At 42.5% G+C, this 72,089-nt stretch overlaps 1 protein-coding gene and 1 pseudogene across 2 annotated transcripts; both read right to left on the reverse strand.

The window, feature by feature from the left end:
* Nucleotides 1-5,559: 5,559 nt before the first annotated feature.
* DCLK3 (doublecortin like kinase 3) lies at nucleotides 5,560-54,414 on the reverse strand. 2 transcript variants are annotated; one of them, XM_017866549.1, is made up of 5 exons: nucleotides 54,362-54,414; nucleotides 27,757-29,633; nucleotides 12,244-12,376; nucleotides 8,660-8,827; nucleotides 5,560-6,150 (listed from the first exon to the last, which is right to left on the reverse strand). In XM_017866549.1, the coding sequence occupies exons 2-5, from the start codon at nucleotides 29,206-29,208 to the stop codon at nucleotides 5,957-5,959; spliced, it is 1,947 nt and encodes a 648-aa protein (XP_017722038.1). In that variant the 5' UTR covers nucleotides 29,209-29,633; nucleotides 54,362-54,414; the 3' UTR covers nucleotides 5,560-5,956. The 2 variants fall into 2 exon arrangements, with proteins under 2 accessions (XP_017722038.1, XP_017722035.1); XM_017866546.1 differs by lacking the exon at nucleotides 54,362-54,414 and adding an exon at nucleotides 30,312-30,375.
* A 2,867-nt stretch (nucleotides 54,415-57,281) lies between these two features.
* Nucleotides 57,282-58,864, reverse strand: LOC108524639 (60 kDa heat shock protein, mitochondrial pseudogene; annotated as a pseudogene).
* Between the last annotated feature and the right edge of the window lie 13,225 nt (nucleotides 58,865-72,089).

Here is a 72,089-nt window from a genome sequence, read left to right on the forward strand (position 1 = left end):
AAGAGGGAGTGGTGGGGAGCAAACAGGTAGACAAACAAAATATACGAGATTATTTCAGAGGCTGGGGAGTGCACTGGAGGAAACAAAACAAGGGGATGGGACAGCATCTGAGGGAGGCCGTCTCTCAGGGGAGGCAGTATTTGTGCTGAGACCTCAAAGAGCTGGAGGAAAATCATTCTGGAGAAAGGAAATGATCAGTGCAAAGGCCCCAAAAGGAGATGACTGTGTATGAGAAGCCACAGAAGCATTTGTGTGACTACAGCAGAACTAGCATGTGGAGAGGGTGGGAGATGAAATCATTGAGGTAGGGAGAGCCAGGCCATTTTTCTCCTCTAGGCCATGGTGAGGAGGCGGACTGAGTTCTAAAATGTATTGGGAAGCCATCTTAAGCTGTGGGCGACATGATTGAATTTCTGTTTAAAATTCATTCTAATGATGGTCATTCATGCAAGAGATGCTGGAGTGGGATAATAATGCCTATACAATGAGGTTGTTTGAGGATTCGCTGAGAAAATGTCAAGGACCTGGCATATAGTGGAAACTTGCCTGGCTCCAAACAGGACAGAAGTGGCAGGGAGTTCACACACCAAGAGAAACTCTCAAAGAACAAAGGACAGGAGTTGGTGGATACAATTCAGTTTCCTTGTGCAGCAGTGGGACAGTTCTGAGGTGTGTTCTAGAGGGCTCCCAGTGGACATGAGCTCCAGGTGCCCACAGCGGCCCTCACAAGTGAATGCACCCTCCCTTGGCTTTCCTCTCTTCCTGGACTCACCTCCCCATTCCCTCTCCACACTTCTTGGGTTTGCCTCCCAAATAAACTATCCACCTATGTCTTTGTCTCAGGGTCTGCTTGAGAGAACACCATGTCCCCAGATTTCTCCAGGTAGGCTCAGCTTCCTCCCACTCTGGCCAGCAGCATCTAGCACTACCTGGGTGAGCTGCTGTCCACTCCTCAGCACAGCTATCGGGCTGGACCCCAGTTACTCACACAGGCCCAGCCAGTCTTGCTCACACACTGGAACTCGTTCTAATCTCCCTTTTAAATAAAGAAAACCAGAATTATTTCTGCAAACCCTCTGAGTTTGCTGGCCCTGGATTACATGGCTAAAAGCTTCCACAAAGCCAGCAGTCCTGGGACTCAGAGAGCCCTGAACCCAGAGCCGATCTGTACCGTGGTCCTCTGGGATCAGCCTCAGTCTGGGAAGCCAAGCATTAGTCAGGCCCATTCCAGTCAAGAGGGGCTAGATGGTCCCCAAGCTCAGTGGCCTCCTGCTCATTCTCACTGGCTATGAGAAAGTCACAGGCTGGTTTCCCCAGGAAGCAGACACTGAGAGAGAGGTGTGTGCACAGGAAGTTTACTGGGGACTGTTCTGTGTCAGCACCTGCTGGGGAAGAAAGTGTGAATGGCGTGGGACTGAGTAGAAGAAGTAGCTAACTGTGGTCTAGTTGAAGCAAAGGCCATGTCTGATCCCACATGGAGCTACAGGGTGGCCCTATGGAGCTGTCCTGAGTTGAAGCAAGGGGACTGGACCTTTTTAACCCAGTTTGACCAGTTATTGGATGTGAACTTCCCCGGAGAAAGATATGACTGAGTGAGGAGACTCAATTCAGCCCAGGGAAGCACCAGGATAGTGGGTGCTTCAGAGATCGATAAGGCAACCAGAGTCTCCACATCAGTGTCATAAGTTTTCAGGAGAAGAGAGAATCAGAAACTCCCCTGCCACCTAAAGCAGGTAAGAAATACAAAGCAATTGCCTTATGATTGCCCAACTCAGGAGGAGCTGGAGCCAAGCCCTAGAAAGAACACAAGTCACTTGACAGTCACCCCGGGGCTTCTTCACTGGAAGTGTCCCCCTTGGAAGGACCAACCATGACTCCTAAGCCACTTCCACAGTCATCATCAACTCCCAACCAATCCATAGGTGGCTGGGTTGCATGTGACGCCCCTGGCCCCACAGTACTGGCCACTGGTTTCAAACACAGCCTTCCAGGTCTCATGAAGTGGGAGGACTGGGGCTGGAGTTAAAGGAGCCTCTAGAAAAAGTACCTCTGTTGCAGAAAGGAGTCTTTTTAGTATTGCTCATTCACAGGCATTTGGGATCTGGCCTTGCAGGATCAGACACAGAGGAGAGGCTGAGAACTGAAAGGATGGTGCCGCTCTACACTGTGGTGTTTATCTGGCAGCTGGCATTTTTTGTAAACCAAGTGATGATAAGCAAGTCAGGTTATTTCTCTGCATCTCAGTCTCCCCATCTGTAAAGTAGGGCTGAGAATCATAGCCAGCGGTGCCATTGTTCTGGGTGGAAATGAGATACACACTGGAATTCACTCCAGGAGCTCTATATTAAGTGCTACACAATTGTCAACGTTTTTAACACAGCTTTGTGGTAATAACAACACAGCTTCTGTGTTATTTCTCAATTATGTTCAAATATTATCATTTGGGTAATAAAAAGCAAAACCATGTGGTAAACCATGAGAGAAAAGAAGCTTTCATCACTGTTTATGGGAGGATAAATTAATTCAAAATCAAGTTGGCAATATCTGATCAAGTTGGAGATTTTCTCTCTAAGAAAAGAAACTCTCCTACACATGCACGAGGGATGCATATAGGATGGATGGTAAATACAGCATGTTTGTAAGAATAAATAATTACTGAGAAACAGCCTAAATGTCCATTGGAAGAGAAACTAAGGAAGTTAAGTGGACAGATCCAAGCAACACTGAGGAAGTAAATCAATGAGGATGGACTGATTCAGGAGTCAGAGAGTGAGGTATCAAGGTGATGCCTGTTTTGAACTTGCTGAACAACAACATTCCCTGAGCTAGGGAGAAATAGAGGAGGACCAGGCTTGGGGATTCTGCTGTAGAGGAACTTCTGATGGCTGTGCACGGATATGTTCTGTAGGCAGTTGGAAAGGTGGGCCTAGAAGTTAGAGAAGCCTTGGATGGAAACATAACTGGGGGCAGGGAAGGAGAGGCTCATCTGCAAATAGATAGTGAGTGTAAATGAAGTTACCAGGTGAAATAGAGTGAAAATAGAGTCTAGGACTGAACTTTGAGGACCTGCAACTATATTTTTAACAACTTTATTGAGGTATAATTGACACACAATAAACTGCACATAGCAAAAGTGTACAATTTGGTAAGTTTTGACATATATACCCCCATAAATCCACTATTACATTCAAGAAAATGAACACGTCCGTCATCCCCAAATTTACCAAGTGTTCCCTTGCAATCCCTCCTGCCCGCTCTCCCCATTTCCATCTCCAGGAAACCCCTGATCACTTTCTGTCACTGTAGATTCACTTGTATTTTCTGGAATAGTACGTAAATGAAATAATCAAAATGTAGTCTTTTTTTTCTTCTTTCATTCAGCCTAATTCTTTGGCGGTCCATCCATGTTGTTCGTGTATGAGTAGTTCATCCCTTTTTTGTGGCTGTTATTCATTGTGTGGCCATACAATCTGTTTATCCATGCACCAAATCATGCACACTCAAGCTGTTTCCACTTTGGGGCTACTACAAATAAAGCACCTACAAATATTGTGAAGTCTTCATAGGACGTATGCTTGAATTTCTCCTGCATAAATACCTAGAAGTGCAATTTCATATGGTAGGTACATGTTTAACTTTTAAAGGAACTACCAAACCGTTCTCCAAAGGAGAAGTCCCATTTTATACTCCCAGCAGCAAGGTACGGGAATTCCAGTCACTCCGCATCCTCGCTAGGAGTTGGTATGGTCAGTCTTTTCATTGTAGCCTTTTAATTTTAGGTATTCTAATGAGTGTATAGTAATCTTTCATTGTGATTTTAATTTGCATTTCCCTAGCCACTAAGGATGGAACTACAGCTTTTAGCAACTGGAAGAAGACTGAATCTATACAGGAGATCCAAAGGCATAGGAGGAAAAAAGAAAAAAGAAAAATGTGCCATCATGGTAGTCAACAGGAGAAACTACTCAAAGAGAGAGTGGTCAATAGGGTCAAGTGATGCTAATTTGAGGATTGAAAACTCTCTTTTGGATTTAGTGAAATGAAGGTCACTGGTGTCTTTATCAAACGACTAGTAGCAACTGAATCCAGCTTCCAGCCTCTTCATGTTTTCAGAATGAGTCCCATTACACTGCCTGCTGGGCAGCACCCTCTCCTCAGGGGTCTGAGTCCCAGCTCCACAGGGCCCCCTGCTCCAAGCTTCTGAGGTTAAAGCACCAGCTGGTACTTCTTTGATGTGGTTTCAAGTTTCTAGGGAGTGTCAAGGGTTTGGTTTCCTGAGAAGCCAACTCTGAAATCCAGATTAGCATCCAAAGGCTTATTAGGGAGTGGTCTCAGGATCATTACCTCTGGAAGGGAAAGGAAAGAAGCAGGATTGGGCAAGGGAGAAGCTGGGCTGTGATGCAGTCTCAACCAACAGTTCAGCCAACCCCCATGAGCAGGTCAGTAGTTGGATGGCCCTTCAGTATTGTCCCTATTTGGGACAAAGGAGCTGAGCCGCCATACCCTACATGGACTAGTCATTTGATATGGCCTGCTTCAGGAGGGAGCTGAAAGGTGTCTCTTCCAGTGGAGGGTAATTCCTGTACAGGGTTGAAAGCTGAGGGCCATCATCCAGCAGCACCCCAAGCAGCTTATTCCCTTCAGTCTTGGAGTACCTAAGTGGCATACTACAGTGTCCACTGCAAGGAATTTCTCCTTCAATCTCTTAGGTTCTAATAACCCCAACTTCTTCCCTTGGTTCTCCACCTAAGAATGGGAGCCACTTCCTGCAGTTACTATCTCTAAATTATACCAGAGCCTCCTTCGTGCTTTTTCCATTTTCCAAAACCTGATTAAGCAATTCCTTATGTTGAATTCTCTAGTACTGTTCCTGTTCTCCTAACTAATACACCCCTCCACCCAGATGGCTCCAAAACTGTTAGGGAACGTAGAAGTGAGACAGCCACACTCTTGACTGGATTTGTGGCCTACTGACCAGGTCATTCATAATCTAAGAAGGTAAATTTGGGAAATATTAGGATATGTTTTGCTGTCAGCCCACACATACTCCCAGAGTCATCTGCAAAGACCCATATTTCAGCACAGAAATCTGGAATGTGTCCCGGGTGTATGCCCTGCAGGTAGGAATGTGCTTGAACTCTGAGCTCCTTCAAGTCCCTGTGTAATCCATTTACTGCATTTCTGACATATTAATGTACTAAATGGCTCCCTCGTGATCTGAAAATGTTAACACAGTCACAGCCTGAGTGCCTGACTTCACATAGAAGTGATTCAGGCTCAGGGATAACTGGGCTGAAAAGCAGTATAATGGTATTGCAGGAGCAAGAATGATTCAATAGTTTGGTTTTTTCTTTCCATGTCTCAGACTGCACCAAAACTGATTTTTGGTAAGACTGAAATGCTAGAGACCAAGAATAGTACATCCTAAATAAACAGGTCTTGTCAACTCATCAAGTGTCCTTCACATCTATATGTAGTCATATCAGCCTCCGGAGATCATTCATTCCCTGGCCGTCGTCACCAGCACAAAGAAGTAATCGGAATACAGGCCCACTTCTGTTATTCAGAGCACATTTTATTAACACGGAAAGACCACAATACACCTTATTAATCTCACAGGGGGAGTTTAGACCCTGGTAAGCACCACTCCTGTAGTACAGAATAAACTTGGTTACAAAGAGGAAGCAAAACACATCATTATTACCAAAATTCCTCACTGATGACAATGCTTATCCCCCAAAAATGTATTAAAGGCTTTAAATATACAAATCTAAAAATATGTTGACATTTAACATTTACTTAATTTTTTTAATATGCTTTAAAATACACTGAGTGTCTCTCCCTCTGATTCGCCAATTATGTGAAGAAGCTTCTTTCCTTGTTTTTCTCTCAAACTTCCCTCCTTTTCTCTGTCCTTCAGCAGAACTGGGGGCTGAACAGATTCCCAAGGCAGTGACTACGATACCTGCTCCGCAACCCTCTTGTGCTGGCTCCGGAAGTGACCCTCGCTGCTGGGGGACACCTGCTTCTGTTGTTTCACTGTATTGGTCTTGCCAGCCGTTTCAATCCAGGGGTGCTGAAGAACCTGATGAGCTGTGTAGCGCTTTTTGGGGTCTACCACCAGCAACCGGCTCACCAGATCTTTGGCAGCTGTTGGAATGAGAGAAGGGAAAAATGTGATGAATGTAAGTGGTTCTGAATTTTTCTTCCCCACACATGAAATAAGAACACAAACATTCACGTCAGCACCATGGCTGGCTGAAAGGCTCCTTCATATTCTAGAGCAGCACAGTCCAATAGAAGGCAGGAACATTCTCTATCTGCACTATCCACCTGTGATTATTGAGCATTTGAAATCTGGCTTGTGAAACTGAGGAAGTGAATATTTATATGATTTACTTTGAGTTAATTTACACTTGCATTTAAATAGCCATGTGTGGCAGCGGAGAGGGGGCTACCATGTTGGACAGCACAGCTCGAGAGGATGTTCATTCATTTCTCTAGAATCACGGGGCCAGGCCCACTCTTAACATCCCAGGCACTCAGGGCAAAGGAACAAATGGAGACCACATGCTATACATCTACATACTTTAAGATTTCAAATCAAAACTAACACATTGTTAAATAAAATATGTTCAATCTTCCCAAGTCAATACATATGCCTTCACATTGACAAAACTGAAAACCGTGTAAAGAAATCTAAAAAGTAAATAGTGCAAATTCAAAATTAATTTTATTTTCTGCCCAAGACCATGACTGGATTGATTTTAGAGAAATGAGGGGCCAACTGGTGAGCCCAGCAGCAGGCAGAAAGCAGAAGAGATTTCCTCCTGGCTTGCTGGCTCTCCCCCCTGGCTCATTGAGCCTGCTCTTTCAATCACTCAAGAATGCACAAGAAGAAAACATCCACCTTTTTGTTGTTGTTCTTTGCCTTTATTGAAGGCTGTCTTTTACTCAAGACCAGCTGCTCACCCACCAATCACCGCTCCCGTACACTGATGTCCAGCCACCTCCTGAGCACAGAAGGCCCAGATTCCTCCTACAACACCCAATTCAAGCTGGGAAAATTCTGCCCACAAAAAGCCCCAGCCCCACCGCTGCCAGAACCACTCTCTCAGGGTCCTCAAATGACTCACTCAGAGGCTGGAAGGCCAGATTTAAGTTGAGAATCCTCAGACTCTTGTGTACAAGTGTGGACAACCAGACACCCCAGCCAACATGTCCAAGCTCTGTCTATCCGCTCCAGACAGCCACTCCTTGGCTACTTTATGGCATAGTGGGAAGAGGCTGGAAAGAGGTCTCACAAACCTTGGAAGTGGGCTTGGGCCATTTGGACAGGGAATTCATGGGTCTTAAGGAAGTGACCTAGAAGAGGGGACCTGGGCTCTGGGGGCACATCCCCTAAGCCCCATACTCTCCTCACTCTGTAGAGAAGGATGTGACTAGCACAGGCCCCAGGACGAGGGCCACCCATGCCCAAATCTAAGGAGTGCTGCACAGAACTTTCTAAAATGACTTTTAGTCCCTCAATTACCAGTTGCCACTGCCTTGTCAGCTCAAGATCCTCATCTACTGTGACAAGCCACCCTCTCCCTACCTTATTTAGAGGGGGAAAAATGAAGATTTTCCCTTTCCTCATCTTCCAATCCCAGTGAGGAAATAGAGGCTAGGGATGGAGGCAGTTCAATAACTAAAATTAAACAGCATGTTTAGGGAAAATTGAAAAACAAAATGTTATCATTCTTATTCTACTTTATTTTTATTTTGAACCAGGATCTCTGTCACCCAGGCTGGAGTGTGGTAGCACCATCATAGCTCACTGCAGCCTCAAACTCCTGGGCTTAAGCGATCCTCCTGCCTCAGCCCCCAGAGCAGCTGGGACCATGCCTGGTTAATTTGCTTTATTTTTTGTAGAGAAGGGGTCTCGCTAGTTGCCCAGCCTGGTCTCGAACTCCGGGCCTCAAGCAATCCTCCCACCTGGGCCTCTCAAAGTGCTGGGATTATAGGTATGAGCCACCACACCCAGCCTCCTATTCTACTTTTTAAGCTAAAGACTCAAAATCCCCAGTTATCTAGTTCTCAGTTTTACAAGGACAGTGAGTAGTACAGACAAATCCGTAGAGACAAGGGGAAGGATTTCATTTGGAATCAAATGGAACAGAGGGCCAAAAGCAGGGAGGACCATGCAGGCTCCAGGTCACTAAAAAATAACTTGAGATCTTCATTGCAGAGCCCCTGTGCTCCAAGTGTGCTGCTATAGGACACTTGGTTATGCACGTGTAAAATAAGCATTTTCAGTCTGTTCCATTCACAAACACTTCTGTATATAAGATGGCCTTTCTCTTTCCAAAGGAGAGTTATAATGTTTCTGATATTTTTCAGTTCTAAGGTTCTTGAATTACCTTAAGGAAAAGTACTTGGTGACTGTAACTGGTGGTTAGGCTTTTTCACTAAATCTCAAAGCACTAAATTTTTTCACTAAAATCTCAAAGTTTTCAGAGTGCTACACAAACCTACATGAAGCTACTGAGGAAGTAAAGGATGAGACATGACATGGTGACAGTCCAACTCTGCACCGGGCACAGTGGTGGGTCCTCTACACATCTGACCTGAAAAATCCATCCCCTCCTCTGCTGTGTGAGGAAGCCCCAAATCTCACCATCAGAGATATTGTCCCAGTAAGGGGGGAGGAACTCAAAGTGGCCCAGCTGGATGATGTTAAAGAGCTCGTCCTGGTCCCTCTCAGGGCTGCGGAATGGCGGAAAGCCACACAGCAGGATATACAGGATCACACCGGCAGCCCACATGTCCACCTCCAGTCCATAACCTGTGCAGACAGAGGCAGAGACACAAACAAACCTGAGACCAGGCAGGGTCAAAGGTAACGAAATAAATGATGGAGTATTGTGGTTCTAAATAGATCTAAGTTACAGAGGATCCCAGCTCTCAGCAACCAAGAGCCACTTCCAAACACAGCTCCCTTCTAACTCCTATAGATAAGGATTCTACACCGTCGTTACTCAAAGTGTGGTCCATGGGCCACTGCCACTTTGCAATGCCTTATTACTGCTCTGTAATAAAATGAGCACAGAAACACTTGAAAGCAAGTGTTTGGAAACTCTTACAGCAATTTAACAAGACTGTGACATTCAGTTGCATGATTGAACGGCACATCTCATTGAACAGCACATACATCAGTTCAGGCGTTGTCACACACATGTGGTGAGTCACATGTGGCATGAGATGTGTTCTAGTCACATGCAGCAGGACTGTGAGTCCACACTGTACTGGAAATTTTAAAACTTCACCCTTCACCAGAGATAGTTAGAGAAGCCCGAGTCTATACTAGCAATCTCTGCTTCCTGTATATCCATTGCCTTCTCTCTCACTTAAAAAATATCACTTACTGGCTTTTTAAATGATTTTTAAAAGACTGATGTTTACTAGCTGTATCCCCCACATGTGCACACACTAGTACACAACACACACACACACATATGCACACACCCATATGGAGACATGTATTCTTTTCTAAATAACATTTTTATTTACTTTTCTATATAAAATTAGGATCACGTTGCACTTACACTCTATTTTATTTACTTAATATTATATAATGGCATTTCCAACATAAGAATTTCCTATGAAAAATATAAAAAATATTTTTTACAAACAAGATTTCTAACAACTATTAGAATCCTCTTTACATAATAAATTGCTATGTTGTAATTTAAGTTTTTACTAATTTTTTTACAACTGTAAGGAATTTTCTGATGAGCATTTATTAAATATTTGTGCACATGTCTGATTATAGTCCTAAAATAACCTTCCAGCAGTGAAATAGACAAAGCAATATAAAGATTATTAATACATATTACACATTGTCTTCCCAAAACTTATCACAGCAATATATACATTTTCAGCACTTTCTAACTTTCTACAGTTAGAAAAAGAAAACACTTGACCGTTGTAATTTAGAAGTTAGATATTCATGATTAAGCCCCAGAGTAAGTTTGACAAAACACAAATCAGCAGGAAAACACTAAGAGAATAAGTCACTAATGACCCTTTGTGACCTTTTCTCAGTTCTCAACCGTTCACTGTTGAGAGGGACTGATTTTCCTGGGTCTCATCAATCTCTAGAAATGTCCCTTGGCCTCTGTGACAATGCACTTTCCAGATCCTCTCTGGGCTACCCACCCTTTTCTCTACTGACTCCTCCTTCCTTTTCTCATCTCTGAGCTCTTGGCCTCCTCAAGAATACGTCCTTGGCTCTCATTCCTGGCATTACCAAGGAGCCCATTATCAACCACCTCTCTGTTGAGGAGTCTCAACAAAGCCACATGTTCAGCTCACAGCTTCACCTCCTTGCCAAGTGGACAACTCCATTATCCATCCTGATATCTCTACAAAGTCAGTGTGTTCAAAACTAAACTCACCCCATCCCCCTATCTCCCAAAAGAGCTATCCTTTCCAACACCCTGTTTTAGTTGGTGCTACCACCAATATGTGATTTTCCCAAGAATTCATGTTGCCTATTTGCTTTCTTTTCTTCTCTTAACCAGTTCATCGATGCCACACCAAGTCTAAACACCTCTACCCAGCCTTCCCATTTGTGGAGAATTTAAACTCAACCTACCCAGCTGATATAGTTTGGATATTTGTTCCCTCCAAATCTCATGTTGAAATTCCATGTGTTGATTCCCAATGTTGGAGGTGGGGCCTGTGGGAAGTTATTAGATCATGGGGGTGGATCCTTCATAAATGGTTTAGTACCATCCCCTTGGTGACAAGTGAGTTCTCACTCAGGTGCTTCACTTAGGATCTGGTTATTTAGAAGTCTGGGACCTCCTCCCTCTCTCTCTCTTGCTCCCAGTTCCACCATGTAACATGCCGGTTCCCTGTCACCTTCCACCATGAGTGTAAGCTTCCTAAAGCCCTTACCAAAAGCAGAGCAGATGGCTGGCACCATGCTTGTACAGCCTGCAGAACCCTGAACCAACTAAACCTCTTTTCTTTATAAATTATCCAGCCTTCGTTATTTCTATAGCAACACAAAAACCTGACTAATACACCAACCAATTGTGTTTCTCTCTGGTCCACTGAGGCTAGTCTTCTCCATGTCTCTAACACCTGACCTCATGCATGTCATCTCCTCATCTTTTAGTTTTTTGTTTGTTTTTTTTTTTTTTTCTGACACAGAGTTTCACTCTTGTTGCCCAGGCTAGAGTGCAATGGCGCAATCTTGGCTCACTGCAACCTCCGCCTCCCGAGTTCAAGCCATTCTCCTGCCTCAGCCTCCTGAGTAGCTGGGATTACAAGCATACGCCACCACGCCCAGCTAATTTTTTTGTAGTTTTAGTAGAGACAGGGTTTCACTGTGTTGGCCAAGGTGGTTTCGAATTCCTGACCTCAGGTGATCCACCCTGCCTTGGCCTCCCAAAGTGCTGGGATTATAGGTGTGAGCCACTGTGCCTGGCCATCTCCTCTTCTTAATTGTCCTGATGGTTCTGCTGCTGGCAAACTATCCGTCCATCCCTTCTCCCTGTCACCAACCCTGCAACCCGATGAAGGTCTTCCCATCTTACAACGGTGGGTAAATTGATTTCTCCTGAAGTGCCACAGTAGTCAAATAGTCATTCATATAGTTAGAGCCATATCATAACTATTATTTCCTTTTTAAATGTTTTAGAAACTATGCCACTAAAACAACTCATTGGATCCTTGCATAATATACAAGTAAGTAATAAATATTCATAGAGTTCATGGAGGAAAATGGGATCCCCTTTTCCTTTAAATGGAAGGTTGGTGAAGAAGTGTTTAAACCAAGTACCATAAGGACTGCTTCAATTCTCTCCTGTTAGAGACAGCCTTGGGTCAGTAGCCCAAATGGCCTTGCTTGCTTGAGTTCCCCATTCAATTCTCCATCATCTTTCATCTCACTGTCCTGCCTAAACACACTAAACACACACATACACACACAAACACACACACATAAAACACATACACACACACACACACACACACACACTGATCCATTCACTGTAACAGGGGCAGCCCTGATGAGGAGAAAGCTCTCATGCTTTGATCAAGCCTACTTCAAATATTTTCATTGAAGTCCAAATCCAAGCCTAAGCATCAGTTCTCTGAGATTTATTCCATATTGAAAACTAGTAAATATTACAAATGAAACATTTGTTAGTAAGGGAACTAGAGTCCCACAGATCAATGTGTAACACTTACCTTTCTCAGAAAGAATTTCAGGAGCTACGTAAGTCGGGGTCCCACACACAGTAAATATAGGTCTCACCACATGCTTTGCTAGTCCAAAATCAGCCAATTTCAAGGTAGTAGATTTGTCCTCATTTCGTTGAACCTGTAAGAAACCAAAATCCCCAAACCACCACCAAAATTGTGATTAGAACAAAGAAGGGATACTAATGAAACAACAGGCATGCAAGGTCAAGATAAGCAAACGATAAACCTATGTGGGATTACAGCTTAGCCCAACACCGACAAAGCTAACTTGACCTCAATGACAAGGGCTCACATTTTCAACTAAAGAACCAATGATTTAGATTTACTATGCAGTCCAATATGGTAGCACCATATTGTCACAAGTGGCTACTTAAATTTATTAATTAAAATTAAATTAAAAATTTAGCGTCTCAGCTGCATTAGGCACATTTCAAGTACTCAAAAGCCACTTGTGGCTTGTGGCTACCGTATTGGGAAACACAGATAGACACACTTCCACTGTTGCAGAAAGGGCTATTAGGCAACATTGAGTTAGAACAAGGATCAAGGATACTTTGAGCACAGTCTAGCTTTCACGAGCATTAGAAAACGCCTCTGGGCAATGCAAAGGCTGGGCAGACGTGAAAAAGAAAGGAAAAAGACTGGGAATGAAAATGAAGAAGTATGGGGCAGGGATGGGGGGAGGTGGGGATGGTTAATTGGTACAAAAAGAATGGTTAGAAAGAATGAATAAGACCTATTATTTGATAGCAAAACAGGGTGACTATAGTCAATGATAATTTAACTGTACATTTTAAAATAACTAAAAGGGTATAATTGGATTGTTTGTATTAGGGTGGTGCAAAAGTAATCACGCAAGGATGAATGCTTGAGGGGATGAATACCCCATTCTCCATGATGTAATGATTATGCATTGCATGCCTGTATCAAAACATCTCATGTACCCCAAAAATATATGCACCTAGTATGTACCTTGATATGGTTTGGCTGTGTCCCCACCCAAATCTCATCTTGAATTGTGACTCCCACAATTCCCACATGTTGTTGGGGGAACCCGGTGGGAAGTAATTGAATCACGGGTGTGGGTCTTTCCCATGCTGTTCTCATGAGACCGAATCGGTCTCTGACAGTTTTAAAAATGGGAGTTTGCCTGCACAAGCTCTCTCTTTGCCTGATGCCATCCATGTAAGATGTGACTTGCTCCTCCTTGCCTTCCACCATGATTGTAGGAAGGCCTCCCCCACCATGTGGAACCATAAGTCCATTAAACCTCTTTTTCTTCCTGGTCTCGGGTACGTCTTTATCAGCATCAGGAAAACGGACTAATACAGTAAACTGGCATGAGTAGAGTGGGGCACTGCTGAAAAGATACCCAAAAATGTGAAACTGACTTTGGAACTGGGTAACAGGCAGAGACTGGAACAGTTTGGAGGGCTCAGAAGATAGAAAATGTGGGAAAGTTTGTAACTTCCTAGGGACTTGTTGAATGGCTTTGCCCAAAATGCTGATAGTGATATGGACAATAAAGTCCAGACTGAGGTGGTCTCAGATGGAAACCAGGAACTTGTTGGGAACTGGAGCAAAGGTGACTCTTGTTACATTTTAGCAAAGAGACTGGTGGCATTTTGCCCCTGCTCTAGAGATTTATGGAACTTTGAACTTGAGAGAGATGATTTAGGATATCTGGTAGAAATTTCTAAGCAGTAAAGCATTCAAGAGGTGACTTGGGTGCTGTTAAAGTCATTCAGTTTTATAAGGGAAACAGAGCATAAAAGTTTGGAAAATTTGCAGCCTGACAATGCAATAGAAAAGAAAATCCCATTTTCTGAGGATAAATTAAAGCCGGCTGCACAAATTTGCCTAAGTAATGAGGATCCGAATGTTAATCCCCAAGACAATGGGGAAAATGTCTCCAGGGCATGTCAGAGGTCTTCATGGCACCCCATCCTATCACAGGCCCAGAGACCTACAAGTAAAAAGTGGTTTTGTGCGCTGGCCCCAGGATCCCCATGCTGTGTGCAGCCTAGGGACTTGGTGCCCTGCATCCCAGCCACTCCAGCCATGGCTGAAAGGGGCAAACATAAAGCTCAGGTTGTAGCTTCAGAGGATGCAAGTCTTGGTCACTTCCATGTCTTGGTGAGCCTGCCAGTGCACAGAAGTCAAGATTTAGGGTTTGGGAACCTCCGCCTAGATTTCAGAGGATGTATGGAAAAGCCTGGATGTCCAGGCAAAAGTTTGCTGCAGGGGTGGGGCTCTCATGGAGACCCTCTGCTAGGGCAGCGCAGAAGGGAAATGTGGGGTCAGATCCCCCAAACACAGAGTCCTTACTGGGGCACTGCCTAATGGAATCTTGAGAAGAGGGCCACTGTCTCCAGATCTCAGAATGGTAGACCAATGACAGCTTGTACCATGCGCCCGGAAAAGCCACAGACTCTCAATGCCAGCCTGTGAAAGAAGCTGGGAGAGAGGCTGTATTCTGCAAAACCACAGGAGCGGAGCCGCCCAAGACCATGGGAATCCACCTCTTGCATTAATTAGCATGACCTGGATGTGAGACCCAGAGTCAAAAGAGATCATTTTGGAGCTTTATGATTTGACTGCCCTGCTAGATTTCAGACTTGCATGGGACCTGTAGCGCCTTTGTTTTGGCAAATTTCTCCCAGTTGAAATGGCTGTATTTACTCAATACCTGTACCCCAACTGTATCTAGGAAGTAACTAAGTTGCTTTTGATTCTACAGGCTCATAGGTGGAAGGGACTTTACGTGTCTTGGATGAGACTTTGGACTGTGCACTCTTAAGTTAATGCTGAAACGAGTTAAGACTTTGGGAAACAGTTGAGACATGATTGGTTTTGAAATGTGAGGACATGAGGTTTGGGAGGGGCCAGAGTGGAATATGGTTTGACTGTGTCCCCACCCAAATCTCATCTTGAATTATAACTCCCACGATTCCCACATGTTGTGGGAGGAACCCAGTAGGAGGTAATTGAATCATGGGGGCAGGTCTTTCCTGTACTGTTGTCATGATAGTGAATCAGTCTCACGAGATCTGACAGTTTTAAAAATGGGAGTTTCCCTGCACAAGCTTTCTATTTGCCTGCTGCCATCCATGTAAGATGTGACTTGCTCCTCCTTGCCTTCCACCATGATTGTGGGAAGGCCTCCCCAGCCATGTGGAACCATAAGTCCATTAAACCTCTTTTTCTTCCCAGTCTCAGGTATCTCTTTATTAGCAGCATAAAAACGGATTAATACATACCCACAAAAGTTTAAAATTACAAAAAATGAAGAAGTAGACCAATAAGCAGGAGAGAGATGTTAAATACAGGCCCTCATTGGGAGAGGTGGGGGATTAAGAATCAAACAGGCCAGGAGTCTTTGAGCAATTCCAACTCCAAGACTTGCAGCTGAAAGGCCTTGGACAAATTTCTTTACTCATCTGAGTCTGTTTTCTCATTTGTTTAAAAAAAAATGGGGGTGGGGTAGGTGTAGTGGCTCACACTTGTAATTACAGCTCTTTGGGAGGCCAAAGTGGAAGGATCACTTGAGGCCAGGAGTTCAAGACCAGCTTGGGCAACATGAGGAGACCCCATCTCTACAAATAGTAAAAATATTAGCCAGGCGTGGTGATGCATGCATGTGGTCCCAGCTACGTGGGAGGCTGAGATAGGAGGATCCCTTGAGCCTGAGAAGTTGAGGCTGCAGTGTGCCATGATTATACCACTGCACTCCAGCCTCAGCAACAGAGCAAGACCCTGTCTCAAAATAAAAGACGGAAGAATGGGAGTGACAGTTTCCAGCAAATAGGCTTATGTCATGAGTTTCATTCAATGTCTGCAATTTGCCTAGCAAAGTATTAGCTCTAAAGTGACCAAAAGGCCCAGTGTGACTTCCACCAGGTTTTAGAAAAGGGTAGAATTGGTCAATTTTTAAAATACAGAAAAGGCACACTCACCTTCACTCTGAATGAATACAGAATCTGAAATGCTCCCTCCTTTTTCCCCTTCAAAACTTATCCCACCTGTCTCACTCCTTCAAACAAGTCCAGGCGACTGACTTTCTCATCTCTGGTAAGCCAATTCCCATTGCCAAGTTAGTATGTCCTGTCCTCCTTCCACAACAAGTGATTTGATATAAGATTATGACTGTTAGGAAAAGCTGGACCTTAACCTAAAAGAAACTAATCTCAAGAGGTAAGTGTGGCAAGTATTTAGGTCACTATGCTGGAAAATAAAACTAAATTTCACATGAAAAAACTAACCATAAGGGCACAAACCCAGCACATCTTGCAGCAAGTAAAAGATGCATCAGTGCCGCTGCCTGAAAGAAGTTTTCCAGTTTGAGGGAAGGTTAAATAATCAGACACAATTCAATACTCCAGCATCCTTCCAAACTATCTGGTACCTGCACACATAAGGTCCAAGGGTAACTGCCCTGTTTCTCATGGTAGAAGCTGATTGCTCAGACGAAGGTGAACTAAGCAGTTAGTTAGACCACTGTGTGAAAACTTACTAGAATTTGGGCAATCTTATCCAAGCAAGAGACTCATTAGTGCCACCACAGCTATAGGAGAAATTATCAACTTGTCTGCAGGCATATGCCCTCACATCTCTCCTGGAACTGGGGCAAAGGCTCCCAAGGCTCCTACCAGTGCCTGGACAGGTGGGCAGTAGGGGAACTCTGCCTCTCCCTGGGACCCATCACAGCCATGGGCAACACCTAGAATGGCAGGGTGGAGCCGCCTTTCCCCTGTCTCTCCAGACCAGAATAAATTCTCCACACTTGCTTTGGTTTCTGTCAGTGAGCTTACATCTCCAAAAGCAGCATGTGTCTTAATTACTGAGCCCAAGTCACCACCAGACAATCTAATCAATGTCTCCATAATTAACCTCACCAAATGGAAAGTCATAAATTTAGAACTAAAATGAAATTCTGCTTGGTCTGCATATAGAAACTGACATAGCCCAAAAGGAGACAACAGGGTAATTACCAGAATAATTTAAGAAAACCTTGTTTGGAAGGGAGGGAAAACAAAATAATGTGACGCCTAGAATGACCAGATGGATCATATGCATTAATCATAGTTGCTGGGTGACTGCTGGAAAAATATGTCTCTCACAAATATTTATAAATTAGCAGCATTAAAAGCATTTGGCTGACTAGCTGGGCATGGTGGCTCATGTAATCCCAGTACTTTGGGAGGCTTAAGCAGGTGGATCACTTGAGGTCAGGAGTTTGAGACCAGCTGGGCCAACATGGTGAAACCCCATCTCTACTAAAAATACAAAAAAAAATTAGCTGGGCATGGTGGTGGGCACCTGTAATCCCAGCTACTATGGAGGCTGACTCAGAAGAATCACTTGAACCCCGGAGATGGAGGTTGCAGTGAGCTGAGGTCGAGCCACTGCACTCCAGCCTGGGTGAAAGGATGAAGCTCCGTCTTAAAAATAAACAAATTAGTTTTAAAAATAAATAAATTAAATAAAGCTTTCAGCTGACTTAGTACACCAAAGTAATAAGTGTGCTCCTATTGTGAAATAAGTGAAACATTACCTTCCTCGTGGAAGCCCCCAATTCCAAAACCTGGCTCCACTGAGCTTGTAGCAGATTAAACATTTTGGAAACTCATATTTTACTTTGAAAAGTTATTATGTTAACTATCCAGAGACTGAATGATATATTTTCAAAATGTCAAATCTGTTTTTAGAGTATGATACGGACCTATGTGAGATATATTATGCCTTTTCTAGTTTCTTCATGCTATAGCTTTTCTCTTTCAATCTCAGGATCATCCCCTGAGTATCAACAATTGCATAAGCAGAACTGGGGGGGGGGGCAGTTAAGATCAGTGGCCCCACTTGTCCCTTCCAGAAAGTGGCCCCAGGTGGCCCGATGTTTTTAGTTCTTCTGTCTCCAGCTTCTACTGTCAAGAGTTATTTAATATTCTTCAGCGTTGTCATTTATTTCCTCTACCTAAGCAGCTTAATTACTTTTAAGGTCACACACTGTCTGCAAGTTTTTTGGCTTATTTTTGCAACAAGCACCTCACATATTTGGCTTCAGAACAGTTCCTATCTTAAACCTTGAAATTAAATGAGTGATGTTGTCCTAGAATAATTCTTCTTCCCAGAATCTGTGGGACATCTGATACCATCAAATCCAAATCTCCACCCAAGCAAAAAACGTGTCTCAAACATCCTCCCACCAGACTATCGTTCATGTCTGAATGAAATCTCAAAATGGAAAAGACTCCACAACTCCAAGCTGTAGTTCATCCCATTTATGGCACACTTAGCTTGTGAGGAGATTCACCCCTATGTTGATTCAGAATTCCTTTCCCACTCCTATTTTCTAAATCTGCGCTCTCCAGTGATGCTGAATAAGAACACATCCCTCCAAAGATGGGAAGCAAGTACCGTGATCCCCAGCTCGCCTCTGGCTTCTCCAAGCTAGCCTCTGTGATGATTAATTTTAGATGACAACTTGACTGGATTAAGGAATACCTAGTACTGGTAAAGCATCATTGATTGGGGGACGGGGTGAGGGCAGTGTCTGTTAGGTATTTCCAGAGGAGATTGGCGTGTGAGTCCAGATGGACCAAGTGCAGAAGATCTGCCCTCAATATGGATGAGAGCAGCATCCAGCCGGCTGGGGCTTGGATAGAACAAAAGTAGGAAAAAGGCAATTGGTGTCTCTGTCTCTCTGTCTCTCTGTACCCCCTCCTCCCCATCCTCCTGGGACATCAGAACTGTAGGCTTTCTAGCCTTTGGGCTCCAAGACTTATACCAGTAACCCCTGGGTTCTCAGGCCTTCAGACTTGGACTGAGCCATGCTACTGGTATCCCAGGGTCTCCAGCTTGTGGACAGCCAGTCATGGAACTTCTCAGTCTCCACAATCATGTGAGCCAAGTCCCCTAATAAATCCCCTCTCATACATCCCTATAAACACATATCCTATTGGTTCTGTCTCTCTAGAGAACTCTGGCTAATACAACAACCAAGGATACTCTAGTGAATCCTTACAGGACCTGGTGTCCTGGTCACCCTCCCTCACTCATCCCTTTTCCCAGTGCAGCCCCTGGACCCTGGACCAGCACCATCAGCATCTCCTGTGAGCTTGTTACAGCTCTCAGCTGCCCCAGAGCCCCTGAACCAGAATCTGCATTTCCTCACGACCTCAGAGAGATCTGTGTATACGGTAAAGTTCTGGATGGCCCATATGTCATTGATGCCTTTCTTAACCAAGAATGTCCAGCACCAAATGCCACACAGCAGGTGTGATTTGATCAGAGCAGAGGACCTCAGGACTCTCGGTTGACCAGGCACTCAAGTGGTCATCAAGACAGCCAAAGACCCCATTAAATGACCCACTTCAATGTCCCTGCCTGAGAAAACCTTTCAGGGCTTTCCCGGGTTGTGTGGTGGGGGCGCACAAAAGCCCCCTTTGAACACATCTCACTTTGCCCTCACCCCACATCTCCCTGTATCTATTTTGCAGCCTACCTAAACTTGCTGCTCTAGGCCATGTTCCTGCTGGGGGCTCATTTTCGGTTGTTCTCTAACTGAAAGTGTGTAAGAGATTACTTTACATGGCACTGTAATGACTATTATCTGTCTGCATCTCTCACCCTTTTCCAGCCACATCAAAGTGTCATGCTTGGAATCCAAGTGATCTACATTATTTACATAGGCATTCAGATAACATCTGGATAATCTCAAAGCTTCAAGAAGAATCTTTATTTTTCTCAACAATTTGCTCTCTCCTTCAATGGTACCTCAATTTAAATGTGATCTTGCAATTCTCATCTCTGAACAGAAGATGGCAGCAGAGTCCAGCTCAAACAACAAATGGCTCCCTTAAGGATTAAGACATGGATAAAGTTTATTTATCTTTGCCACCTTCTTACTTGATCCATCATGATTTCTCGTACTTTTTCCCTCCAAGGTCCATTTTCAACTGGCTGTGAAGAATGAAATGATCTTAGAAACCAATTCACATTAAAATGCCAATACCTAAAATCCGTTTATATTTCAACGACAGCAAAATATACCATAATACAGGCTGGGTGCAGTGGCTCAGTCCTGTAATTCCAGCACTTTGGAAGGCCAAGGCAGGTGGATCAGTTGAGTCCAGGAGTTTGAAGTGAGCCTAGGCAACATGGCGAAACCTCATCTCTACAAAAAATACCAAAATATTAGCCAGGTGTGGTGGCTCATACCTGTGGTCCCAGCTACTTGGGAGGCTAAGGTGGGAGGAGTCTGGAAGGCAGAGGTTGCAGTGAGTTGAGATCACACAGCTGCACTCCAGCCTGGGTGACAGAGTGAGACTGTCTCAAAATACAGGTACATATACCATAAATAACACTTTTATGTGTATATATATATATACACAAAAATAACACCCTTGTGTGTATATCTACACAAAAAAAATACAACCCTTATTTTCTCTACATCTCTCTTTAGCTACTGTTCCATATCTATGATCCCCTTCATGCGTGCACACACACACACACACCCTTGAAAGAGGTGTCTATACACACTGTCTACATATATATGTATATATGTGTATATATCTATATATATATATACACAAACACATAAACATACCATAATACAAAAGTATGACTGAAAAAAAAATCTGTGAGGAAAAAGTCTTCCCTGGGACTTGTCACATGGCATGCTCACAAAATGCTTTTGGTGTCTGTTTATTGCATCCGCTTATTTCTACTTAATTAAAATCTCATGTTCATTCAACAAATACTTACACACCTACCATCTGCTAGGCAATGTTTGCAATATTAAGAATAAAGTAGTGAATGAAACAGATAAACTTCTTTTTCTTATGAAGCCTCCTTTCTATTAATGAACAATATTCAAATAAATATGTAATGTCAGGCAGTGATAAGCGTTTTGAAAAAGTAAAAGTGGGATAAGGGCTGCGTTGTCTAGTATAGTATCCACTAAGTACACATGGCTATTGATTTTTACATGAAACTTAAAATGCAGTTCCTTAGACAGGAGGAACTGCCCATGTGGCTATAGGCCACCACATTGGGCTGTGGAGATACAGGAAATCTGTATCTCCATCATCACAGAAAATTCTACTGGCAATACTGGCACAGACAGTGGCAGGGTGTTTTTTTTTTTTTAATAAGGTGGTTAAGGAAGGACTCACTGAGGAAGTAACATCTGAATGAAGGCAGGGGTGAGCCATACTAAGATGTGAGGAGCAAGTTTTCAGGTAGAAGAAAGAGTAAATGCGAAGGCTGATGGACATGCATGATTTGATGTAGCAAGCAGGGGCAGGAGCAGGGCGAGTAAGGAGCTGGGTGGCTGGAGAGTGGCTTTGAGAGGAAGATGGAGTCCACATCATATAAGACCTTCCAGGCCATGGAAATGACCTTGGCTTTTATTCTGAATGTGAATGTGAAGGGAAGCTAATGGCAGCTCTGAGCATAGAAATCACTGTGATGCACTGTCTTTTTAACCCAATGTCTGGTCAGAGGTGGCCAGCCCAGCTGATGAAGGACTTTGGACTGTAGGTGTTTCCTGAACTTGATAGCCTCATATTTCACAGCACACTTTACTTCACACCTAGTCATCCAATCGGATGATCATCTCAAATTCAACATGCTGGAAACTGATTTCACCTCGACCCTGCTTCTCTCCCACAGTTCCCCAACCCAGAGAATGGCTCCATCATCACATAAAGATGCTGTCATATCTCTCAACTTTAAAAAAACACAACCCTTATTTTCTCTGCATCCCTCTTTAGCAACTGTCCCATATCTATGATCTTCTTCGTGAGTGCACACACACACACACACACACGCACACACTCTTGAAAGAGGCATCTATACACACTGTCTACAGTATTCCACCTTCCATTCTATCCTAACTCAGTCAGACTCTCATCCTCATAACTACACAGAAACCACCCTCCTCCATTAGAAAAATGGGGCTGCGACTGATCCAGCTTCAGGTCAGAAACATCTGTCACCCTTGAGTCTTCTCTTTCCTCATCCACCGCATTCAATCCACTGACAAGTCTTGTCTTTACCCTTAGGATGACCACTTCTCCCCATCTTTACTGCAGTCCCCAAGACCAAGCCACCATCATCTCCTTCTGGGACCATGGCAGCAGACTCCTCACTCCTTCTTTTCTCCCTCCCCTCACATAACCCCTAACATGTGGGACTTCCACAAGAAGACGACCCAGAACCTGAGGGTTTCCGTTGCAATTAGACAACTAGACCTTAGATCTCAGAAACTTGAAGAGATTTACTGAGCTGTTTCCTCAGCTTAAGACCATTTTCCGAATGCCCTTAAAGAGTTTTAAGAAACTTAATCTTAGATCCTCAAATGACTCACAAGAATATACTCTTTTAGAGAGGTGATAACATACATGAACACAGGGATTAAGTGGACTAAAGGAAGGTGCTGTTATTTTCCTTTACCAAATGACCAGATCTTCAGGCCTCCTTGATGAAATGAAGTCACAGTTTTAGCAGATATCCACCAAGTTGATAAATAGGAATCATACTTTAAAATTGTCTTTGTTGTTGATAACTTACTGCAGACAGTAACTTATTAGACACCTATCCTTTCAGGTGGATGTTTCAAAAGGAACTTACAGAGGAAAGAAAACCTCAATCCTCAAGATGACCCAGTATCTAGAATTTTGAAGACTATGAGAAATTTTCTGTAACCTCTGCCTATGTGGCCAAACCCTGGAAATACGTAAGTTCACTGAGTGTACAGATACTATTATTGTCCTGGAAATTGCTGAAATGGATACTGAGAGCCTGTCTTACCAATGTAAACCTACAGTCATAACTGCAATGATTTCTGACAAGAATATACCCCGTAGTTCTCTAGAGTTCAATCTTTTATATAACAACAGCATTCTCAATGACTTGATCAAAATGGGCCAATGACCTAAAGACTTGTGTCACTGTACTTTTTCTTTGGTAATTTCATGTTATTACTGAAATTAATATTTCTTTATTTTATTAAGTAGAACTTAAGTATACTTCATAGTTGTTGTTAGTTTTTTTCTTAATGTGATTGGGGTATAAATGCGTTCATGAATACTTGGACTATTAATGAGAAGCTAAGGGAAAGGAGATTGAAACTGAAGCTGGTAGAAGAGAAACCTTGCTGATCAAGGAGAATTATGCATTGCAGAACCAGTGACTACCACAGTAATAATCAGTGAGTTATTCTTATATATCAGAGTAGAAGGGAAAAAGAACTTACAGAATTCAGACCAAGAAAATGATTGAACAGATTCATTGTAAAGGTAGAATGAGCAGGAAGTGTGATTGGCTACTTTTTATCCTTCCAGATTTTCTCTGCCACCTTTAGGGACACCAGTCACTGCCCTGTCCTAGTCATATTCACCAGTAAATATATAGACAAGCCTGTTTCTTCCTAGAACCAGCAGGAGACCAGAAAGAGGGTACAACCTTTGTCCTTGACCAAGCTGAGACCTGTTCCCACTATCCCCACCACCATCTCTCCTGGATTTCGGGGATCTCTGCTCCCAGCACTCCAGGGCTATAACAGCTAGTCTGGGGGCAGTAGCAGAATTAGAGACATGAGCACCCTACATGCTAGTGGAGGTGTAGCAGCATGCCCACCCTACTCATTCCTTTCCACTCTATTTCCAGGCAGGAACACATCCTTCTCTTCCCCTTATTCTGGAAGAAATTTTCTCAAATGACCGTACTCAATGCTCATGTCTGACATCTCCTCAGTCTCTTTCCCCATCCCGCTCACCCAGCTTTCTTTGCTGAATACAATCTCTCAGCCATCAGCTATAAATAACCTGGCCTGTGCCCTTCCACCGTGTGTGTGAGCTGGTCTAGTCATCATCACTCTTCCAGCTCCTGTTTGCTTCCCCACTTCCTTCCACAGAGCCCAGCCAACATCACCCAGCATATTCCAACTCCTCCTAGGAGCACACACTGGCAGAAGCAGCAATTAACACTGGTATTTCTGCAAGCTGGAAATTCTCATAATTAAAACTTCTTTTGTAAGATCTCAGGAGTCTAAATAACCCTAAGGGAAGAAGAGCACCATCATCTTATCAGGAAATGTGATCAGCAGAAATACATAAACTCAGTAACGTAGGCCTAAAATTTTACTCTAGGGCCCAATTATCAGATATAAATATTTCTGTTGATTAAAATATTATAAGCTTGCTATATTCATTAGGAGCTTTTAGCACATACAGATAGTCTCTAAAAGCAGCAACACTTGCAATCAGCTGTGTAATCAAAAGTTAGTTCTGACGTAATCACTTCCCAAAGCTTAACAAAGACAGGTCTTAGCAGACACAGCAGCCATCCATTAAAGGCAGAAACAATTAGTTTGACAATATAAAGCTCAACACAAGTGCAAAACACTAAATTAAAGGCAATTGAAGAACACCAACTTATGGACAGTAGTCACCAATGTGATATTTATTAATATTTTAAATCTTAGAAGGCCAAACAAATTTGCAATGTAATTAAATCAGCAGCTTTAGAGATGACACCTTGCTAAACCCGGACGAGTCAACTGTCAATCCAACATTATCTCTATCTCTTTCTGAAAAACCAAAAAGCGCTGACATCAGATAGCATTTAGACTTCTGACATAACAATATGTTAAACTTTACTCACCCAGAAAAAGGATAAACATGTTTTATAAATGTGCCAGACCTGTCCGTTTTGATAAATGCAAGCTGACAAATTATCCATAGGAAAACAAATATATTAACCTATTCCACATAAGATGGCTCAAATATGTAGCTTTCTACAGTTTCTGAAGAAGCCATAACACCACAAAAAAGATTTTTTATTTGAAATATATGTATATAGGCTTTCTTCAAAATCAAAAAAAAGAAAGGGTCTACATATCAATTGGGATCAATTCCAATAAACAAAAGCTCATGCATTTAGAATGAAAAAATTACACCACTTTGTAGTCTGCCTTCTCTCTCTCTCTTTTTCTCTCTCTCTCACTTTCTCTCTCTCTCTCTCTCACACACACACACATACATACACAATTCCATTGCATGCCCCTGAGCACTAACACATGCATGTACTGACATTTAAACCATGAAGAACTACCCAGAGGCAAGTAGCTTGTCCATATTAAACATATTCCTTGCTGTTTTCCTACTTCCTCAAACCACCCTCCATGTGATCTATAACAGTGCTGACTTTCTCCATCTCAAAAAGAGCTGATAAACCCCTCCACACAAATGAGAGCTTCTATTGCCCAAGAGATGGGTCGACTCAACTGACTGGTGCCAGGATCTTGTTAGAAAATGCAAACTAAGCTAACTCTCTCCAAAAGACAGTGATCTCATTCCACATAGCTGAGAACTTGTTTAACTGTTATAATGCTACAGTAGGCACATGTCTGAAATGTTCAGCTCAGGGGACCTCCTTAGGCCTCGAAAGGGATCTCTCCTGCTTAGGCTATTCAGTGAAAGAAGCAGAGAGTTGTTAAAGAACACTGCTCTGTTGCAATTCCAAAGTGTCCATAATAAAGAGCATACAGTACATTGCACATAGAAGACATCTGGGCTCAGACCCAAAAGACAGGAACAATCAAAAAGTGAGTAAAGAAAGGACGAGGACTTCCAGCTAATGCAAAAAATGAAATTGTTCAAAGAGAGTAATTCAGACCACTCATTCAACCAGTCAAATTGCTTCTGTAATTCTATGAGTTAGGACAAAAACACAAAAACAAGGTTGCTCGACTTAGTGGTCAACATAGACCTAATTTCACCAGATAATTAGTTTGACTCACTCAGTGTTTCACCTGCTTGTGAGAGCAGTTTACAGACAGGCGAATGCACTGGGATAGTGTCTCCAGGCTGAGTCTACAGCCATGGAAACTAAAGAAAATAGCATAAATCCCTTCCCCCCGGGGGACCTTTCCAGCTCCTCGCCAAAATATGGCCCATCAAAATCACTGTGTCCATTCACTATTGCTTTATCTGCAGTGATGTGACTTTGAATGCTTACTCATGAGATTCACCTTGATATCAAGGTTGTTTTTAATATAATAATAGTGATAGTCTCTGCCACTGATAGAGTTCTTGCTGCTTCCCAGGCAGCATGGTATGGCCTTTAGGTATTCATACAACTAATACGTATTAAATGTCGACCAAGTGACAGAACTGTTCTGGGTTTGAGAGCACAATCTGAATGAAACAAAGTCCATGGTGTCATGGAACTTTCTCTCCAATAACAGGAGGGAGACAGAAAGGTAAATACAGACTCTATCAAGTGGTGATCAGGGCTATAAAGAAGAAAGTGGGTGAACATGCCAGAGGGTGACAGTGTCATCATGACAAAGACCTCCTGGCACACACTTGTACTCAAACACATTAATATACCAACTCATTGCAATAACCGAGAACACACACGGTTGGGATTTGGAAATCAAAGTAAGAGAGTGTTTAAAGGACTCATGACAATATGTGGGCTGTGTTAAATGATTTGGGGGAGGATTCGCGAAAGCAGGGTTTTGCTCTGGGCTGGATAGTGTCAGCACGTGGGGGTAATTCTATAATCAGGTATCTTAATAATTCTTAATGAAGGTAGGAAGGATGAAGCAATGCACTCAGTCACTCACAGCAGCCACAAAGGGGACATGTGACCTTATTTGTGGTTTGGACAATATTCTTATTTTTATCTGCTTTTGGACATCCGCATAAAGGGGTTTTGCTTTTGTCTTGAGCCATTATGGTCACAGAGTGGCCTTATCTGATGTTGTGATCTGTGAAATTGCTTATGCTCAACAGGAGAATGGCATCGCTGAGATAAGAGTGTCAGGCCAGCTCCCAGCTGTCAGGGGCTGCTTTACTTTTTCCCATACTCAAACTGCAGGCAACCTTCCAAAATAGGCACTATTACCATTTCTCTTTTGCAAAATGATGAAACTAAGGTCCAGCAAGATAAAGGGCTTGTCTTCGAGCAAGCAACTAAGAAAGCCAGGATTCAAACCCAAGTTATCTGACTCCAGAGCCAGCCTCATCAGCACTCCTTTCACAGATCCTTACAGCACTGCACCTTTTGAGCTGCTCAGCAAAGCATTATCTTCAAAAAGACCAAAGTGGCATCTCAGCGGGAGGGTGAACGATGCACACAAAGCCTCAGGGGGAGCTGCCACCAGGAGGCACCCCAGTACCTAAGTACCAAGAAATTAAGTTCACGCGGGTCACTATCAAGACAGACGCATTTTTCTCCCAGAGATGAGACATTTTCCATTTTATTTAAATTGGAAGGTTTCTTTTTCCATAAGTTAATCAAAACTAATTTATCTCAGCAACTTATGACCTATAACCATAGTTTTAAATACTGGAAAACTATGTTGTATTAACATAAAAGTAAAGTTCTAGTGTGTAAAGGTGACAGAGTATAAAGCAATTGACATCCATTTTATCCCACATTCTAAAAACACCCTCTCCCATACCATCCAAAGTCAAGGCTTACCAAAAGGTTTTCCGGCTTGAGGTCCCGGTGGACAATGCTCTTGTCATGCATGTGGACGAGGGCCTTGCATAAGTCCATGATCATGAGGGCCGCATCGGGCTCCGGGAACTTCACACTTTCTATGATGGCATCAAAAAGGTCTCCTCCCTGCACGTACTCCAGGATCAGGTAGATTTCCGTGTCTGTTTCGTAGACTTCATGTAGTTTCACGATGTTGGGGTGAGAGAGGCTCTGGATGATCAAGATCTCACTGTCCACCATGTCCTCCTTGCCCTTGAGTCTGGACTTGTCAATGATCTTCATCGCATAGGCCTGCCTGGTCTCGCGGTGCCTGCACTCCTTCACGACAGCAAAGTTCCCATCCCCAATGACCCGGCCAGTCTCATAATGCTTCTCCACATTGGCGGCAATGATGCCCATGGGTCGCGCCTTCCGACCGCTGGGCCGCTCTGGCTTGTTCTCTTCTGGCCTCGTCTTGGGCTCCTTTTCTAGCTTTGCAGGTTGGTCATCTCTGAGAGTCGTCTTTCTGCCTCCAGACATACATGGCTTTTTCTCCTTCTCTGCCTCCTTCTCTTCTCCTCGGGTCCTGGGGAGCTTCTCAAAGCCTGCCTGGTGCTCTCTCAGGAGCCAGCCACCATGCTTGCTCCTGCTCATGGGCCTGGTGTCTTTCTTCACCTCCCTCAGCCCTTCCTCTGTGACAGGAAGAACTTCCGCAAGTTCCTTCTTGGCCTTGGCTGCTGCCTGAGCATGGCTTTCTTGATCCTCTGGGTCTCTGTCCTCTTTCTTGTCCGTGCTCTTGCTGGGTCTCCTCAGCTCTTGAGTGGGATTCCTGGGGCTGCTCCTGTGGCTGTCACCCTTCCACCCTTCCTCCCCACCTGCAGGATTTGCCTCGGGAGACCTCCTGCAGCTTCTGGTCCTCACCAGCTTCTCCACCTCATACATTGGGCCCTTACCCATATCCAGCTCACTGGTCCCCAGAGAAAGCCTCTCGCGCTCCAGGCTCTGCTGAAGCTCCCTCTCTCTCTTGCACTTCTCACATCTGATAATTTCACCCGAGGTCTTTTCAATCTCCACCCCGAGGTGCTTCTCTCCCCTTGCGTGCCTCTCTTCTAGAGTGGCTTCCCTGGGCAGCTTGCTACCGGGTTCCGGCTCCCGTTTCCCCCTCCCCCACTTCTTCTGGGTCCTTGCTCTGTCATCTAGTGAAAGCTCCTCGGGGATCTTCCCCTGGTGCCTCATGGCTGCCTTGCATCCTGCAACCTCGCTGCAGCTTTTGGGAGTCTCAGTCTCCCCACAGCGGTGGTCTCCTTTCAGAGCCTTGCTAAACAGCCTGCTCCTCAGCCTTGGAGAAGGGACACGGCTGTGCTGGGCCAGTGTCAGGGCCCGGGCTTTGTTGGGGTACAATTCTTCTACAGCCACCTGAATGCTCTTCAGTGTCAGTGGTTCTTTGCCCATAGCTATGAAAGCATCCCCTTCCCTGAAGAAATCAGAGACACTCCTGATTTCCCTGCCCTTGAGGTTAAACAGTTTCCTCACACGGTCATTCTTCCATCTGGGAGAGCCCAAGGCTTCTGAGATGTCAGCTAAGAGCTGCTCGAACGTCTGCACTGATCGCCTGTTGAGGAGCAGGGTGATCTTTCGGGGGCGCTGCCCACCCAGCTTCACCACGGTCACGACCCTGGGCTTCAGCGGGCTGTTCTCAGGATGTGCTGAGTGAAGGCCATTCCGAGGGCAGAACAAGGGCACGACGGGGCCACGCGGCCCCAGGAATGGTTTCTCCAGATTCCCTCGGCTGGCAGGCAGCCAGGAGCCTTGCAGCTTCCGCTCTGTGATTCTCGAGCTTAAATATTTTAGAGAATGGTCACATAGGCCTTGCTGTCCTGCAACAGGAAAAGGACAACAGAGTGTTAAGATGGGTTCAGAGAGCCCTTAGCCTTCACCGAAACTTTACTAAAGATGACTGATTCTAGTATTACAGTTTATAAGTGTGGTTCCTGAGAGTCTGTTAGAAATGACGGAGCCTTTATACTTAGGTCTAATTCCCAGTCTCCTCTATACCAAGAGTGCAGAACAGAGTCAGCATAGAGGCCCCCAGGATGGGCCACACCTCGGGAGCTGATACAGTTTGGCTCTATGTCCCCACCCAAATCTCATCTTGAATTGTACTCCCATAATTTCCACATATTGTGGGAGAGACCCAGTGGGAGACAATTGAATCATGGGGGCAGTTTCCCCCATACTGTTCTCATGGTAGTGAATAAGTCTCACGAGATCTGATGGTTACATCAGAGGTTTCTGCTTTTGCATCTTCCTCATTCTCTCTTTGCCTGCTGCCATCCATGTAAGGTGGGACTTGCCCTTCCTTGCCTTCTGCCATGATTGTGAGGCTTCCCCAGCCATGTGGAACTAATTGTGAGTCCAAGAAAACCTTTCTCTGTAAATTGCCCAGTCTCAGGTATGTCTTTATCAGCAGCATGAAAAGGGACTAATACAGGAGCCCTCTCAAGGTGAGGCCTGACTCTGTAAACACAACTCCAGCTACCCCAAAGTGAACTGACCTTCAAGGATCTACAACTGAGATAAAAAGGGCCAGTTGTGCTGCCCATGGAACACCAACAAGAGGAACATTCTAGAACTTTGAAAGGCCAGGTTTGCTGCCCATGAAATGCCAACAAGAGGCAGGAATATTCCAGAACTTTGAAAAACCCAATCTTACCCATCTCCTTGCCAAGAACAGTTCTTTTTCAGCTTGATTTTGAACTCACTCAGGGTCGAGTAGTATGCGAAGAGGTTATGGTCACAGGGTTTAAGACAGATCTGGATTTTAATCCCGGCACGGCCACGGACTACTTGTGTGAACTTGGGCAAATTACTTGTATTTCATTTTTTTTTTTTTTTTTTCATTTATAAAGTAAGAATGCTACACCTCTCTCCCAGGGTTTTTGTGAAGAATAAATAATCAAATTACAACTTACCTAAGAGAGTGTCTGACACATGGTAAGGACACAATAGTTGCTAGTTATTAACACCATCCTTATGATTTTAATATCTATTTCATATTATAATTTCACTTTAGTAGTAGTATAATCTATCAATAAGGTAGAAGTCTACTGTGCACAGCTTCACCTGGCATCACAAGAACTCATGGGCCAACATGATATGGTAGGTATTTCTTAAAGCTCTGACTGAGATCCACTTGCATTAGAGTTAGTATAGGAAAATTGAAGGAGGTTTCAATCTAGATATAAAAATTTCCTTGTCCAGATGGCTTTCCCTCTTCTTATTAAAAAAAAGTAAAGAAACCAAGGTTCAGAGCTTAAATAATGAGAATGTACATGAATAAAACAAGACTTTTGTATTTCCTGATTGACTATGCCTAGCCAGAGTAAAGCAGCTGAGGCAGGAGTGGTTTAATTTCCTCAGTTTCTGTCCAGGTCAGGAAGAGAAACTGGAAAAGAACAGAATGTGTCACTCAGTTAAGCCACAAGGGTGGGATGACAATTATTAAAGTTACCCTACAGGACCTATATGTCATATCCTACATGGAAGAATCTGCTGTTTATGCTTCCTTTAAAAAGAAATTTAAGATAATCATTTATAAGTGTACTTGAATCAACTATAGCAGAAACTCCAGTTGTGCCAGGATGGGATTTTGGCCCAGCAAATCTACACAGAATGCTTTTTGTTTTTTAATTATAATGTACAATCTGTTCTGAGACGATTTCCATCTAGATGCAGGTGTCAGATGAGATGACAAGGTAGCGGCTGATACTGATCTTCCCACACGCCACCGATTTATGAGCTTAACAATCACATTTACAGTTAAACTGTATATGGACATCTGTTATCCTCTTTCTTCCCACAGCCTCTTTAATTAATCTGCCTCCATTTTTGTCTGAGATAGCCGATGTTAAGAGAAAGAAAGAGAGCTACAGAAGGAATACTAGCTTGTATTTCCTGCATTGGGGAACTGAGGAAGGGTGTCAAGGAAGGTGACTGTCAAACTCATGTGCACAAAAGGGCTGGTGTTCTTGTTGGTTTTTCTTATGTGCTTCACACACAGTAGGATCCTTGATACATACTGTCAGACTAAGTAAATGAAGTCCTGATTACTTTCCCAGAAGACTCAGTATAGGCACAGAGAAAGAGATTTTAGCCTATATCCTGGACTGAGCATTTTCCAAGCAGATATGGGAAAAGGATAGGGAGGCCCAAAGGATCAACTACTGGCTGTGGTCACAAGAGGGCAGACCTACCAGGAAAACCTAGAGGCATAAAGAGGATGTAATGAAATCCAATGAAGTACCATAAGAATGAGCAACCAAGAGTGCTAGGAAGACAAGATTTGAGTTGGGCTTTCAACACCTGATGAGGTGGAGGCCACCCAGTACATAGCAAAGGAACCAAGACATAGGGCTGGACCAGTCGTCCACATGGCCACTGAGGTCAGTACAGATGAAGGTAAGACTCAACATGGAGATGAAGACACTGGTAATATGGAGAAATGAATGGCCAGCCACTATATGACAGTGGCAAAGCAAGGGTGTATATTGTATCACCGCATGATATAAGCCTCAGCTAAGGAGAGGTGTTATAGGAGGGAAGAAAAATAATAGTTCTGAAGCAGACCTGGGGAGCTAAATTCTGAGCTCTACCTTCAAAATCTATAGTCCCTAGAAAGGAAGAATTATTCATTATAGGGAAGAAATAGGAGAGGGATCCTCAGGGGAGAACCAATAGGACAAAGGAACATTCAGTGAATACTTAAGGATGTTTGAACATTTAGCATAGAATGAGGTTCAGGAGAGCCCCTGAACCCTCCTAAAAGGTCCAAGATGGGATGTCAGGGAGGCATAAAGCAGTGCTCATGGAACAGGACTGACAGTAATGAGCTTTATGTATTGAGTGTTAACATAGAGTGACAAAGAGGCCAAATTACAATAGGACTAGTGGGCTCAAGTTCCCAAACATTGGAATTATAGAGTCTGAGTGTGGTAATGGATGACTTGGCACAAAGGTACCCAGAGCTGGGTAGGGAGAAGAGGGGATGTTCTCTCTGGGATTTCTGTGCTCAGTCAATCTCAGCAGACCCTAACTCAAAGCTTGCCCTGATCCCTAGTGGTTAGGAGAGCAACCTGGGAACACCCCATCCCTGAACAAAGAATGGGCTCCATAAGAGCAGCCTCCATCCCAGGGCATGTTGTAAAAGGATGTAAAGAGAGAACAGCTCAGCCTCCACCACACCAGCATCAGACATGCTCATTCCACTGCCCAGGCATTCACAAGCTCATTCAAAAGCTCCTTGGTCTACAGCAAAAGTGAGAATTCGGTCTCCACCTCCTTAGCATAACTGGGACCTACTGAAATTGCACTTCTTCTAGCTATGACTGCTTCAAGGTACTGGGAAGCACCAGGAAAATGCAACCTTGGGATGCACTGATTTTTATCTTCTCTTCCACAAGACCTCTTTCCTCTTTTAAAATAGTCTTTACAGGTAAGAGAGAAAAAGAAGAAGACTCTGAATGCCTGGTCCATGGGCAGGGAGAACGAACATCAGGGAGAGCACAGCATATCCTTTAGGCCTGGGGCTCAGTCTCCAGGAACATGCTCATGCCCCAGGACAACTGCACAGAGTACTTTCAGTCTCCCACTAAGCACCACTGTCCAGAACCTACCCCAATCAACCTTACTAGAAAGCCACAGGCCTGCCCGAGTCCACTCAGCTCCAGCAACACCTTTACTTACAAAATCAGTAAAATGGAACCATACGAAATTGCTGGTAGTTCTACCAATTTTGAACCATCAAAAACAAATTTCATGTGGCTCACCCTCATACCAGTTGAGCATCCGAAAACCAAAAATACAAAATCTAAAATGCTCCAAAGCCTGCAAACTTTCTGAGCACTGACATACCTACCAAAGGAAATGATCATTGGAGCATTTCAGACTTCAGATTTTCAGATCTGGGATGCTCAGCTGGTAAATATAATGCAAATATTTCAAGATCAAAAAAAAAAAAACTCCTTGAAATAAAAAAAAATAAAAAACCACTTTTGGTCCCAAGCATTTTGGATAAGGGAGACTCACTCGACCTGTATAACCTAGGATAATAATCTGTACTCTGTCCCTACATCAACAGTAAATTGTTTATGAAGCCATAGATAGTAAAAATTAAACATGCTAATTCTGTCTTCAGCCACCAAGCCAGCCACGTCCCAGGAAGTAACACAGGGAAAATATGTTCTTATTAACACCTTATTTTTCTGTTAACTTCCTACGGCAACATAAATTGGCCTGGACTTGACAAAACTGCTGCTTCTACTTCAATACACCAAGATATAAATGTTTATAGGGTCTCTCCTCAATGCCAGTCTAACCCCACACATACAGAAGAGCAAGCACTGCTTTTGATAAGTCATCCATCTGTTCAATAACCTACAGTAGCTCCTTATTAGCCTCCTTGAGGTCCAAACCCAAATTCCTCTGCTTGACACATAAGGCCCTTCACAATTCCAACCCACTCCACCTCCATTTCCCCACCCATCCAAGCCTCACCATCTTGTAAAGCCTAAGACCCATCTCTACTCCCAAACTTTCTCTGTCCTCATAAGTTCACAGTGATAGCTCCCTCCTCTGAAGACCTGCTCATTCATTAAAGCAAAATTTAGCATGAATGCCTGAGACCAACACCTACCACAGAATATGGAAGATGTGGTTTTGCCTGCTGCACATCTCAGCTAATTGTTACTTCATCTTAGTAGGTGTAAACATTCTCCCTCTCAACTAAACTGTAGGCTCTCCAAAAGCAGAGACCAGGGTTTATGCAAACCCCCCAACTCTGCCCCAATACAGAGAGCAAGCACACAAGATTTGGGGAACTAATTCCCAACCCTAACATCAAACACAAATGTCTAGCTTCAGTCTTCCAGCTCTCACCATAAATAACAGCATTGCTAATTGCAGCACCAGTAAACATCACACAAAAGACCTCCTAAATACATTAGATAAGTGAGGTGAAAAGAAAATATAATCACAAACATCCATCTACCACAGGAAATTTGACAAAGTAGCATTTCTGAAGAATGGCTAATACAGGTAGGGGACAGCAGTACATTGCTTCAGGTTGAGAAAGCTTCATTTTAGCGCAAAGAACACTGACCATGGGCCAGAGGACTTCTGACAAGCTGTTTTTAGCTGTGTGACCATGGGAACGTTAATTAATCCCTATGAACTTCAGTTTCACTACCTGCCAAATGGCATTAATGTCTTACTCACTGCTGAGAATGTCCAGTGCATTGCTCTGCCTAGACTGAGCACTCAACTTGTGCTTATTTTTCACCTGTTCATAAAGAAAATAAGTCCTGTAACCTTGAATTTCCTCCAAGTAGATGTACATCTCAAGGCCAAAGAGAATACGATGCTAAATGTGACTCGGCAGGATGAATTTGTCACTCACATAGTGGCTGAAATGAAAAACCAGTAGGGACGAGATAATAAAAGAAACACTCCAGCAAACCTAAGCAAACAGGTCTGCTGGGGAGATAAACGGAGTTTCTGCTCATCAGTCCTAGGATGCTCTGATTCTGGGGTGAGCCAATAAACTCAGTAACTGCACCAGCATGGCATGCCGTTATTGCCTCTAATAGGTTTGATGCTCAGAAAGTGGGTCTCTTATCTGCTGCCACAATTTAGATAAAGTAACATAAACTGATTCCACGATGATCAGCTCTCCACCTTATTATGCTAGAAAGGCTACCAGAGTGACTGTAAGTCACATTAACCCCGTTTCCTGTCTAATTACTTATAATTATTTTTCTCTGTTACAAGATTAGCTGCTAATTAAGTTTAGCATCAAGAAAAAAATAAAAGATTTCTCTTTTATATTGTCTTTTTAAATCACAATTAAAGAGATTTTGCCTTTTCCAAGTCATTTTAAAATAACTCATGTGTCTAATTAAAACCCAAAGAAACCTATGTCTGTGGTCAGTATTAACTTCAGAATTTTCATCTTGGCTCCTAAAAGCTATAGTAACACAAGAAAATAAATGAGAGATAATCAAAATTGTTATAGGACCCAAGTAACACATGCTCTCTCTATAAACATTTACAAATTATGTGTACTAAACAAAATGAATTAGGTGTTTTAAACTATCTGGTAATATTCAATACAACAAAAAGATGACTAAAAAAGGAAGGTCAATGCATCTAACACCACATTATTAACCCCCCTCTTCCTAGCAGAAAGGTGCCCCTGAAAATACTTTCCCTTTTATCAACTTTTTATTTCTTTGTGGTTTCACCAGATTAATCACTTGTGGCCTCAGTATGCAGTGCTGAGAGACTATTCATGTCTATTCTTCTGTGGAAGATAGAGAAAGACTGGCTGAAATAATTTTACTTTTCGCTGCGTAATCATTTGTCCTGGGCATTTTCCAGGGGCTGTTTGGGAATAAACTCATTTTGCTCATATGCAGAGATGAGGCAGGAGAAACATTTGTGAACCTACATTTGATTATGCCAACACCCCAAGGAAGGTTTTGTAAACGAATAAAAAATTGGAATGAAGCCTCTCTCAGTAAGCCTCAAAAATGCTACTGTTTTGTAATTCAGAAGCCTGGCCCATGTCTATATTGATCAAAGTTGTAGAAATTAATAAAATGAAACTGCCATGCTGTTTATTGACTGTCATCACTGATGACACTCCAATCTCTAATTAACATCCTCACTATTTGTCCTCTTTATTACCAACATGACATTGACTGAGACATCAGAAACAGAGTAATTAAAGAGACTTCTTCCTGCTCTTATCTCAGAAGTGCCTCTGTCCAGGGTTGGCTTTTATCTCCTGATTTTAGTCCCCCCAGCATACTGGCACAGAACCCTGTATGGTCTCTGACTGAGAGATATTTGCCAGGCCTTGTTCTAACCCACCTAACAGATGCCTGATACTTTTTTCTAAGCTACTCGCAAATTTAAAGATGGGATTGACTGCTCCATCTCATGATAACTTTGGAGTTATGAGTTTTATGTACTGCATCAATTGTTTACAAGAGTGTTTTTAAGTGGAAATTCCTTTTCTCACTTTTAAAGATTATCCCTGACCCCCTCAATAATCCTCATCCCACATCCCTCGGTTTTCCTACTCACCCTTGTCTAGTATAGGCCACCCATCTCATCATTGCATCACCGTTACCACTTCCTCTTCTGCTGGCTTTATTATGTCTGAAAAACCCTCATGCTTCATGCAAACCACAAAGCATTTTCCCCTCTTTCCAGAGATCCCAGAACATTGGGTTATATCCTACAAACACCCCATGACAACAAAGACGACTGACAGACAAGGTCTGAATTTTTCCCTGCTGTCACCGACATGTCTCCTTAGAGAATCCTACTGAAGTGGTTAAACTGGAAGCTTCCATTTCCAATTTACTATGTTCTACAGAGCAGAGCTTCTCAAATGTTCATGTGCACACAAATCACTTGTAAATCTTGTTGAAGTGCAGGTCCTGATTCAGTAGGTCTAGGTGGGGCCTGACAGTCTGTATCGCTAACCAGGTCCCGGGTGATGCTGATGCTGTTGGACCTGGACACACTCTGAGCACCAAGGATATATAGTGAAATTCCAGAGTATCCTTTTGGTAGTGCAAGTTGCCTATAAGTAGTTATTTTCATAAAGTTAATAAGTAATTTGTGATATGTTATAAAAACATGGCATCAGTGCAGTGAAACACAAAATCCAGCCATGGTTCCCTTGACAAAAGATTTTAAGTACAGCAAACGGAAGTGGCAAAGGAAATGATCTAGAATTTGCCCACTGTTAGAGGGGAACAAACCTTTTTTTCCTCTACTCTTTAGGTTAAATGATTGGGGCCCTGCCAAATAAACCAACAAAAGACAGATTGACAGGCAAAAAATGTTTCTTTCATATGCATATAAGGGCCTCACAGAAATGAAGTGAAAATCCCAAAAAGGTAGTCAGACTCAGAGACTTATATACCATTTTAACAAAGAATGATAAACTTGTGGAGAAGTAATAAAACAAAGGGAAAAGGTTTTGAGCTTCTATGGGAAAAAAAGAGATGTATATTATATTATACTATATATATATATATAATATTTGCCCCTGGGGGAACTCTGAAGGACTATATATATATATATACTATATTATATTATAATATAGAGAAAGATAAAGATTATTTTAGTAAGGTTTGTTATGCATATTCCTCTCAGAGCCATCTCTGGGCTGATATGAGTCTAGAGTCCTCTCTGGTGATTAACAGTTGTTCAGCCCTTCTTGTTATAAGACAACTGAAAGGAACAACTTCACAAAGGAAAATTTATGTCCACTTTCACGTAAATAGGGAGAGGACAGAGATCTTTTCTTCCATCTGCTGTTTCTCAAATACTTTCAGCTTAAAATAATTCTTGTGACAAAGTGTCATATTTGGGGGTAGCATATTTTGATCCCCTTTATGACCCAAAGTGGACCAGCAGCATCAGTATCACCTGGGAGCATCTTAGAAATGCAGAATTTCAGGCTCCACCCCCAATTTACAAAAGCAGATTCTGCATTTTAAAAAGAACCTCAGGTGGTATGATGCACATTTGCTTGAAATGCACTGCCACAGAATATCTCTTGCTTTGCCAAAGTGGTTAGTGAAACCAAAATATGCAGCCCTCAGTGGGCATCAGGGGATCATAAAGCCCTTGGACTTGTACTTATCGATTTCATTAGCCCTTAAAGTATGGCAGCATGACCCAACTAAACCCAAACCGGGACCCAGAATCACATTTGGCTCAGAAGTGTGTTTATTTTTCCAGGATCTGTTTATTTGTATAAGTCGCCAAATGCGCAGACAGGGGTGTGGGTGAATGGGGAAGGAGGTGTTTTGTGCACAGGCATTCGCAGCCCCCAGGGAGGAGATAACAGGCCTGGGAGGCAATGAGAAAGAGGGAACACTATGGCCTCTGCCCCTGTGCTCCCAATCCCAGAACAGCTGGTTTAAGTGCTGTTGGAATGCAGGGTTGAGGGAGAATGCTGAAGGAGCTGTGTTTCAAAGACTGTGTGAAGCTCTGGGATCCAGGTGACAAGGCACAGCAGAGTGAGAGGGGGACCAGACACCTGCCTTGCCCAGAACAGGCCCCAGGACCCAGGGCAGCCTCAGCAGAGGAGGGTGATGTGGGGCCTTGGGGAGATAGCAACAGCAGGAGGGCCACAGGGGCAGGGAACAGGAGGAAGGATTCAGAACAGTAGCCACAGTGTACATGAGCACAGGTAACATCCTGCCCTGGGAACTCTGAGGACACTGGCAGAGGGCACACCAGGCATTAATATTAACATGGCCTCATTTCCTCCCAAGGCTGGTGAGGCCTCGGACCTGCCAGCAAACATAACAATAACCTTTCTCTCTAACCACCTGACCACTTTTCCTCCAGGTGAACCCTTCTGCTTTCCAGTCATTTTTCATATGCTACCTTTGGGCTTTTCTTTTCTTCCATAAATTCTGAAGCAGGTTGGCCCTCTTTCCTTTTCCAACAGGATTCTCTTCACCTGCAGTTCTTTGTGCCAATGCATGGGGAGCTTCTCCAGATGCCGCCACCCTGTCCCCTGCATTGTCCTTCTCTGAGACATCTGATGCTGGTTGGCTTTGACCAGAGCACTCCTTAGGGACAGCTTCTCTTTCAGTCTCACCCCGGGTTTCATGTTTCCTCCCAACTCTCCCAACTCACCCATGATCACATCCCTGGGGCTTCATCACACACTCAGTAAAATTCCAAGAGGGCATGGCTCCCAGGCCAGGCTGCTGTTTCCTATGCCCTGAATATTTAATCCCAATTGTCTGTTACAGTGAGGAGATTCACAGTAACCTTGATTGGGGCTGAATTTTGCTTTTCTCAGTGCTATATGCAGGGCGGCTCTTTGGATGTACTCATTTGGAAGGGGAGCCCTCAAGTGCTCTGGGGCTACTTTCCCTTCAGCTGACTGGATGCTTGCAAGACTTCACAGTTTCCTTTCCCTCCCTGGTTGTCAAACCCTAAGGGCCCTCACCACCCCACTAATGTCCACTGACCTGTGTCATGCAATACTTTAAAATACACTAGGCTAGACAGACCCTCACCATATTCCATTCCTACTGGTGAGGTTGCAGAAATCATTCTAAAAGCATACTCCATCTCCTTTTTTCTAGAGATGAAGCACATCAATCTCATTTCTACATCTTCACACTTTGGCTTGAATGGATCTTAGATGGGTGTAAGGATACTTGGAATATTTGAACCATCTGTCAGTGCCTGGATCTGAAGACTCTCACACCTCGTTTATCAGATGAGGGGTCAGTCTAATAAATGAGATCTGAGGTGGAAACTTCCATGATCCATTTGTGTACAGGAACAAGGAGGCAAACAGCCTGCAGATTCTTCAGAAAGTGGTTTTAAATGATTTTGACTTCTTGATAAGGCAACCTCCATGTCCAACACATAATTAAATGGCAAGCCAGTAAAATAATTTGAAAAGAAATGTTTTTTAAAATATATAGCCTTCATTCATATTAAAGAGAGGTGATACACTTGGGAAACACTGGAGCTGTTTATGTAAAATAATAATAAGGGAATAGTATGAATAATTTTATGCCAGCAAAGGAGACAACTTAAATGAAATGGATGGATCCCATGAAAGACACATTACCCAAATTTCTCAAGAAGAAATAAATTTCTTTTACTTCTTAATTTAATTATTTTAATGTTTAATTCTTCTTTATTTCTTTTTATTTATTTATTTGAGACAGAATCTTGATCTGTCACTCAGGCTGAAGTGCAGTGGTACAATCTTGGCTCACTGCAACCTCTGCTTCCCAGATTCAAGCGACTCTCCTGCCTCAACCTCCCTAGTAGCTAGGATTACAGGCATGTACTACCATGCCCAGTTAATTTTTTGTATTTTTAGTGAAGACAGGGCTATGTTGGCCAGCCTGGTCTCAAACTCCTGTCCTCAAGTGATCCACCTGCCTGGGCCTCCCAAAGTGCTGGGATTACAGGCGTGAGCCACCACACCCAGCCTTCTTAATTTCTTTTCAATTTATTTCTCAAGAAGAAATAAATAAGCTAAATAGCTCCACTGTGCTGTTTATTGGAGGTTTACATCCACCAGACTGAGGAAGGACATTCCATAAATAGTTAAGACATGGTCATTTATACGATGATTAGACTTGCTGGTAAAAATTCTCACAAACTGCTTGTGTTGAAATACGCATCTTTTGTAAACAAAAGATCCAATCTAAAGAGGACATGTGTGTGGGATGCAAAAGTTGTGTGGGTGCAGATCTTTGCATTTTAGAACTGCAAGGATAGTAGCCCAGTTTTCCCAGCTGTAAAATATAACTGTAGGCCAGAGAAGGTAAGCAACTAGCCCAAGGCCACAGAACCAGTTAGTAAGAACCGAAACAAACCTTCCGCAGATACTGAATGTTTTTGAACAATGACATGGACAGATTTAGAGGTGTCATTTATAACACGGAATGTTAAGCTCATGGGGTTATCCAGAGAAAACAGAGCAGCACTCAGACGCATCAACAGGCATCAACACTGAAGCAAAGCAACCTCAGTTTAGCCCTGCCCTAGTTGTTAAGCCAGCCAACATCCAACTGGGCAAAATTAAGTCACACAGTGTTCCTGCAGCTGGCAATAAACAGATGAGCTTTTCCCTGATATCCCTGTAGACGGGATGATCTAAAAAAAGAAAACAACTCCTCAAAGTGTATTAAGATCCCAAACAAAGAAGAGTGATGTTGGGGTAAAGCAGCTTAAGGTGAAAACTTTTCTTCTTTTTGGGAATTCAGACTGGGTTTGGTTTTCCTCTAATTCAAAAGTAGAGAAGTCATGGTACCAACACCCTGATGAAGTCAGGCATCCAATTGGACCCATAAAGCTTCAGCAGCGGCCCGAATACCCATCCTGAGTACAACGCATCTTTGCTGGTGGAGTACCCAGCAGTCCTCACTGCCATGGGAACCTGCATGGCCCCCACTAGCCCGTCCTCCCAGGATAGCTGTAAAGATTGTAATGAGATGACAGGCATAAGGTTGCCCACATATGGTCAGCACTCAGATTAAACCAGATTGACAGTGGTGGGACTAAGGCAGAACTGCTTCTCTGCTGAGAAGCCAACCTCAGTGGGCAGAAACTGACACAGTTCCCTCTAACAGCCCAACTGCTGCATCTAAGCCTTTTGAAAGCATCAGACGCAAATGTTTCAACACAGACTGTTGCCTTCAGAGCCTTTATAAGGATAAACCTTAGCAGCTTTCAGCTTCTGCAGGAGTTGTGGTTAAGCTTCTTCAGGATTTCTTGTGATGTTATATCATGGCATTTGCCAAATATATATAATTTGTCGAGATGGAGTCTACTAAATAAATGGGCCTTGCGTGGCAAGATTCTAAACACAGAGACCTAGTGCCAGGTATGTGGTAGGCTGGCAATGAACAGGTGTTGCATGAAAGAACCCAATAAACCCACAGTAGTGTTCAATGAAAACAGACGATTGGTTGGGTCATCAGAATTTACTGGGTGATCATCCAAGCATGCACTCAGGACTTTTCATCTATTTCTGCCCCAACGTTTATCTAAAGCTACACAGCCATCAACATTCTGTAGGGCCAGCACACTGTCATGGATTTCGTTGGTACCCACCCAGATTCCTTTACCAGGGCTGCCCCTCTCCTCCAGCTCTTACACGTGTTGGCAGCCCATCGCTGCCCAAGTCTCCCAAGAGTTACTTTGGCTGACTGGAGCCACTTTACCCAGGAGGTCACACACCCAACTCTGCCTTCACAAGCACAGCCCATAATCAATGACTGATGGACAGGGGTTTGAGGAGGGGTACAAAAGACCCAGACTCTACCCCAGGGTGGGACAATTCCATGGTACAATGTATGTTCCAGGGCTCCCCATGGCTGGGGCTGAGATGTGACTCCAGCTGAGACCACTCCCTTGCTTGACCATACTCCCTACCCACCTGACTCCCTTCTCCTGAGAGCTGTCCCAGAATAATCACATGCACAAGAATCCGCATCTCAGGTTCTGCTTCCAGGGAAACCAGACCCTCACCATTGCCCAAAATTATGAAAGGTCTTCATATTTTACAGTAAGAATGAGCACTGATGGTTTTGTGGTATTTTTAGAATTCATAAGTAGAAGACATTCCTTCTCTCCTGTTTCATTAAAAACAAATGGCAAATAATTACCCAGAGGTGCCTGGAGTGTCTTGAAACTATTTCTCTCATGAACATCCTTCCTGCCTTTCTTCAGGTCTGTGATGGATCTAATATCATTACTCCAAGAGGCCTTACCTGAAAGATCCTCAAATTGCTCCATCCCCCTCCCTCACCAATCTGGCTTCTTTCTGCATAGCACATATCACCATTGAAATGACAATTTACTTGATGCTTTAACCTGTTTCCCCAAGTCTCTAGACCTCTGCAATGTTTAATACCATAACCGCTAGATACATACGGATATTTTCCATTTAAATTTAAATTAATTAAAAGTACTGAGCCTACCACAGTGGCATGTAGCAGATAATAAACATATGTGAGCCAATGAACAAATAGTTCATGGTAATCATCAGTGATGTCTCTGGCATCTAATTTTGTAGCTTTTATACTAAAAATTGATATTGTCAAGAGTAGGAAAAGAACTGTAAGAACACTTAAGAAAAAATTCTTAAGAAGCTATGAAAGGATATGACTATTACTGGCTGAATTTTTAGCGGATGGTAGTTAATTGTAGGTTGAAAAAACACAATGCCAACCTCCAGATGGAGACAGCTAGCTAGCCAGAAACTGCTGAGAGTTTTTTGACAGTTATTCAAGGCAGCATAGAAAATATAAAACTTTCCTTTTTTTTCCCTATGAGATGGGCAGATATTTAAAGTCCCACTTCCTCCTCCCAACAGAATAAAAATCCAACATGTATGTTTTTTCTTTGATTGTTAACATGCTCACTTAAAACTATCTAAAAACCCACACATCGCGTTTGTGGCCAGGTGAACATGTTGGGAGCAAAATACAAAGATCCCACTCTGTCTCCTTACCTAGCCCTCTGCAGCTCAACACTAACACCACTTTCCTTTCTAAGGAAACAGCTTAATAAAGACATCCACTTTGTACTCATGACGAAGAAAGAACGAGAAAGGAAACATAAAGAGAACCAAGAAGCCTCTGCTGTTTTTGCCTTGTAATGCAGACAAAGCAACCGGAAAAAAAGCAAGTAACTAACAAGCATTCCTGAGAACACAGGAATTCCAGATGTCTTTCAGTTGGTTTTCAGATGCTTTACTTTATTTTATTTATTTTTTGAGATAGGGTCTTGTTCTGTTGCCCAGACTGGAGTACAGTGGTGCCATCGTGGCTCACTGCAGCTTCAAACTCCCAGGCTCACGCAATTCTCCCACCTCTGCCTCCCAAGTGACTGACACTACAGGCATGAGCCACCACACTCAGCTAATTGTTGTTGTTGTTGTTGTTGTTAAAGAGATAGGGTCTCACTATGTTGCCCAGGCTTGTCTCAAACTCCTGGGCTCAAGTGATTCTCCCACCTAGGCTAATTTTTATTGTTGTTGTTAAAGAGATGGGGGTCTCACTATGTTACCCAGGATGGTCTCAAGCTCCTGGGCTCAAATGATTCTCCCGCCTTGGCCTCCCAAATTGCTGGGATTATAGGTGTGAGTCATGATGCCCAGCCTGTTCCCACTTCTTAATATGAGTATGTATTCCTGTTTTTCATTCATGCTACAGAACTTCTTTGGAAAATATAATCTTCAAAACCAGTTAAACATCTTCAGTTATGTAGTCTTTGCAGAAAATGGTCAATTCTTTGGATTCTAAGTTAATATTAACGGCATTAAAGAAAAGGCACTAAAAGTTCCCAGCAGCCATTGCATAGCATACTTATAGACTAATACTAAAGAGTTTCCTTATAAATCGGATGACTTAGAGGCCTACAACCCTTGGACATCAGTTGACTCCAAGAAAAAGGAGCTTCAACCTAATATATTTCATTTCTTTCTGTTTCTCTTTTCTTTTTAAATTAATAAGTCCACTGATTTTGGTTTTCTCAACTTGAACACAAGGTAAGACCCCGGTTAGGGATATGGTGACCTTTTATTTTACATTAAACTGTCTGACCTGCCAGACCTGTCTTTAACATTACTGAAGAGGTGGCATCCTCTGACATCATCTTTTCTTATCCAGACCAAAAACATAAACACATTATTTCTGACAAGTTTCAATCATCTAGGAGAAGACTTTGATTTGGTGCTAGCAGTGTCTAGGACCAGTCAGAAACACCTACAGGTAAGTTTTAAATGTGTAAGAGCTTTTGTCTCAAAGAGAAAACCCACAATGAACCCAAGTTATTTGTTTTCCTGGCCCCTGTAACTCTGCACATGTTCTGTGATGGAGAAAACCTGATTGCTACCACACAGCCAGCTCCTTCATGTATCTTTTCTCTCCATCTTTCCTTCTCTCCATGAACTTATTTCAGTTCTAGGATATACCTATGTGTTTATGCTGAGCCACCTGGAAAAGCAATTAGAGTACATGGACGCTCATGAAATAGTTTTATATGTTTTACTTCCAAATATAATTAGAAAGTAGTCAGCTATAAGGCAAAAAAAATCATTAATTACATATATTAACTATCTATGAATTTTCTATATGTATAGTGAAGCTTATATGTACATACAAGCTTTTGACAGAACTGCAATAAATTGAAAAATACATGAAAAAATTCATAACATTTATATGTCAACATATAGAAAATTGCTAGGAATAACTAACAAAAAATGTGTATGAGCAACATAAGCAAAACCACAAAACTGTGAGAGGAATTAGAAAAGCCATTTAAATGACTGTCCATTCTGGAATGTAAAAGCCTAATAGACATATCAGTTCTTCCCATTTATAATTTGTAGGTTTTGTGCAATTGAAGCACTAATACAATTTTTGAGGGAGGACAGGAAGGAGATGAGTAGTGAGTAACGAAGATAGTAAAATATATTACAGAGCTACAATTACAATGTCTTGGTACTTGCACAAGAATTTAAGAAAAAAAAACTGTAGCTCCAAAATAGATACTACTTTATATGAGAATTTAATGTATAATGAAAGGTGATTACAAACTAGCAAGGAAGGTTAGAATGATTTTTATTCAATACTGGAACAACTGGTTAATAATTTGGAAATAAAATGAATTTAGATTCTTATTTCACAAATAATACCAAAATAACTTCCAGATGAATTAAAAACCATCGAGAAACATAAATTTTACTTTAATATTAAACTACTGAAGAGGAGGGGAGTTTGGAAATGAGAAGCATTAAAGGAGGTCATGGATAGCAGATCCCAAGAGTTCTTATGGACCAGTGTAGGATGGAGAAGCGGAGGATGGGCTGACATCAGTGGTGGCACCCAAAAAACGACAGGGTGACACTGTATATCAGACAGACAGGTGCCCTAACTGATAAATATCAAAAAGCTCTAGGGCTACCACAATAAAAGACTCTTGCTTGTATGAATCCCAGTGTAAACCTAGCAGCTTTCTCCATCTCTGATCCTCCATTCAAAGCACATGGCCTCCAAGGTTGCCCGAGTAGCAGATGAGAAAGACAATGGTGGTATCCTGGCTTTCAACCACCTGGAATGGGAAGTGACACATGGCACTTCCACCTACAGTCCAGTGGCCAGAGCTGGTCACATAACCCCAATCACCTTGGTCTCTCTTAAAAGCACAGCCTGGGGCATGGATATGGATTGATTTGGGAGGTGATCCCAGAAAGCACTAGAGGAGAGTGGAGAAGTGAAGTAGGACAGTGGCATCAAAGAATAAGTTACTGCTATGTCCAACCTAGGCTCAGTTCTCCTGGGAACCTCTGGAGAGATTGGGTAGAACATGCCTCAGAGTTATCCTTCCAGAGGGGCAAGGAAACTGTGATATTCATCCATCCATTCCCTTCCATTAGTGATTGAGGGCTGCTCCCAGGAGATTAGCTGCCCAGCACTTGTGGCTATCTGCACCAGATAGGGGCCAACCATGCCCCTGCAACCAAAGAAAGCCGTCTAACAGTGTTGCAGTGGCTTGCAGTGGAAACCACCAGAACAGGAAAGATGTGTGCTCAGGGACCATGGACAGGGACTGATAGCATCTGCTAAAGAATGGGAGCACATTAATTATCTGGCAAGACCCACTGCCTCTGGCACAAATGGAGAGACCCAAGCTCCAGGGAACTTTTGTTGTAGCCCTCTGAAACCGAAACAACATCTGAATTAAAATGAATAACCAGCCTTGTCTAACCCATTCCTGGAAGAGACATTCGCAAAAAGTCATGGCTGTTATTGCTAGGAAATCTGCTCCTCCAACTAACCCTGAGACCCAAAGATACTTCCTCTAGGGTGCCCTGGACTAGCTTGTGGGTATGGAAACTACTGTTAGGGGAAATGCCCTCCTAGTTTGGGGGGATTCTGGGATGAAAAAACATGGTGCCATCCTCAAGTGGCATGTGGTGTCTGGGGGTGGGTGACAGGTATGCCCTCGCTCACAGAACCTTTATCACAAGTTCCAGATAGACTCAGAAGAGGGGAGGTTACACATCTCCCTGGAGGGCCTCAGAGGCTCTGCTATGAAAACAATGCCTGAGACCAGGAGAAAGCAGAAGTTTCTCAAGTGGGAACAGGAAAGTAAAAGCCACTTCTGGCAGCCTATTCATGTTGCTTCCCTCCATCAGTTGGTGCATTAGGTTAATTTTTTATACAAAAAGTAAATACTAAGTTACATTTTAAAATATTTAATGCCAAAATTTTAATTAACATGACATTTCACTCTAGAAACCACAGGGGTTTATTTTCGGTTTGTGAAATTTTTGTTTGTCTGTCTGTGTGGCTTTGTGTTCTCTGCCCTCCACTTCCCCAAAGTGCAGTGTTTCCATTTTACTTCTTATGTAATTACCTAGAGATCATTTAACCTCTACTCATTCCTCAGAGAATTTTCAGTATCTCTGTCCAAAAACACAGAGTGGAAAGTTGATTGTTTGTGTTCTTAAAATAAAAACTGAAGGCAGAAAACTAATCTCATATTATATGGTATGACAGTTTCTAGCTCAGAACCATCTACAGTTTTCTCAATTTTTTTCACCTCCTTTGAACACATAGAGCACAAAAAAAGTGTGTGCTTAATCAGGCAATATTGCCAGAATCTGCTCCTACAGGACAGAAGCAGCAAGCGCAATAGAAAAGCTAATAAAGCCATTCAAATCATCTTAATGAGCAATAATTAATGTCCCGTAGAAGAAAAATAGGCACTGCAAGATGCAGCAGTTTCTCAGAAACTGGTTCAGGAAAAGTTACATCAATGAGAAAAAATGGGATGGTGAATACAGCAGAACACAGTTCTGGTCTTGAGCTCTCCCATTCTTGCCATGGACATCTTACACCTATGGCTATGGTCCTCATCCTGGTCAGTGGTACCATCAACTACCCTCGACCTCCAAGACCAAGAGTCATCCTTGACTCCTCTTTCCTTCCATCCCCCCCACATCGCAGTCAACCTCCAAGTTCTGTGAATTCCAGCTCCTACATGTCTCTCAAATCCATGCTTCCTCTCTCCCATTCCCTTAACTACATCTGAGCACCTGCCCTCATGACATCTTAGCTCAGCTACCTGCAAGCCACCCCAGATTCTGCTGTCTCGGCCTTCCTCTCTCTCCCCCTCAGCCACTCCACACACCCTGGGAAAAGTGATGTCTCTAAACCATAAAGCTGGACATCTATGTCCCCTTCATTAAACACTCCAGTAGTTTTCCACCTGTTTCTCAAATTCCAGGAGATCCTCAAACCTATTTTAGGAGGGTACACAAGTTCTCAAAATTGTGTTTTGTTTAAATTTCTGTTTTCACTTTCATAATCACCTTGTTTAAAGAATCAACAGAAACATATTCTGGATCATCTGAATGGCCATGTTATGACAGTGCTACCACATAATTTCACCATATATACTCTTGCATTTATACTGTAGTTGGTGCTATGGTTCTGAATAACCAGGAAAATTCATACGTTAAAACTTAGTCCCCATTGCAGTGTGGTGATATTGAAGGGTAGGGGTTTTGGGGAAGTGATTAAGTCAAGAGGGCTCTGCCTTACAGAATGGATGAGTGACCGACAAAAGGGCTGAAAAGAACTAGCTTAGGCCCTTTGTTGGCTCCTATTCCTTCCACTGTGTGAAGACACAAGATCCATCCCCTTTGGAGCGTGTAGCAACAAGCAGAGAATGAGCCTTCACCACACATCAAGCTTACAGGTGCCTTAATCATGGCCTGCCAGCCTCCAGAACTGTTGGGAATGAATCTCTGTTCTTTACAAATTACCCAGCCTCAGGTGTTTTGTTACAGCAGCACAAACAAACTGAGACAGTTGGCATCAAGAAACATTATTTTAATTATCATAGGCTAATGAGAAAATAACAAATCAGGCTTAGTGTATAGAGAGGAAACTGATGAGAAAATTGAGCCATCATACAACCTTGCGGCATGGCACACTGCATACCAAATTCCTAAGAACCTGAACAGCAGCTGTTATAACCAGAAATAGGGATTTCATTTTAGCAAAAATAACTTCATTAGAACTTCATAAGAACATTAATTCATGAAGTTAATCCAAATTAACTTGGATTAACTTCCAATCCAAGCTGTGTTGGATTTTAGCTGTGTTGGATTGTAGCTGTGTTGATATTTTATTTATATATTTGTTTTGGTTATGTGATCATATGACAGCTCTAAGTATAAAGAGTTTAGACTCATTTAAAACTACTACATACCTAAACTGCATTATAATAAAAATAATTTAAGCAACACTAGGAATCTACAAGAATTTTTTTCCTTTAAAGGAATTCCCATACCACTCTTATTTGAGAAACTGTGGCCTCAGAGTGAGGCTTAAGCTTCATAACAAGACATATGTGGGAGAGTTGATGTTCTCTGACTTTTTCTTCCATCCCAGCCCCCATCCCCTATTTCCCAGCCCTCTCACAATTAGTTCTGACCAATGACCAGTGGGCTGTGGACAAAAGCAACACTGCATTCATTCCAGAGGAGCCAGAGAGACACTCTCCCACTATCTCTTCCTGCACTGGTGACTACAGTGGCCACATTTTCCAGATGGCAAGGCTGAAAGCTGGGAGAAGCTCTGTCAACTTGGCTACCAATTGACCTGTGAGGGACACACATCGTGTGTGAGAAGTAACCTTTGTTGAGTTAAACTATCAAGATGATGAAGTTGATTTACTACTGCAGCAAAGCTTAGAAAACCCTCCTGACTAATACTGCTTCATGAACTGAGCTCTGCTCCCTGACCAACTCCTCCCCATCACACTCTATGCTCCAAACAACTCTTAGTTCAATGACCTGAACACACCAAGCTGTTTCATCATGGCACCCTACTTTTGCACATGCTGTTCCTCAGTCTTAGAATACTATTCCACACACTTTCCTGCCCTCCTCCAATCCCAGACACAGTGATTCATCCATCAAAACCCAGTTCAGATTTAATTACCACCAGGAAGTGTTCCTCCCTTTCTTAACTCTCTTACCTGCCTCTCCATTAACCTAACGCCACAGAGTGCTCACCTCACCATGTCATAATCTTACATTTCTATGTCTAACCCCTCCTTACCCACTCCCCACAATCACACTGTGGCAGGGGCAGTTATGGGCCAATGGCTTATTCATCTCTACATCCTGAGGGCCAGCATGCAAAAGTAGGCAGTATTTGGCCATTTGGCCAGAAAGAATTTCCTCCAGGAGGCTGGTCCTGGGCATTTGAAGGAAGTTGGGTTTGATCCATTACTTACCCAGTAGGAACATCCTACTCAACAGCAGCAATTACTAGCTATCTCTACCCCAGCTCCAGGCCAGACCTGCCTAGGAGGCCTGAACCCTACCCATCATCTCTCCAAACACAGTGCTCTTCAGCTCCCACAAAGGACTCAGATTTTACCCAAGAGGGAGTAGCCTAGGGCCTTGTACTCAAAATGTGGTCCCTAAAGAAACAACATCTACAAGAACTTAGGAGCTAGGGAGAAAAGCAGACTCTTAGGCCCCACCCCAGATCTCCTGAATCAGAATCTACATTTTCATAAGATCCCCATTATGTCCAGCCATATTTGAAAAGTACTGGCCCCAGGCAGCCAAACAGAATCCATTCACCTAAAAGGTAACTTTAATAACAATACTTTCCATTTGTAATAATATCTGGTAATTGCTTTACATCACTAAATCCTCAGAGCAATTTGAATATGCCCATTTTACCAATAAGGAAACTGAGGCTCAGAGTAGTTGGGTATCTCACTCAGGATCACATGGGCTTGAGGGGTCAGAGCCCAAATGTGAAGGCAGTTCTGATGGACTCACCCCCATAAGCACACACTACATGACACCCTTCCCTTTGCAAAATTCTGTCAACATTTAGCCGTCAAAAACAGCCCAAGCAGCTCTGGAGACTCCTCTGTCCCTTCATGCAGCCACTGATCTGGTGATTATCTCTATTCTACCACTTGCTATCCACATCATGATGCCTCTACATACACTACTGTCCCCAAGGGATTGCCAGTTGTCTCTGTATAAAGATTTTACGGGTTTCCTCTATAATTACTGGATGAGTCCATTAAAATATTTCCCCTTTTGATCATCAAAGAACACTCTGAGGTTGGCTGGACAATTGTTATTAAATGAATGGTGAAAATACTGAGGTTCCTAGAGAAGTTTAGTGACTTGCCCCAGGTCACCAGGAGGCTTCAGAACTCTGGGGATGGAGCCAAACTCCCCTCCCCAATTCCCAGTACAGATGTCTTCTTCCCACTCTTTCACTTTCCCTAGATTTCTCTCTTCTGACCTACATTACCAAGCAGTTAACAAAAACATTCTTTTCAAAGAACTCCCCCACATATGCATCTTCAAAAGGGGCTCTGCTCCACCAGCAGAGGCGCAAAATTTAGACATTATCAAGAGGCCACCAAAGGAAAAGGTGAGGAAACTCAGGATGCCAGATCAGGTACAATGAGCCTCCTGGATCCAAGGAAAGGAAAATGTCTTCAAGCAAGAGCCTCCAACAAAAGCAGCCCATCCAAGCCCCCACCCAGTAACCTCACCATCAAGACAAGTCCCCTCTGAGAGCCCCTGGAGACCGGTGGAGACCTACCTACCCTCTCTGACCAGGCACCACCACCCTCCTGCAGGCTGCAGGATTGAGATTCCACGAGCCAAAGCAGCCCTTTTCCTCCCCTTTGTTGGCTTTAGAAAGAAACTAAGACTGACTTGTCCAAAGAAAACCAAAACACCTGCCTGAAATATTAAAATATTTAGGGGAAAACTGGGGAAAAAAGAAGGTAAAATCCCTCTTTGGGGGATTTTTTTCTTGGGAAAAAAGGAGAAGCCAAGAAACGAGATCCTGGGACAACTAAGCAACTCTGTTTTTTGCTTTTCTGAGCACCATGCCACCATGACCGCTGAGTACTGTGGGCACTGCCAAAGATGCACCGATCAGGGGCCTAGAGGGCACTGAACACCTGCCTGCTAATTCGTTGCCTGGGCATGGGGATCCATCTGCCCAGAAGGGAACACCTTTTATGAATTCATACAAAACACCCTACAGGTTAGCATGGGCTACCTATGACCGATATTAGTCATATTTGGATAACATAGGAAGGATAAAAACATTGACAGTGAGAAGGGTCCATGTTTTTGTCTGGATTCCTTAGAATCAGATCCTGAGACAAGAATTCCTATGAAAGTGTATTAGGAGGTATTCCTAGGAAAAAATGTCTGTGAAGAAGTAAAACAAGAAATAGCAAGCCAAGCAAGGGAAACAAGCCAAGCAAAGAACCATAGAGGTCAATTTGACACAACTCCACATTGGATCTCTGGAAACAAAGGATGTCATGCTTCAGAGTGTCCTGATCAAGGGCAAAGAAGCTGGACTATTTATACTCCAGCACCCATCAGTCATTGGAGAGGGGCTGCCCCAGGTGAGATGTAAATTCCCAGGCACTCCCTGTTTTGAGTTCCTACAAAAATAGGCTCTGCAGCCCAAGGGTCATCCTCCAAAAAAGAGATGGAGGGACTGGCAATTGGAAGTGAAGGCACCCAGGGCACCAATGTGCACCAAGATGGCAAAGCTCACCATAAAAGAACATGACTCAAAAATCTTTCAAACCTAAATGAAAGGAGTTACAGAGCATCTTTCAGAAATCACTTTCTGTTCCTCTTTGTTCTTTCTCCAGTGAAGCAATTCAAATATTAAATTGAAATGCTTTTCTAACGTTGGGCTGTGAGGCAAACCCAATACTCTTTTTTTTTTCTTCCTGAGGGTCTTGCTTCTTGCTGCTTTGTCCTAAGGATAAGCACAATGCTTGCCTGTTGCTCTAGATGCCTCATTGATTGAGATCATTAGCTCAACATCAGCCCAACAGATCTCCTCTGTAAGCAGTAACACAGACACTTCACAGCTCCTAATACAATCATCAAAGTGCAGGGCCACCTAATTAATGCCAAAAGGTTTTATGACAGCCAGTGATGAAGGTGGGACCCCGCTTCAATTTGACAGCTGTCATCTTGGACAATACATCAAGGAAAGGAAATGGCATCAACTAGGAGGGGGTGAGGTGGAGGAATGACCAATTGTCGGGAATGAATAACAACCGAGTTCCCTCCACAAGTTCTCACACACTTCTCCCCTCCCAGCAGGCAGATACTCTGAAAAGGTATCCCCAGACGCCTCTGCCCAGCACTGGCACAGCCCTCTTCTTCCTTACCACACCTTGCCCCCAGAGCCAGACATGGAAAGGAGTGTAAATGTGGTCCTATATTTGAAATTAATTGATAGGATATTTCACGAGCTCAGATTTTTTTTATATTAATTCCCTAATGCTCTGTCTGCATCCTTTTTCCTAATCATCTTTGGTTCTTCTGTGTTTCCTTAGTTCTAAGGAGGGTCTTGTCATTTAGACGGGTCAGAGACCTCTAGAGAACTGGGTCCAACTCCAGCTCCGCAGCTGTGGAGCCGTGTGACCCTGGGCAAGGCACGAGGTCTGTGGGCCTCAGTTTTCTCATCTGAGAAATGGGGATAATTCCATTCTTTCCAGATTTGTGGAGAGGATGAAATAAGGTTAACTCTAGGTGAAGCGCTTGGCATGTTGAGTTGCACAATAAATGTCAGCTCCCTCCCTGCGCCTTCTCCCTTCTGCAGCCTCACCACACCTGCACCTTGAAAGACGCCCGATGCGCTTCCCAGGAAGGGCCCCCCTGCTGGCGAGGGAAATAAAATGAGCTCCGGACAGCGTTATTCCCCCCAGCAAGCGAGTTTCAGGTGGTGTACACCCGCACGCGCGCGCGTTTACTCACGCGTACACACACATACGCACACACACCGTCCTTCGTACACCCCCGGGGGGTCTGGCACTGCTGCTCCATCCCGCACGGAGCGGGGTCCAGAATCAGGGCGAACCAGTCCTTCCGCCCCCGCCAAGGTGGCGCCCAGAACGGGTCGGCGCCGGAGCGCACGGTACTCACCCGGGGCAGGCCGCGCCGGGCAAGCTGGGGCTGGCCGGGCTGGAGGCGGCGGCGGCTGCTGGGCTGGAGTAGCGGCGGGCATGGCGCGGCGCGGCGCGCGGGCTCGGGGAGAGCCTGGGGAGCATGGTGCCATCGCTCGCGGCTCGACGGCCGAGCAGGCGCGGGAAGGCGGGGCGCAATGAGCAGCCACAAGCCCGCGCCGATTCTCCCTCTTCTCTCCCTCCCGCCGCCCGCCCGCCAGCCCCGCGCCGCTCAGCGCCCGGCGACAGCCACCGGGAACGTCTCCGGGGGCGCGGGGCTTAGCAACCGCGCACCAGCCGCAGCCGCCCTCTCTGCGCCGGTCCCGCCGTGCGCGCCTCTCCTGTCTCTGGAGGCCGGGCGGGGCCGGGCTTTAAACTTGCTCCCACAACCCCTGCTTCTCCAGTGAGCGCCCAAAGGCGGTCCCTCCTCTCCCCGCCCGCGGAGTCCAGCCTTTCTGCTCTCCTTCCCCGCGCAGTTCCGCCGTGGAACCTGGCTGCGCCGGGTTTTGAACTTGCGCTTTACCCCTGTTCTCTGTAGGTGGGTGGCAGCCCAAAGGCGACCCCAGGACCACCAGCTATCCTCGTGCCTCCTTGCAGTGCAGGGGCCAGACTTTCCACACCATTCCCTTCCTCCTATCCCATTCCCGCTACTTGCACACACTAACTTTAGGTCCCAGGGCAGTCCTACTCTAACACCCTTGTTACCCCCCAGATTCGGTGACCTGCTTACACTCTGGTCCACACCCATGGTCTTAAAGACGTAGGCTGCAAAACGTTCCTCCAGCTAGTGGCTTCCTGGTACCATCTGAAGGCAGCTCGATGGCCCTTGGGTTGTTGTAACTCTTCCCAGCACCACACACTTGTTCCTCATATTTGCAGGTCCCTCAGGTCTGCAGTGCGGGGTCTGGGGACCCATATTCCCAGGTACTGGCTCCCAGACCTCTCCTGCGAGAGATAATGAATTCACTGGATCAGCCATACCCTTCTCTCCACAGGACTGTTGACATGATTACAGAGTGGTCAGGCTTTTGCTTTGATCAGTCAAGTCACAAAGTGGTCATGTCTGTTGGGTCTGATGTTACTCTTCAGTGAAATTGTTTATGCTCAACAGAACGCCAAGGCCGAGCTGATAGAACCAGACCAGCTCCCAGATGGCAGGGGCTGTCTTTCTCTTTATCACACATAACAAGAAGCCTAGAAGAAGACTCCTCTGTGTGTGTTCAGCTGCTCAGGGAGGACGTTAAGGGCTCAGTCTCTTTCCAGGATTCCACATGGCCACCTTCAACATCTTGCCTTTTCTCCTCAGACTTGTTGACTCAAGGTTCCAAAATGGCTGCGATAGCCCCATGATGCTGCTGTGCGAAAAATAACTCCTGGTTCTAGCTGGTTTGTTGGCCAGGTACTCTGAAGTCATCAACAAGGACCATTTTCAGCAATCCAGTTCACCAATGGTCAGCACAACAAATGCCCTGCCTTCAAGTCACTCACCTTCTAGTAGGGGGAGACAGATAATAAAATAAACAAGTATGGTGACAAATAGTGTGAAGAAAATGAACCAAGAAAAAGGGAATGTGTTTACGCAAGTAGAGTGGTTGGGAAAGGTAACATTTGAGTAAAAACCCGAAGGAAGAGCCTATTGGAAATCTCTCTGGGAGACAAGTGTCCTTGAGATGCCTACACACTTCCGTTTTAAAAGCACTTACTTTTCTTTTTGACAGCCACTCTTCCTGGCCCTATCACTTATATTTTAGGAGAAAATAAAAGTTAAATAAACTGAGTTTTAACAAAAGGTTTAAGTTTTGTAAAGGAGAGATCAGATGATTTGTGTTTTCTTCCTTGCAAAAGGGCAGCAATCTCACGGTGTTTAATTATTGGCTGGATTATCACGATTTAAATATTAACTATATATACACATATCAAGCAATCACAATAAACACCTTATCAGATTACTTCACAAAAGTGAGGGATGCATCTTGTTGAATACTGGCAAAGAAATTGCTAATTGTCTACTCAACACCTATTTTCATTTCTGATCTGGTATTTAAAAAAAAAATTTTTTTAGCTAAGCATACTGCAATCTGCAATTAAAAACAATACATTTTCTAGCCTCCCTTGCAGCAAGGAGTGGCCATTTGAAAAGTTTCTGGCCAATGAAATATAATTGTAAGTATTGTATTGGATTTTCAGTAGATGCCTTTACAGATGCTGATGTGGCTGACATATGCACTCTTTTGTCCCTTTTCCTTCATCCTGGTATCCAGATATAATGATGGGGTAGGTGAGATTATTAATTTCACTTGTTCACTCCATTCCTCAATTGAATTAGACAACCCATCCTTTATGGTACTTGGAGTGTGCTTCCCTGCACCTTGATTTTAGGTTTGGCCATCTTTCTTTTTCTTTTCTGTCTGATTTGTTTTGTTTTGCTTTTAACTTTAAACAATTTTTTATTAGACAAAGATTGTCACATATTTGCATATTTCTCTACTTTGTACGCAATTATTCTCACTCTCCACAGAAAGGCTGCTTAACTTCTCATCTGGTGGTGGCAAGCACTAAAATTCTGATTTTTAACAGAATAGTAGTAAAAATGCCTCAGTGATTTAAGTTGAAGGCAGTACATTGGTACGTGACTCTTGTACCCAGTATCAGGAATGTACAAATGTCTTTTTATTCAAAAATACAAAATAAAGTATCTGAAGCCATGGACAATGACAGCAGTAAACCACTATATATTTTGTCAACTGAAACCAGCAACTGATGGTTATAATGATTTCTTAAACATCAGCCAGCCTTTTCTTCATTTTCTCCAACTGACTTCTCTGAAGTTATTGGTGAGGAACACTGCCTTTGACTTCCTGTCACAGTTTATTAGTAAAGGTCAAGCACTATTCTAGGAGTTACAACATGCTGCCTCCCATACCACATCCCATTCCACCCACTGCACCCATTCCAGGGTCCTTCTCTTCTTTAGGAATTTCTGTGACTACAACTTCTGCTGTAGTTAACAGAGAGGCTACACCAGCAGCATCCAGTAAATCAGTTCTCACAGCCTTTGTTGGGTCAATAATTCCTTTTGCCACCATATTCACAAAATCTGTGACCATAGCATCACAACCAACTTCTGAGGAACGTTGCATAATTTTCTCAACTATCAGAGATCCTTCAACACCTGCATTCTTAGCAATGGTCATTGCTAGAATTTTGAGTGTTATTTTAATTGTTTATATACAAATTTTTTTATCTTCATTAGCTGGAGTCAATGAGTCCGAGGCTAGAACGTTTCAACATCACTTGTCCCACCAACCTTTAGCATAGCTACTCCATCTGAAAATATTGCCAGTCGTTCAGTTTTTCCTTTTCATATTCACTAGTTGTGACATCTAACTGCTCAATGATTTCTTGAATACGTTTTTCAATTTGAGCCTTGTCACCTTTTCCTTTTAAGAGCATGGCATCATCTTTGGTCACAATGACCTCTCCAAATTTTCCTAAGTCATGAGGATGAACATCATCAAGATTTAGGATCAACCCCTCTTCTCCAAACACTGCACCAACAGTAGCAATAGCCATATCTTTGAGCTGGTTCTTTGTCACCAAACCCCGGAGCCTTGACTGCCACAACCTGAAAACCAACCTTTAGGCTGTTCAAGACAAGTGTACTTAGAGCTTCTCCACCAACATCTTCAGTGATTATGACCAAAGGTTTATGGTGAGCATTGGCAGTTTTAAGAGCAGGTACAATGGACTGGACACTAGAAATTTTCTTTTCACTCAACAGAACATATGCCTCCTGGAATTCACATTTCTGACCTTTTGATGTATTAATAAAGTATGGAGAAATATAGCTTTGATCAAACTTGAAGCTTTCAATAATTTCTAATTCATCATTTGGTGTTTTCCCATCCTTTACTGTGATGACACCCTTTCTTCCCATCTTTTTCACTGCATCAGAGATGATATGGCCAATTTCTTTGTCTCCACTTGCAGAAATTGCAGCAGCCTGCACAATTTCTTCAGGGATGGTCACAGGTTTAGACTGCTTTTTAAGTTCAGCAATTACACCATCAACAGCTAACATCACACCTCTCCTGATTTCCACTGGATTAACACCTTTGCTAATCTTCTCAAAGCCTTCCTTGGCAATAGAGCATGCCAGTACAGTAGCAGTGGTAGTGCCATCCCCAGCCTCTTCATTTGTGTTTTTGGCAACATCTTGTACAAGTTTAGCCCCAATATTTTTACGTTTATTCTTTAAGTCAATTGACTTAGAAACAGTCACACCATCTTTTGTTACTTTGGGACTTCCCCAGCTCTGCTCAATAATCACTGTTCTTCCCTTTGGCCCCATTGTAATGGCTACAGCATTGGCTAAAAGGTCTATACCTTGAAGCATTAAGGCTCGGGCATCTGCACTGAATTTTACATCTTTGGCATAAGCCCGAGTGAGATGACGAGCCAATACCCTAGACACTGGTCTCATCTAAAGACTGTGGGGATCCAAAGTATTTCTGTGGGGTGGCGGCAGGGTGTGCCCGCAGCACTGCGAGGCAGGTCGGCGGCTGCGAGTTAGGCCTTATTTATTTATTTTATTTTTTTCAGACTTAGTTTCACTCTTGTTGCCCAGCCTGGAGTCCGTATGGTGCAATCTCGGCTCACTTCAACCTCCACCTCCCAGGTTCAAGCGATTCTCCTGCCTCAGCCTCCTGAGTAGCTGGGACTACAGGTGCATGCCACCTCACCTAGCTAAGTGGCCATCTTTCTTACTTTGGCCAATGGGACGTTATTGAACATAATGTGAACGGGGGTTGAAAAGTACTCCCATAGTTTGGTTTGCCCAGATAGGCTTCTGCCAATAGCCTAGATAGCTGCTGCTCCAAGATAGATGTGGAGAAATATGATGCAGACCTAAACTTCAACAGATAGCTAAGTTCAGCCAACCTGCAGCCTGAAGCAGACCTGTAGGAAGGAGACCAAAAAAAAATGCCCATTGTTGTAAGTTACTGAGTTTTGGGCTGGTTTGTTACTCAGGATTATTGCAGCAAAAGTTAGCTAACATGATGGTTGATGATGACTGGAGCCCCAGCATCTTACTTAGGTCATGTGGTGGCCTTAAAAGTAGAAGTCAAGCCCTAAGGATCACAGAGCAGAAATATAGAATAACCCATAGTCCCTTGACATCATGAAGCTACCACACCACCCCAAAGCATTCAATTTGCACTTCCTTTTTAAGACAGAATAAATCACTATATGTTCGAGTTGCTATAGTAGGAGTCATCCCTTGTTATTACCTGTCAAATAATGATTTGTATTGATTCACTCAGAAAAGAAAACACTTTTTTTCATATTAAGAGAAACATTGAACACATGCAGTATCAACATTTAAATGTAAAATAGAAGACAGAAAAGAATCATCATGCTTACAGTAAGCCACTTAACTAGGAACTCATTTAGCATAGCTAAAAAGAATGGAAGAATAGTCATTGTGGTCTAGCCAAGGTGTCAGGGCTATTTTGGTTGCAGATGAGCAAAACTCAAGCAGCTTATTTTAAGTGGCAGGGAGCACAGGGCATTTTAAGGATATCTGAAGAAATGTCAAACACATCCAAGAGCTGACTGGTGACCACCTCAGGACCTTACTCTCAAATGTCTCCCACAATAGCTGTTTCAGAATCCAGTTTCTCCAAGGAGAGAATGTAGTTGGCCCAGCCTATTTACTCTAACCAGGCCACTTAAATCATTGGCCAGCACTGGATTGGCTGCTTTGGGATGGGTGTCCATCCCTGGTCCAAACAATCGTGGCTCCGTGGGAAAGAAGATAGAGGAAGAAACATTGAATGACAGTCATTCTGAAGCTGTGTATGGGACATTTTAAGCCAGGAAGGGAAGTTACATATGGCAGGCAAACTGACTGGCATATCCAGGACACCCAGTAAGCTTTGTTGAGGAAAGAAAGAAAACGTTTCCAGGAATTCAAGCCTGAGTAGGATACCATTGTGTTTATAGGAGTGGTTGGAGGAGACAGCTAGACAAGAGGCATGATGGAGCCTCTAAGAAAAATTTCCCTACCTCATGACATCACCCAGGATGACTCCAGATTGAGATTTCAAGAAAAGAGAAAACTTCTGGGTTTTCTATAAACTGATATTCTAACAGATTTGCAATGTGTTTCTTCAGTCTTGTCATCATGTTGATAGAATATTTTTATTTGCCTCCCCACCCCAAGATGTCACCATCTCCTTCCTTCTCTCCCCAGGTAAACTTCTTGAGAGATTACTTTATATTCCCCATCTATACTCCCTCACCTCTGTTGAGCTCCTCAGACCAGCTACAATGTGACTAATTTCCCTATCTCTCCACATTGCTGCTCTAACTGGATTGCTAAAGACCTCTCATCTACAAACTCAGTAAACGCAATTCAGTCTTATTTTATTTCATCTCACTGCAGCTGTGACCAGTCCTGAAACTCTCTCCTGTCCTGATCTTTATAGGACCAGTCACTTTTGATTCTACCCCTTTTTCTCAAGGCAGGCATTTTTCCTGCTCTGTGGGTCTTCCTTCATTCAGTCCTTAAATGTTACCTCTCAGTTTTATTCTTGACTTTGCTACACTCAACCTGGGCGATCTTATCTAATCCCTCAGCTGTAAATTCAGAGAGATCTCATCTCATCTCTCCCAAATCCAATTCAGCTGCCTACTAGAAAGTTCCAATAGGTATCTCATAGGTACCCCTTACAACACAGCCGAAACAAAACTCATCATCTTTCCCCCCATATCTGTCCCTCCTACTGGATTCTCAGTCTTATATAACTTAGTTTTCCAAGCCACAAATCCAGGAATTACTGTCAACCCCACGTTCAGTCACCAAATCCTTTGTTCTCTCATCTTTCTTCCTACCTCCCCCCATTGCCTTATTGAAACTCCCATTGCATCCCTCTAGACCACCCCAAGCATCTCCTATCTTACACTGCTGCATCCTCTCCATCCTTTCTTCCAGATTATCAGCCCTACTAGAGTCAAGGAAATCTTTCTCCATACTGATCTATATAATTATATAATTTCCCTGTTTAAAAATCCTCCAGTGGTCTTATGTCTCCTGAGAGTTAAAAACTAGACCCCTTAGTAGGATCTTCAAGGCTTTTCAACCTCGAGTCCTATCTACTATTCAACCTTCATCTCCTACCATTTTCCCACAGATACTCTGGGCTCCAGCTTGATCTTGGCCACTATCTCCTCCATACACTGCTCCATACTCTGCCACTGTGCAACCCTCACTCAAATATTACTTCCTCTTAGTAAGTAAACTGCCAAGCCATGATTCAAGTTCAGGATGTTCACCATTAACGATTCTGTCCCCCTGCCCCACCACCACCAGCGGAAGGATGGGAAAATAGGGTGGGCCAATGTGCTTAAAATGTCTACATCATGGCCAATCTGATCTCTCCGCAGTGCTGACAACTGACCCAGACAGTGATACATTCTCTCCAGCTGCGATTCTTACCTACTTGAAGTCAGCCAAAATGCCTCAGTCTGGTTTGGCAGACTCTTCATGTTTGACCTGAGTTTACTCTAGTGAAACGTTGCAAAAGGAAAAAGTCGAATCTCCTACCTGAGATAAAATGTGAGGTTTCCTGTGGATATTACTGATGCATGTAGTCTCTCTTCTTACTTTTTTCAGATAACTGTGTGTCAGCCTGTGTGTAGATGTGGTTTATGGAATATATCTAAAAATGTTACCACTTTTCCTGGATGCAAGCTCCTGCTTTTAAACAAATCAGTTTATCTCCAGTGTCTGGTAAAGTTGCCATCTGGACCCTCCTGATGCCCACAAATATGGCACTCCATGCTGCAAAAGCAAGAGGCAGATAATTGTTTCTGTATTATAGCAATAAAAACAAAATCCTTTGCAAAACTACTGATCAATTTTCAAATGCAGAATAGTAATAAGAGGAAAGGCTGAAATATTCTCAAGTCCTTAAGTACAGTAACAGATTCAAGGCAAGATTTCAAGTATCATACGATACTATAACACTTTAAAAACTGCATAAGCATTTCTCAAAACACTTCCTATACTTAGACATACTAGTTAGAAAACTGAACTGGACTGAAATATGAAAAAGCTAGACCATAGTATAACAATATATGTGATCTCTATTGAATTACCAAGCCTGCCTTCAAAAAAAAAAAAAACGAAGAGGGCCAGGTATGGTAGTTGTCACCTGAAATCCTAGTGCTTTGAAAGGCCAAGGCAGGAGGATCACTTGAGGATCACTTGAGGAGGCTACAGTGAGCTGTGATCCTGCCTGGGCAACAGAGGCTGTCTCTAAAACAAAACACAAAACAAAGAAGAGATAATAAGTAAACAATAAGAATAAGGCATGTGTGCATACAAAGTTAAAGTCATGCATATGTACACACCCATTTTCAAAATATGTATGTATGGTTCATGCCTATGTATGGGACACACTGAAACTGAAAGTGCTATGATGAAATGTCTATCTTATGGGCTGAAATTATCTTATATAAAAATTCAAAATAAATTTATCTGTGATTCAGTTGGCCTTGGACAAATTCTTTCTGTTCATCTTAATGTCAAAGGATTGGAAGTCACCTCAGATATGGGTGGTGTTCTCAATAGCAGAGAGAAAGTGAACAGAGCTTTCCTAGTTCTTAAATTTAGCTTAAGGACTTGTGCTCTAGGGCAGGGGTCTGTAAACTATATGACCCTTGCAGCCAAATCTGGCTCACTGACAATTTTAAGAAATAAGGTTTTATTGGAATACAGTGCTCCTTATTTACTGGAATGCCTTTTCTCCTTCTACCACACCTTGCTGCCTGATCAGTTATTTATTTATTCATCAAATAAATAATTATTGAGGGCTTCAGGAGCATCTTCTGTGTTCTAGATGCTATGCCAGGCACCAAGGACACAAAGATCATTAAAAATAATGAACAGTGACTGACAGTAGGGTAAGATCAATTTTTTTTTTGAGACAGGGTCTCACTCTGTCACCCAGGCTGATAGCTCACTGCAACCTCGACCTTCTGGGCTCAAGCAATCCTTCCGCTTCAGCCTCCCAAGTAGCTGGTAGTACAGGTGCACAACACCGCACATAGCTAATTTTTGTATTTTTTGTAGATATAGGGTTCCATCACGCTGCCCAGGCTAGTCTTGGAATTCCTAGGCTCAAGCAATCTGCCTGCCTCGGCCTCCCAAAGTGCTGGGATTACAGGCGTGAGCTGCCATGCCCAGTCAGATAGATGTGACCTCCACCCCAAAAACCCTTACCCACAATCTGATTAAAAAATTAAGAATAGGTTGGACACGGTGGCTCATGCCTGTAATCCCAGAACTTTGGGAGGCCGAGGCAGGCAGATCACGAGGTCAAGAGATAGAGACCATCCTGGCTAACATGGTGAAACCCCATCTCTACTAAAAATATGGCCGTGGTGATGTGCGCCTGTAATCCCAGCTACTCAGGAGGCTGAGGCAGGAGGATCACTTGAACCCAGGAGGCAGAGGTTGCAGTGAGCCAAGATCGTGCCACTCCAATCCAGCCTGATGACAGACCAAGACTCTGTCTCAAAAAAAAAATTAAGAATAACAGTATCTTTATGAAAGATTATTCTATGATTTTATTTTTCTAAAAGATGTAGTGTTGATTAATTAGACTATAACCTTAAAGTACATGTGTGATATATAGAATGTTGATATGATATCAGAGAAGTTACCTGGCTCATAAAATTTAAGGCAATTTCTCAAGCCAATTCAGTTTTTATCTTTATTATGTTTTTAAATTCTGTTAGCCACCATACGAGACATAATTCCGGCGTCACATTGGCATGGAACCCACAGATTGTGATTAGTCACACTCAGTCACTGTGCTATAGCCTCTAACTTGGATGTTATGACTTTTTAATATAATCTTTGGTAATCTTTTTTGCCTAAGTTTTAAAAATTGGAAATTTACCATCTTGACAGAGCATCTCAAATTTCCAACAGAGCTCTGTTCATTTAAGGGATGATTATATTATTATTTCTACTAAATTTTCACAGTCACATGAAGTCTTTTCTAGAAACCTAAAAGTAGTAAAGAAAATAGTATTATAAACGTTGCAACTCTAAATAATGTTTTAAATGTACATAGTGAAGAATATTCCAGTAGAAGTAGTAAATGTTAATCTGTCTGTGCCAGAACAAGTGAATAATGCTAGAACTAATGTGTAATTTCACATAGTTATAAGATTTTGTTTTTGTTTATTTTTTTAAGCCAATTGGAAGTTCAACAGATAAGATATAAAATCTGACAGTCCCTGGATCAGCAATCTACTAACCCTGATCCTCAAGAGCTGTCTATCTTGAAACTGTGTCAAAAACTGGCAGGAAATCACCTATACTTTTGTCATTTTTCAAACTATGCACAATGACACAGCCATAGTTATAGACAATCCAGTGACTTCCCCAACCCCCAGAATAAAGCATTGTTCCAGCATAAAACTGATAAATTAATAATTAATGGACAAAAAAAGACTAAAGCAATGGGTGCATCACTCCAAGTTACACTCCTCACAGCAAAAACAGAAGAAAATATCCCATAAAACCAGTCACAACCATCATGAAAGAGTCACGCCTGGAAAGAAAGCAGAAAATGCTATTGGCAAAAGTCCCCTATGACTTCCAATGACAATATGGGAAGCCACACAAAATCAGTGGAATACAATAGGAAAGAGCAATCTGTATTATGAGTGTGTGTGATTAGAAGTGACTTCATCTTAAATTTGAACCAAGCATTGCAAAATATAATCCTACACTTGACATGTATGTCACATGTATAAGGGAGAAGTGCTGAATGCCTTTGGGCTCCACAAGAAAAGGTTGGGGTGTTGTGTTGTAAACTGGAAAACAAGTGTTAAGGTCAGGGCTGATGGAACATCAGCCACACAAGAAGCAAAAAAGAATGTTCCTATACAGTTAAGAGTCTGCTCCTGCAGGCCAACCCATATACAGCTTTAGTGACAGAGAATAGTCAGTGGTCAAAAACACGACCTCTTGGCCATAGTATGATATCAAAGGAGACAGTGAAAATCCTGGATCAAATCACAGCAGGTGTCTGCCTTCTCAGTTGCTTCAAGAAGAAATGGTCAATAAGAACAGCTCTGGTTTCCCCACATTCAAGTATGATTACAGTCAGAAGTGTGTTTACATAAACTATGGAGACAAAGATGATCTTATAAAAATGGTGTTTCCATGCCATAAGAAAACACTTCTTTTATGATTCCAAGTGGCAAGTGTCAGTGATATATTCAGTATCTTAGAGAGGCTAAGCTTTTAACTTCAGGGCTAAAATATCACAGTTGTAAATATCAAATATAAGTTATCAGAATTTCATAAGGAGGTTGAGCTGTGGTACAAATGAATCTATCACTGAGTAGAATTGTTTAACACTTTATTTTCTCCATTCATCACAAAAAGAAGTCAATATCATATTAATGGGCACATTTAAAAGTCACATTCAAACGTTGTACCAGACTGTGAAGAAATTCTTTCCCAGGCCAAATTAATCAAGTACAGAATAAGGGAAGCAAGTGGTATTCTCTTCCAAAATCAAACATTAACCCTTCTGAACTCTGAGTGCAATGTAACTGTCGACCTAATAGACTTTACGTGAGTGTGGTCTTCAGCAAGAAATTGCTCCATAACTTCTATGTGATAGTGCAATTCCAATATCCAAACCAACTAGCGGAGCTAGATCCTGGAGCTGTGTCCTGAGTGCCTAAAAGGAGCAGGAAGAAAACGGCTAGTCAGATAGCCTGATCTGTTGCTCAAGCTGACAGATATATATAGCTTAGAAAACAAAAAACAAAAAAAGTATACTCTTTTCCCTCTTGGTGCTGATCTATTTTATTTATTATCAGTCTTGATTTTAATATCATGCTTTGTAATATTTAAAAATTGTGGTTATTTAACCTAAAGTTGGTAAATCGCTTGGTCCAAATCCCCATGAGTGGTTTAAATTGAAAAACAATAAATTCCTGAATAAGCGTGTTAAAAGAAAACAACTGAAGCACAGCTCTTTTTGCAATCTGCGAGCAAGGCAGTCATGGCTCCGTCTTAATATCCATTGTCTTTTGTATGAGTCCTTGTCTTTGTCTTTTACACTTGCATAGAATCTTCCTAGTTTGAAATTTCAAGAATTCTGCAAGTCTTGCATGAAATTTAGACCATCCCACTTACACTGAGAGTGGGTGGAGAACATGAGACCCAGGGAAATGAAACAGCCTCTTCTGTGTCAGAGAAGAGAATAAGGAAGAAAAAAAAAGTCCTAACTTTTTTCTAGTTCACTTTTAGTAATGTTGTTTTTTACAGTATTTATTCTTACAGCAATAAGAAAATGTGGACAAATCCTCCTCAAATTATACTTAAGTCAGAGAAGGTAGCAAATGTAGGTTTTAAAGGGCTATTTTCAGGAAAACATTTAAGAAGCACAATTATCTAACAAGCAAAACTGATAATTATGTAATTCCACAGCATTTGGCAAGATAACTTTTGTTTTAAAGAATGGGTAGGATTTACTTTATGCCTTTGTGCATACAGAACTTTGTGCCCCAGATCTCTAGAGATCTCTAGTGCAGAACAACAAGGTTATCATCAATCAAACGTCTTGCAGAGATAGACACTATTTATCTTAGTCTTTAGGAAAACAGAAGTTGAAGAGGGCAAAGTGAAATTGCTGGTAATGAAAATAGTCAAGATATAGTTTAAAGAATATTTTCTCTGACAAATGAAAGCAAATGACACACAATCAGTGACAGAAGACTTGGTTCCCAGAAGAATGGTACCTCCTACACCTTGAATTTTAAGAAGGTATCACCTTGGTTCTCAGACAGAACCTCAATTATATAGCATCTATTATGTGCTAAGCTCTGTGTTGCTAGCTTTGTTAGAATTGTCTTAGTTACTCTGATCTTTGTCTGGAAATTGTTATGCCCACTTCAAAAATGAATCAGATGAAGTGAGTCCCCCAAAGCACGCAGCTAATAACAAAGGTAGGTCTGTTTGACACCAAAGTCTATGTTCATTTACTACACCATACAGTTGCAGGCTAAAACACAAGTGTATTTGTTTTTGTTGTGTAATAACCCCAGAACTTAGTGACTTAAAATCAAAACCACTTACTTAGGTAATGAGTTGGTGTTAATGATTTAGGCGGGGCTCAGATGGGCAACTCTTCTTGTCTTGACTGTTCACTCATGCACCTGCAGTTGGCTGATAGGTTGGCTGGGGGTTGTCTGGTCTAAGATAGCCTTGGCTGGCAGACTTGCCTCTACTCCATGCAGTCTCTAGCCATTTAACAGGGGAGCCCAAGCCTGTACACATGGTAGCTGGGCAGCATCCCAACCCAAGCAGCAGTATGTAAGACCTTTTGAGATCTAGGCTCTGAATTCACACAACATCCTTTCCATCACATTCTATTGTCCAAAGCAAGTCTCAATTCTAGCTCAGATTTAAGGTGGAAGACACAGACTTTACTTCTTGAAGAGAGAGGAACTGCAAACCACATTGCAATGACCTCTGTGATTTTCTTCCTGAAACCCATGGTCTCTCTTTAACCATGAGAAAGCACCAGAGAAATCCAGTTTGAGAGATATTCTACAAGGCAACTGCCAGTGCTCTTCAAAAGTGTCAAGGTCATGAAAGACAAAGAAAGCCCGAGGAACTATTACAGATTGAAGGGGAAAACCAAGTAGACATGACAAGTAATGTAGCATAAGGTTATGAATTGAATCCTGAAACAGAAGGACATTGGTAGAAAGACTGGCTAAATCTAAACCAAGTCTATAGTTTTATTAAAAAATAAAGTGCCCTGATTTGGATAAATTATAAGGTTACTTTATTCATGTCTAACCTGAAAGGAATGCTTTCCACATTACATTTTTAAGCATGATATTTGGTGTAGTTTTAATTGATGACATTTACTGAGGTTAAATAAATTCCTGTCTATTCTTAGTTTGCTAAGAACTTTGCATAATAAATTTATGTTGACTTTTAGTAAATCATTTTCTGTATCTGCCGGAACAATCATATGGTTTTCATCCCTTGATATGGTAATAATTAACCATATGTCAATGTATGTAATTGGTTTTCTGGAATTAAAACAATCTTATGTTCTTAGAGTAACCGAACTGGATTATAATGTATTGTGGTTTCCATGCATTGCTGAATTTGGTTTGATAATATTTTCTTTAGGATGTTTGAATTTCTATTTATGAGTAAGAGTGGTCTATAATTTACCTTACACTCATCCTCTCCTTTTATATTGTTTTCAATATGTTGAGATTTTTATATCAAATTTATGATATCCTGCCTCTTAAGATAAACAAAATTACTACATTTTCTTATATTGTTTGGCACAGTAAATTTAAGATTTAAATTAGTTATTCTTTCTATGTTTTATAAAACTTACCTGTAAAGCCATCTGGGCCTAGTATTTTCTTAGTGGGAAGATTTCGAGCACCTGATTCAATTTATCACGTCACTATAAGACTACTCAGTCCAAGCACTTTGGAAGGCTCAGGAGGACAGATCACTTGAGCTCAGGAGTTCAAGACCAGCCTGACCTACCTGGCAAAACCCCATCTCTACTAAAAATACAAAAGTTAGCTGGGCGTGGTGGTGCATGGCTATAATCCCAGCTACTCGGGAGGCTGAGGCAGGAGAATCACTTGAACTCTGAAGGCATAGGTTGCAGATCAATGCGAGATCACACCACCGCACTCCAGCCTGGGCAACAGAGGGAGACTTCGTCTCAAACAAACAAACAAGCAAACAAAAAACTATTCCGATTCTCTGGTTCTTCTAGAGTTGATTTTCACAAGCTATGTGTCTCCAAGAATTCTCTCGTTCACCTAAATTTAAAATTTTATTGACATAAAGTAATTCATAGTGTCCTTTTAGTTTCTGTTTAATTTCTGCAGCACAATAATCCATTTATTATCGAGAGTTATATTTTTAATGTCTCACTGTAATAGTAGATTTGCCTACTTCTCCTTATTGATCTGTCCATTTTTACTTTATATATTCTGATATGTTATTAGCTGCATACAAGTTTTTTTTTTCATTTGTTTGTTTGTTTTTGAGATGGAGTCTTGCACTGTCACCCTGGCTGGAGTGCAGGGGCATGATCTCGGCTCACTGCAACCTCTGCCTCCCAAGCTCAAGCGATTCTCCTGCCTCAGCCTCCCAAGTAGCTGGAATGATAGGTGCCCACCACCATACCCAGCTCATTTTCTGTATTTTTAGTAAAGACGGAGTTTCACTATGTTGGCCAGGCTGATCTCAATCTCCTGACCTCATGATCCACCCACCTCGGCCTCCCAAAGTGCTGGGACTACAGGCGTGAGCCACTGTGCTCGACCTAGCTGCATACAAGTTTTAAAGGATTGTTTTCCTAGTGAATTATACATTTTGCCATTATATAGTGACTCATTTTATCTGTAATAGTGGTTTTAATTTAAAGTGTATTTTTGCCTGATATTAACACACCTATTACAGCTTTCTTTTGGTCAATATTTGCTTTTTACTATCCTTGACTTTAAATTTCTCTATGTTCCTATGTTTCAAAGTTTATTATAAATATCAGACAACCAGGTTTTGAGATTTGTATTTGATCTGAAAGTCTTTTAAACTATAAAATATACTGTGTTTCTTCTTATATTTAAATCTATTTCCACTTTCTCATTACCTGTTTTCTACTTGTCCCATTTAAGTTTTTTTTCTCTCCTCTCTTGTCCTGTTTGGATTGATGTCTTCTTTTTTTCTTTTTCTTATTCCATTTTCTCTGTACTTGTTTGTGAGTTATGTGTTCTATGCTTACAGTTAAAGTTAATACTTTAGGATTTTCAAGTTATCCTTATAACTTGAATATGCATACATTTTTGACAGCCTAAATTTAATCAATACTTTACCTTTCTCCTGATTAATATAAATAATTTAGACTGTTTTAACTCTAATCAACTGCCTTTGGCTTACATTGTTTTCCAGTATTTTAGTTATAGTCTATTGTCCCTATGATTTAGTCAATATTGTTATTTTACATGGTCACATCTAGATAGATAAATAGATAGATGATAGATAGATAGATAGATAGATAGATAGATAGATAGATAGATAGATAGACAGACTAGTATCTTGGTTTACCATTGTTGGGGTTACAGACCTTCTTTCTTTTTTATTTATTTTTTTGACCTTCTTTCTGAAGTATATCTTTTAGGATTTCCTTCAACAAATGTCTTTTAGTAATGAAGTCATCTGCTTTTGTTTTTCAGAAGTGTCATATTTTATTCTCATTCTTGAATAATAGTTTCACTGGGTAAAATTTTAGGTTGGTAGTTTTTCTCCCTCAGCATATTGAATACAAAGATATTAGTATGTCTGTCTTGTGTCTTCTGGTTGCATTGTTGCTACTAAAAAGTCGGTAGTCATACTAACTACCATTATTTTAAGATAATTTGCTTTCTTTATCTGACTATAAGATCTATTTTTCTTCAGTGTTCAGTAGTTTCACTATGATACATCTAGGCATGAATTTCTTTTTAATTGTCTTGTTTGAGATCCATTGGTCTTCTTAGAGAAGTAAGAGGAAAATGATATCCAGCCAGCATACCCCTTGCTAAACCATGAGCTCTAAGTCAGGGCCATATCCAACCAAAGACAATTATTATTTCCTGCACATAAATGTTTAATGAGCTGACCCACATGTAAGCTCTTGGGCTGCATCTGCTCAGTGTTGTCTTCTAATTTATCTTCTTAGAAGGAGGATCTTTTTGTAAACACATTAAAACATCGTAATGTTCCACACTGCTAGAGGTGAGTATTTATCAATATGTATAGGGCACACAGCAGTGGGTTAGTGGTTTAGATGTCACTTTACCATTCTCTTTGCCATAAAGAATTTGTATGCAAAACTGGGTCTCTTTAGAAAGAAATAAATATGTATTTTTGACTTTCAGTTAAATTTGGCAAAATTAAGCATTTTCTATCCCACTCTCTCTTCTGAAGCCAAAAAAAAAAAAAAAAAAAAAAAGTAAGTAAAATAGCTCTGCCTTTGGTGAAACTAGGAAACAATAAATATCGAAATCCTCAATCTAGAAAGATCAGCTGCCAAATGCAATGAAAGCTGAACCAAATAGAGGGGAGATACTGGAAAATGGCTTGTGTCTTTGCAGACCCATAGCAGAAAACAGGAAAATGGCCTGACAACTAAACCATTATGCCCTTGCTTAGAGCAGAGGGGGCCGGGAACATCCCTGTGCTATACTCTTCATGAAGTGGTTAGGGAGGAAGGGAGCTGACAAGAAAGCTCACAGACAATTATCTTTGTAGGATCTTTGGGGTCAGTGTGACAGTTTAAAAATTAGCTCTGCAAGTGCTGATATTCAACGGCTAAAATTGAAGGCAAATGCTAAATCTCTATACATGAGTTTCTAAATGAGCCAAGTAGGCTCACTGCTCAGCCCTGGCGGAAGTATTTCCTTATGGCATGGTAAGGTTTGTGAAAAAACGTTCTAAGCCAGTATCTTCAATCTAAGGTACAGACAGTTTTAGTTCACTTCTCAAATCTCTTAGCCTTGCTCTTCTTTAGCAGGTAGAAACCAGAAAAGAACAGTCTACATTCACAGATGAGCAATAATGAGAAGCAAACCACTTT

Source organism: Rhinopithecus bieti, unplaced genomic scaffold (genome assembly GCF_001698545.2).
Source record: "Rhinopithecus bieti isolate Rb0 unplaced genomic scaffold, ASM169854v2 scaffold_2432, whole genome shotgun sequence".
Lineage (NCBI taxonomy): Eukaryota > Metazoa > Chordata > Mammalia > Primates > Cercopithecidae > Rhinopithecus > Rhinopithecus bieti.

What these genes read in the sequence shown, in the direction of transcription:
- DCLK3 (XM_017866549.1), bottom strand. Translation starts at nt 29,208, where the DNA reads ATGGGCAAAGAACCACTGACACTGAAGAGCATTCAGGTGGCTGTAGAA. An exon ending in TCAAGCCGGAAAACCTTTTG is followed by an intron (nt 12,377 to 27,756) that starts GTAAGCCTTGAC and finishes GGTTTCTTACAG; the next exon opens with GTTCAACGAAATGAGGACAA. An exon ending in TGAAATTCTTTCTGAGAAAG is followed by an intron (nt 8,828 to 12,243) that starts GTAAGTGTTACA and finishes CTGTCTGCACAG; the next exon opens with GTTATGGACTGGAGGTGGAC.